The following is a 72,089-nucleotide window of genomic DNA, read 5'->3' as shown; positions in this document are numbered from 1 at the left end:
GAACTCAATTTTCTGGATTCTCAAGGACACATGAGAACTTTTGAAGCATTTGTTGCCCCACACTGATTATTCCCTAGCTGTTCTTCCAAAGATGTTCACTTAAGCTAACATTTTTCCCATAAGTCGTTGCTGCCCTCATGTCAGCAGCTAATTCGTTTGTCTTTAAAGGTTTTAAACAAGCATGAAAATTAATCAGTCCAGGGAGAGTTCTGAGTTATACCAAGTAAAAGCAAGCCCCTTGAGCCAGTGCTTCAAGAGCTGCCTAGCCCCAGGCCAAAACAAACCATCATTCTTCTCTATCTCATCCTGGTTTTGTGCACCAGGAATACAGGCTCTTGTCCTGGAGGAAATGCTAGCTGGGAGAGAAGAATGTCCTGGCATTGATTAAAATACTATAAAAACTCTCTGTGATTCTCAGCTGGGTTTTGTTAGTGGTGGTGTTTTGGTAAAGGGATTTCTTGAATTTTACAAGGTTTTTATTTAATTTCAGATGCTGAGAACATTTGTTCAGACAGATTTTCCCCACTGATGCATTGACTTTCTGAGAGACAGGAGTTTGGAGCTCCCTCTTTTGCATTTTCATTGATGTTGGCCTACAAGTTCTCACAGTTCTGGAAAGTAAAGGAGTATTTAAGAAAACAAAAATATTTTGCATTTGTGAGACCTCCCAGAGTCCTATAACTCAAAGAGTGAACCCTGATGTAAATAATGGACTTTGGTTAGTAGTATGGCAGTCTTGGTTCATTACTACTGATTAGTGTATATCGTCTCTTATAATGCTGACAATAGGGAAATATGGGTGCAAGATACACAGGCACTCTTCAAACCATCTTTACAACTTCTATAAATCTAAACTATTTCAAAGTGGAAATTTCATTTTACCAGTAAGTCAACCCAAAGAGAATGAATCCAGTCTTACCTTCTAATAGGGTTTCCAAAAGAGAAAAATCATTGTAAATGGAGTAGGATAAATTATTAAACGAGTTATGGAAGATAATTTCTCAGAGTTGAAACATAGAATATTTGATGGAAACATCTTTATGACTGCAAAAAGAATAAGGAATGTTAAGTTAGTCGTATTTGACATTATGAAATTTTAAAGAGCATATCTTACAAATTCCCTCTGAATAACATGAACCTAATATTTGGCTCACTTCAACTTTTTCACTTGCAACTCTGTAGACCAGGTGACATAATATATAGGCTTGTAATTCTCAGGTAAAAATTTTAACATTTAGAATTTTTAACAATTTTAATTTTTAACATGATTAAAAATTAAATATATAAGATTCTATATCCAAACTATAAACAAATTTGAACCAAGACATGAACATTTTTAGGTATACAATAAATTATCTGTCTTCTTTACCACACCTTCACTAAGGTAGAAATGTAACATAATAGAGATTAGAAGGAGAAAGAGCAAGAAAGAAAAATCAACAAGACACAAGGAAACACTGAAAACTTGAACAACACAGGGTAGGGAAAAGGGTGAGAAAGAGTAAGAGAGGGGGTTAGAGTGATTCAAGCACAACATATTTACAGGTAAAATACCACGGCAAAACCCCACTGAGCAGACACTAAAACAACGAAAAACAGAAATGTAGAGCAGATCATGTTAAGGGGGGGCACTAGCGGGAGGGGAGGTAAATGAACAGGGTGAAGAAGGTGAATCTGGTTGAGGCACTTTCTACACAGGTATGAACATGGAACACTGAAACACCTGTGGAAGTCATTTTAAGAAGAGGAGTGGGAGAAGAGGGAGAATAATGGAGGGGTTGAATCAAACCAGGGCATAATACATGTATATGTGGAAATGTCATAATGAAAGCCCCTGTGTAACTTTCATATACTAATAAAAATGTTTATTAAAAATCAATTATAGATTAAAAAGATGACAGGTAGCAAGAAAGTGAGAGCCATCTAAACATTAAAAGCTGTAAACATTTGGGAGATAAGTCAATCCAGATTAAGATAAGGTAAACTTAAATTGTAGGTTAATTTAAGGAATTAAAATGTATGATACATCAGACAATAGGAAATAATTGAGAATATAATACAGATATTTAATGAAGTATAAAAAAGAAACAGGTATCAAATTGGTACCAGGCATTTCTCTACTGCATGCATGCTACAGACACCCAGAGCCAATAACCTGGTATACTAGTGGGTCCTACAACTTTGAAATAATCAATAATTGTTGAATGAGACAAAAATACCTCATTATTTTATTCATTGTGCACTGAAAGTCCTACTTAGTTCAATCAGGCAAAGAAAATTAATGTAACTGTTGAAGAGGAAATAATAAAACTATAACCAGGTATGGAATTTTACTTGTACATTTAAATAGCATAAAAACAATTAAACATGCATAAACATAACCAAAGTTCAGTGTCATTTACACACAAATCTACAAGTATTGTTAAGATGACCTAAGAAATAGAATAGTGTACTGAGGTTGTAAATTGGTGGTATCACTAGGCACGGGTGACTCACAACTATAATCCCAGCTTCCCAGGAGGCAGAGATCAGGAGGATTGCTGTTCAAAGTCAGCCCAGGCAAATAGTCCTTGAGATCTGATCTTGAAAATACCCAACACAGAAATGGGGCTGGTGAAGTGGCTCAAGTGGTAGAGCACCTGCCTAGCAAGTGGGAGAACTTGAGTTCAAATGCCACGGCTTCTAATATATAAATAAATGAATAAATTGGGGTTATCAATACTGGAGAATTGACCATTCTGACATGTTAATCTATATATTTGATAAAATCCCAAAGAAATTTCTAATGTTCTTTCTTTTATAAAGTGTTGACAAGATAATTTTAATAACATTAAAGGACCACCAGCATAGAGAAAAAAATCTGTATAAAGCAAATATGGTTGATGTACTTTCTACACAAGAATGAATACAGAATTTTTAAACCTGTTGAAATCACCATAAGAAGGGGACTAAGGTAGAAAGGAGAAAAATAGAGGGGATGAACCAATTTGGGTTATAATACATATACATATGGAAATGTCACAAGGAAACTCTCTGCATAGCTACTCAAACAAAAATGTCTTTTTTCGAAAACAGGGAACAGGAAGGTTAAACAGGTCCTGTCTGGGGGTTGATACCAGTGGGAAGGGGAGGATATAAAAAGGATATAAGGAAAGAATGTAGGGGGTGAATGTGGTAGAAATACTATGTACACATGTATGAAAGTGGAAAAATAAGACCTGTTGAAACTTCCCGGAATGAGAGAAGAGAGGATAAAGGAGAATAATGGAGGGATGAATTCAACAATGATATCTTATAAGAACTTTTGTAAATGCCACAATGTTTAAGCCAGTGCAATGATAACAATAAGAAAAAAGACCTAGTGCAGACATAATCTACTCTACATCAAACTTACTATAAAACAGTTATTACTATGAGTTGGTGGTATTTTTCTGCAACAATTAACAAATAAAATAATACAATGGAGTGGATATTATAAAATTATACACCCTCATAGTTGGGCACTCAACTCACAACTAAACTCTCATTGAAGAGTAATTAAGATGAAAGATAAAACTTATCTTTTACTTTAATGTCACTGAGTCAATTAAGCATCAATCTCAAAGATAATGAGAATTGATACCTGTTTTACATAATAGGAAGTCAAGGATGAATTTTACATTCTAAATGTGAATTAAAAAGATAATCTTGAAAAATGTTAGAAATTGCACTATCTTCTTGACATAGGATATTATTTTCCAGGTAAGATCAAAAAAATCTAATTATAAGAAGAGTATTGAAAAATTAGACTTCACTAAATTAATAACCTGAGTTTCTCAAAAGTTTTCATTTAGAGAAAGAAATGGCAAGCATATTTACCACTCCTATAACCATCACAAGGTTTGTGTTCAGAATGCATAGGTCATTTCTAAAACCAAAATCAAAGTTAAAAACAAAACCAAAACACAGGTGAAACCAATTCAGGCTATAATACAAATATACATGGAAATTCACAAGGAAACTCCCTGTGTAGCTACCTTAGACAAACAAAAATGTCATTTGTTTTTCTTTTATAAAACCAGAGAACAGAAAGGTAAAACAGGTCCTGTGTGGGGGTTGACACCACTGGGAGTGGAGAGGATATAAGGAAAGGGTGTAGGAGGGTGAATATGGTAAAAATATTGTGTACTCATGTATGAAAATGGAAAAATGAGACCTGTTGAAACTATTCCAGGAATGGGGGAGAAGTAAAGGAGAATGATGGAGGAGGTGAATTCAACTATGATATACTTGATATATCATAAGCACTTTTATAAATACTACAATGTACCCCCACCCAACACAACAACAAGAAATAAATAAAAAATTAAAAAGGAACCGAAGTGCAAAAAAAAAACCATAAAATAAGTCTTTACACAACCAAAGATTCTCTTTTTTACTTTACTTTTTATAATGCATTTTACTTTATATTTTATAACTTATTGTTTTACATTTTATAATGTATTTGTTAAATAAAATAGTTTTTATTATTTTTATTTTTAAAAACATAAAAAAACCCAAAAAGTCAAAACTCAAAAACCTGAGAGACAAGAAATCAAGAAATATTGAACTGATGCAACAAAAAAAGAGAGCAGTGAATGGAAATGAACAGGTGAAAGGTACTCTCGTTTAGGAGAAGTAATAGGAATGAGTAATAAAACCACAAGATTTCCACTACTGTGTTTTCTAGTGTGCCTTGTAGGAGATTAACTCTACTGATAAATAGGATAATGTGTGTGTAAGAGTGTGTGTGTGTGTGTGTGTAAGAGTGTGTGAGAGTGTGTGTGTGTGTGTAAGAGTGTGTATGTGTGTGTAAGAGAGTGTGTGTGTAAGACTGTGTGTGTGTAAGAGTGTGTGTGAGTGTGTGTGTGTGTGTATGTGTGTGTGAGTGTGTATGTGTGTAAGAGTGTGTGTAAGAGAGTGTGTGTGTAAGACTGTGTGTGTAAGAGTGTGTGTGAGTGTGTATGTGTGTGTAAGAGAGAGTGTGTGTGAGTGTGAGTGTGTGTGTGAGTGTGTATGAGTGTGTGTGTGAGTGTGTATGTGTGTGTGTGTGAGTGTGTATGTGTGTGTGTGTGAGTGTGTATGTGTGTGTGTGTGAGTGTGTATGTGTGTGTGTGTGTGTGTATGTGTGTGTGTGTATGTGTGTATATGTGTATGAGTGTGTGTGTGAGTGTGTATGTGTGTGTGTGTGTATGAGATGTGTGTGTGTGTATGTGTATGTGTATGTGTATGTGTGTGTGTGTATGTGTGTATATGTGTATGAGTGTGTGTGTGAGCGTGTATGTGTGTGTGTGTGTATATGTATATGTGTATGAGTGTGTGTGTGTATGTGTGTGTGTGTATGTGTGTGTGTGTATGTGTGTGTGTGTGTGTATGTGTGTGTGTGTATGTGTGTATGTGTGTATGTGTGTATATGTGTATGAGTGTGTGTGTATGTGTATATGTGTACACACACATCTCAATCTGCTTAAAGTACCAGTATATTGCCAAGGAGTCCAGAAATGAGGAGCAAGCAAGAACTGGGGAAGGAAAGCCAGTGTTCCCCACACTGTTCGTTTCTTCATTCATGTGCAATTCTTAGTGTAAGGCAAGAGATAGGCCAGAGGTGTCCTGCAAGTCAACGTATTTTTCAGAGCCTTGCACCATGACACACAGGCAAAGCAAAAGACATACTAGAGCTGAATTCTGACAAGACAGGTGGAACTTGAAGACACTGAGGAGAATAAGGAATGAAAAAAGGGATACCGACACCCATCAACTGACGTCCTCTCCCTTGATTTGTATGTAGGTTAGCCTTAAAAGTCAAGAAGCAAAGAGTCCAAGCATAAAGATTAAGCAGAAGAGCAGAAACATTTGCAACTTCACACAGCTGGTGGATCGAAACTGGAATTCAGGAACATTGGAGGGGAGGGACCATAGAGAAGGCCACAGAAAGAATAAGGACTCTAGAATACTGGATTCCAGATGGCCAGGCAAGCTGAAAGTGGACCAGACCACAGCAAAGAAGCAAGATAGCTGGACTCCTGATTGTACTGGATGGGGGTGATGCAAAGAAACACATGTTAAATGAAGTAAGTCAGGTTCAGAAAGACAAAGGCCACATGTTTTCTCTCATATGTGGAAAACAGATCCCAAAGATGAATGTGTACACAAAATCAAGCATGATCATACACACATCTATAGGTAGAATGTGTTGGCAATAGTGGAACTACACTATTTTCCTTGGAAGGAAAGGAAAAGAGAATGATAGTCAACAATATTGAAATACTTCACGTCTGTGCAGGTAGAGGTTGTAAGGATGTGTACTGAAAGCTGTTGAATAATGGGGGTAGGAGGGAAGGGGTAAGGGAGAGTAACACAGAGAGGTTACACTGACCAAAGTAAAGTATATTCAGAGCTAGGAAACATTGAGAACCCCCTTTCAACATTGACTTTGGAGTTAATAGCAAAAGACAGGACTGTGAAATGGGTCGGAGGGGGTACTTGTGGGAGGGGGAGGTGAATGGAAGAGATAATGGTGAGAAAATATGGTGGATGGACTTCATATACTTATATGAACTAGAACAAAGAAACCTCTTATAACTGCTTTAAGTGGGGTGAAGAAGGGGTGGTGGTGGGGAGACCAGTGGGGGGGTGACCTAAGCAATGTACAATGTAAGGCCATTCAGAATTGTCACAGCAAATGCCCTCTGTACAATGAATATATGCTAATAAAAATGGGGGAAAATAAATTAAATAAAATAAACACACAGAGCCAGTATGAAACAACCCAGTCCTAGCAAACTACTAAGGTAGAGGACTTACACTACCAAGGAGCAATGCCACCATGAAAGGTGGTAACTAAAACACTGTAACATGGGTGAATGAAATGAAGACAGTACCCTGTCACAGAACCATGCAATGTCACAGAACCTGAGATATAACTGAATAGTATATGTTCTTCTCAATACTAGTGCTGGCTCAATTCCACAAATAGAATAAATGAATTTTGACTACATAGATAAAAATCCAGTGCACACAATTGGGATTAACAAAGTCTTGGTCTAAAGGCAAAATAATTAAGACTCTAGAAGAAAAGAATAGCTTTTTTTTTGGAAGTACTAAGGTTTGAACTCAGGGCCTTGCACCTGCTAGGCAGGCGCTCTACTGCTGAGCCATACCTCTAGCCTTTTTGCTTTGGTTGTTTTTGAGATAGGGTCTCTCTTTTTTATCTGTACTGGCCCAGACCGTGAGCCTCCTACTTAACACTTCCTGCCTGTGGCTGGGATGATAGGAGCATACTACGGCACCCAGTGGTTTGTTTTGGGATGGGGTCTCACAAACTTTTTGTCTGGGCTGACCTGGAACTACATCCTCCCAATTTCAGCTTCACACATAGCTGAGATGAGGGACGCTTACCAGCACATCCAGCTATTGGTTGTGAACTATTTGCCTGGGCTAGCCTTGACCTGTAATCTTCCCCATCTCAGCCTCCCAGGTAGTGAGGCTGACAGGTGTGAGCCACCACACCCAGCTAAGAACCTCTTCAATGATATTCATGTAGGTAAGATTTATAGAGAACATAAAAAAGCAGCAACCACACAAAAATGAACAAATTGGACAAAATTAAATTTATGAATATATTTATGAAAAACATGAGATAATGAAGATCCTTGATTGGGAAAATGACTCATAATACAGTCTTTGAAATTGTTTGTAATAGTTATTTACAAAATATTATGAGCCTATTTAGTTATGAAATAATTTAGCGATATTAACTCACTCACCAGTATGCTTCTCTATCCCTCAGATTTATATATTTTTATTGCATTTATTTTGAAATTTCCCATAGTCTACAAATGCAGATTTTATTTTCTCTTGGGCGAATGATCTCTAAATCAGTCAATAGTTTTGTTTAACTACTTGCCACATATTGTTAAATGAACTTCTAGTTTAATTTTGTTCTACAATATACCTAGTACAATTTTAATTCTTTGAAATTAGTTAGCTTACTTTTGATAAATATTATGTAATAAAGCTGACATACATTTATTATGCTTTCCTTAAAAGAAAATTATTATTGTGTGTGAGCCAAAATTTAATATTAGCCATTTTTATTCAATGAGTCATATTATTCAGTTTTCTACCCAAGTGCCATATTTAATTGTATTTCTGTCTCTTTTATTGGCCAAAAATGCATATATTGTATTATTTTGGGCCCAATTATTCTGAAATTATATTGTTGATCAAAATTTTTCTGCTTATAGATTTTTGTAAACTCTTTGTATAATTTCATGCTTGCTTAACCTTTTATTTTTACTTTGTCTCCTTCTGTTCTCTCTCTAGATCTTTTACCTGATTAATTGAAGAGCTCCTGGATTCTCTGTCCTGCACTCCACCTTTGGTGGATAATTCTGTTCCCCCATTTTTTTTATTTTTGGTGATACTGGGATTTGAACTCAGGGCCTCACACTTGCTAAGTAGGGGCTCTTACCACTTGGGCCACTCTGCCAGCCCTTCTGTTCCTGCATTTCTTGAGAAATAATTCTGCACGGATTCCTGGTGTTTCTGCACAAATTTTATTCCACAATATCTTTACAACAATATTTGCGTAGCACACATCCTTGGGAAGCAGATGGGGCTTCCCTCCTGTGTAGAGGGCAGATTATTTTGCCTTCCATGGTAATTAAAATGTCTTCTTCCAGGTCAAAGATTGTGCAGATGATCTTGCATCCTCTTGAAAGGGTTACTCAAGACTGAGGGTCATTGTCTGTGATATGTGCCACATCCTGTGCGGATTAGGGTGGCAACAAGAACTGATGTAAAACATGAAGCTCTGAAAATTCTCTCAGTGACTTCAGAAAGAATAAAGGGTTTGGAAATGCATTTAACAGCATAAGTATAAAGCCTTTCCTCTGGGAAAAACTATAAAGCATTGGTAAGGAAAAATAAGTATCTAAGTAAATGTAAAAGCGGACCATGTTCACGGGCCAGAAGTCTTAATCTTGCTCAAAAAGTCATAGTTTCCAAACTACTCTACATATGCAACCCCATCTCCATCTTCAGAACTCCAGCTTTGGTGACAGAAATTGGCAAAATGATCCTAAAATCCATGTGGAGTTTCAGAGGACTCAGAATAGCCAAAAATAATCCTGAAAATGAAGAAAATAGGAGACATCAATGGACAGGTTAACATCTCAAAGCACTTAAAACATGGTATGTATACAATCTTCAAGATCTTGGATTTCCCAATTGATTCTTAAAGATGACATGAAAGGTCCAAGCAACAACAGAAAAAGAAAAACATAAATTTTGTTGTTGTGCTTGCTGAGAATTCTGATCAGAAGATATCTGGCTGTTGTGTTCTGAGATGGGTGAATCCAAGCAAAACACATGAACATAGTAAAGGAGATAAGACAATTAATTATAGGTGGTGGGGAAGGGATTACAGGTGTGGTCTCTGCCAGGTGGAGTGGAGTTGCTGTAAGCAGGAAAAGAGAGTAATTTTTATTTTAAGGTGTTTTTATACCTTTCTTGACTTGGAGGTGGGGAAATGTGCCATTACCAGTCTCCAATGCTCTGTGAGCTGGGTGGGGAATCTGAATGGACTCCTGCATACACTTATGCTAATTTTCAGGCACCCTATGTCCATGTGGTTTTTTTCCTAGCTCTGTAACTAACAAAGGATTTGCAATTGAAAAGGAGCCCTTGCCATTGAATGAGAGGTCCACAGCAAGTGAGTGAGAGAGGGTGTCTGATTTGAGATGCTCCAAATTAAGCTATACAAGTTTAAGACTCCAGATCTTTCCCTAATTCCTATCTGTCTCAATTTGACTTCATCAATATTAAAAACTTTTTTGTGTTTCAAAGAAAAATTAAAAAGTGAAAACACAATTCACAGCATGGGTGAAAATATTGCAACTCATGTTGCAAATAAGGGACTTGTACCTAATATATGTAAGGAATTCTTACAAATCTGCAATTAAAAAAGAGCCCAATTAAAAAATGGCAAAACTTAAATATTCATTTCTTCCATTAAGAGAAACAAAAGGGGAGTTATTACATGAAACGATGGTTCATGTCACTGATTTTTAGGGAGTTGTCTACTGAAACCCCAAGATACCACTTCTTACTATCATCCATATAATGGGATAGTATTTGGACAGAAACTAAATAAAAATATAACAGTGAGATATGTTACATGAATCTCAAAAACATTTTTGCCAAGTGAAAGACATTGCAACTGTTTATATACTCTGTAATTCATTTATATGAAAGTAGAAACTAGAGGCTGGAGGAATGGCTCAAGCAGTAGAAACACCTGCTTAGCAAGTGTGAGTTCAAAACCCAGTGCTACCAAAAAAAAAAAAAAGAAAGAAAGTAGAAACTAAGCAAATTACAGGTATGGAAAGGAGACTCATGGTTTTGGGGAGAGGGGAACAGACTGATAGGAGAGGTGGAAAAGTGGGTTTACATAGCTAAAAGGTTCAGTTTTTTTTTTTTTGAGGCAATGAAATATACTAAGACTGACTATGAGGATTGACTAAACTATCAATATGTTTAATTGTACATTGTAAATGTGTGAAACATGTTTTGTGAATTGTCTCAATAAAGCTAATTTTAAAAAGCATGATGTTCAGGTGGACTATTATACCTCTATTGACAGCGTCCTTTGTCTCTTACCTAGGGGTGGCTTATCTTTGGCCAATGTCCATGGATGTGAGGCAGTCTGAAGTCAGGTAAAATCTCTGCATTCGACCTTTTGATACCAGTTCCTGAAGAAACTGCTGACATTAATGCAACCCTCTCTCCATGTTGATCTAGGGTTAGAAACCTGGTCAGGACAATATAAACATGAGCCAAAGTTGTAAGATGTCGACTTAGGAACTCTCCAGAGTCTCTATTTTCCTGAATGTGGAATAAACTAGTTTATAATGGAAAGAAGATGGTAAAGTGTCATAATATTGAACAATTCTGCCTGATTCTTCAAATCCCAGTCAGACCTTGCCTTACCGATGACTTAATGGAGTCACTGAAATGCCTTCCATCCTTCGGAAAATTATGTGATTCTGTTTAGTCCAACTACTAAAAGTACCTACGCTATTTTAGTTTTTAAAATAATTTAAAACTATGACACGTATGCATATAACTAATTGGGTGAAAAAGCTTGTGGTGGAAGTCAAGTACACCTGCCAGGTCCTTGCCCTGAGGGCTCCTCCATGGGCAGCTCTTACCATTATTATTTTTATTATTTCTTCAAGATTATTGCACTTAACCCATCAAATAATATATTTCCACTGCTATTCTGCTTTTCCGGTTTTTCACACTGTTTATTCATTTCCCATCTTGAAAGATAAACATTTAACTTTTCTTCACTGCCCAGTTACTCTTACTTTCCAGTAGACATTGATTTTTTGGTTTTTTGTTAAACCTGTAAAACAGAGTGTACATGATGACCGCCATTTCAATACTGTTTGCTGAAATTTACTATGCTCATTTTTTTTAGGAATAGATATTTTATTTTCCTTGAGTTCATTTTTTTCTTTATACCACTCAATCTTCTTATCGTTATTTGTTCTGAAATTTGTTAACACTTCATAAAATTTGGAGATATAATACAATAAAAACCTGATAAGCTCTCATTTCTAACAGTTTGCCAAACTTGGTCTTTATCTCTTTCTCTCTCTCTATCTCTCTCCCTCTCTGTCTCTCTCTGTCTTTCTCTCTTTCTGTCTGTCTGTCTCTCCTCATACATACACCAGGAAACATTCCAACATATGGACATATATTTCAGCATAGAATCCCTAAGAACAATGACATTTTCAAATAACTACATATCTATTATATCAACTTTATCTCACATTATCAGCCAATGCCATATCTTATACTCAAGTTTACCAAGTGTCGTAATGACGTCTCTGTTTTGTTTCATTTCATAGTCCAAATCTAGACAGAAAACAGCATTACATGTTGCATTTAGTCATCAGTGTCCTTAATCTAGAATCATTGTTGAACCTCTTTTTACCTTGTCTTCCAAAACAATGACCCTGTTGAAGCCTCCAACTCTGTCATCCTACACTTCTTTTTTTTATTATTTTTTTTAATTTTATTATTCATATGTGCATACAAGGCTTGGGTCATTTCTCCCCCCTGCCCCCTCCTCCTCCCTTACCACCCACTCCACCCCCTCCCTCTCCCCCCTCCCCCTCAATACCCAGCAGAAACTATTTAGCCCTTATTTCTAATTTTGTTGTAGAGAGAGTATAAGCCATAATAGGAAGGAACAAGGGTTTTTGCTGGTTGAGATAAGGATAGCTATACAGGGAGTTGACTCACATTAATTTCCTGTGCGTGTGTGTTACCTTCTAGGTTAATTCTTTTTGATCTCACCTTTTCTCTAGTTCCTGGTCCTCTTTTCCTATTGGCCTCAGTTGCTTTTGAGGTACCTGCTTTAGTTTCTCTCGTTAAGGGCAACAAATGCTAGCTAAGTTTTTAGGTGTCTTACCTATCCTCACCCCTCCCTTGTGTGCTCTCGCTTTTATCATGTGCTCAAAGTCCAATCCCATTGTTGTGTTTGCCCTTGATCTAATGTCCACATATGAGGGAGAACATACGATTTTTGGTCTTTTGGCCCAGGCTAACCTCACTCAGAATGATGTTCTCCAATTCCATCCATTTACCAGCGAATGATAACATTTCATTCCTCTTCATGGTGGGGCATCTTGGCTGTTTCCATAACTTGGCTATTGTGAATAGTGCCGCAATAAACATGGGTGTGCAGGTGTCTCTGGAGTAAGTAACCTGTGTCAGTCTTTTGGGTATATCCCCAAGAATGGTATTGCTGGATCAAATGGTAGATCAATGTCTAGCTTTTTAAGTAGCTTCCAAATTTTTTTCCAGAGTGGTTGTACTAGTTTACACTCCCACCAACAGTGTAAGAGGGTTCCTTTTTCCCCACATCCTCGCCAACACCTGTTGTTGGTGGTGTTGCTAATGATGGATATTCTAACAGGAGTGAGGTGGAATCTTAGTGTGGTTTTCATTTGCATTTCCTTTATTGCTAGAGATGGTGAGCATTTTTTCATGTGTTTTTTGGCTATTTGAATTTCTTCTTTTGAGAAAGTTCTGTTTAGTTCACTTGCCCATTTCTTTATTGGTTCATTAGTTTTGGGAGAATTTAGTTTTTTAAGCTCCTTATATATTCTGGTTATCAGTCCTTTGTCTGATGTATAGCTGGCAAATATTTTCTCCCACTCTGTGGGTGTTCTCTTCTATATTACAAAGCAATAACAATAAAAACAGCATGGTACTGGCACAAAAACAGACATGAAGACCAGTGGAACAGAATAGAGGACCCAGATATGAAGCCAAACAACTATAACCAACTTGTCTTTGACAAAGGAGCTAAAAATATATGATGGAGAAATAGCAGCCTCTTCAACAAAAACTGCTGGGAAAACTGGTTAGCAGTCTGCAAAAAACAGAAACTAGATCCATGTATATCACCCTATACCAATATTAATTCAAAATGGATCAAGGATCTTAATATCAGACCACAAACTCTAAAGTTGATACAGGAAAGAGTAGGAAATCTCTGGAGTTAGTAGGTATAGGTAAGAACTTTCTTAACAAAACCCCAGCAGCACAGCATCTAAGAGATAGCATAGATAAATGGGACCTCATAAAGCTAAAAAGCTTCTGTTCATCAAAAGAAATGGTCTCTAAACTGAAGAGAACATCCTACACTTCTTAAATCTCCACCCCATGAGGCAAGTGAGCAGCTCTCCTCTGTCCTGTGCAGTGTCCTTCTAGACCAGGAGTGTCTTCTTCCTGGCTAGATGAGCCCTCCAGATTTAGTTCCCACTTGTGTTTGTTTGTTTGGTTTTGGTTTTTTATTGATAAAAAGGATATAAAGGAGCAATTAAATTGCAGGAGTTTTGACTCATTTGACTTTTTTACTTTTATAAACAGCATGCTCTTGGGAAACCTAACTCTACTGGATTTTCACTGAGAAATACACCTCACCCTTCTTCTTCCATTTCCTTTTCATAGCCCCTAGCCAATCCCCCATTCATTTTTTTAATAATGGAAAAGATGAAATATTCTTTTTATACTTATTCAAACAATGAAGTCAATCAGAAATAGCCACAGATTCCTAAGAGCTATGATCGTGTAACAAGAGCCCATCCTATTTTAGATGGTTACATGGTTCAGAGTCAAACCTTAAATACTCTGAACTTTTGCCTAGTCTGTCTTTTTTTTAATTACACAAAGTACAACATTTCATTGTGACATTTCCATACATGCGTGAAATATACTTTGATTATATTCACCCCACCTATTACTCTTTCTTATTCCCCCTTCTCTTTCCTCCCTTCCCCCACATTACTAATTGTCTCCTTTTTACATTCATATACTTCTGCCCACTTCCACACCCAGATTCCACATGGGAGACAAAACATTTGACACTGGTCTTTGCAAGGATGGCTTATTTTGCTTCACACGATGATATCCAATTCCATCCACTTTCTGCAAATGACATAACTTTATTCTTTTTATGACTTTTTAATATATACTACAGAATATATAAACCACGTCTTCTTTATCAGTTCATCAGTTGATGTGGACCTAGACTGATTCCCTAGCCTGGCTATTGTGAATAGTACAACAGTGAACTTGGGTGCACAGGTGTCTCTACAGTAAGCTGACTGTGATTCTTTCACATACACACTCACGAGTGGTACAGCAGGGTCATATGGTAGTTCTAGTTTTAAATTTTTGACGAACCTCCATATTGATTTCCATAGTGGCTGCACTAATTCACATCCCCACCAACAGTGTATAAGACTTCCTTTTACCCTGCATCCTAGCCAGCATTTGTTGTTTTCTGTTTTCTTGTGTGATTGCTATTCTGACTTGGAGATGGAGTCTCAGTATAGTTTTGACTTGTATTTCCCCAATGGCTAGAGACAGTGAACAGTTTTTTTCATGTATTTAACAGCTATCTATATTTCTTCATCTGAAAATTGTTCAGTTCATTTGACCATTTATTGATCAGATTATTTCTTCTTTGGTGTCTGATTTTTTAAATTCTTTATAAATTTTGAATATTAATCCTGTCTCAGATGAATAGTAGGCAAAGAATTTCTCTCATTCTATTGGTTGTTTCTTCTTTCTGGTGAATCTTTCTTTTGGGGGGGAAATTCCCAATTCTATTTTTTTTTTGCATAATTAGCAAAGGTTATGTTTTAATGGAGTGTTGAAAGGGAAAAGGAATTCATACATTTGTCTTAGTCATCTGTAACAGGAATTCAGTTTATAAATTGAATATAATTTTCTGTCTTATTTTTGTACATGCAGTCATGTACCATATGACAGTTTGATCAATAGAGACTATAGTTGGTGACACCATAACTTTGTATAACTTAGAGCCCGGCGTGGAGGCACATGCCTGTAACTAAGGACTCAGGAGGATGAGGCAGGAAGATCATGAGTTGAGTTAAGGCAAATCCAGGCTACATAGTAAGACCCTCTCAAAAAATTATATTCCTTATTGACATCATAAAAATGTTTAAGTTTATGAAAGAACACTCTACATGTTTCACACCACAATGAAATGACCTCTAAGGAAGCCTTTCTTAGATTGTATTTCCATCATTAATCGATATATATGACTGTATTTCCTTTTAGGAAAAATGCAAATCCAGGCTGGGGATGTAGCTCAGTGGTATAGCACTTGTTTACTATACCTAAGGCCTTAGGGTTCATCCTTAGCACTGCAAGAAATAAAAAATAAAATAGGGCAAAGTAGCAAATTCTATATTGTTGGGTATTTTATTTCTGTTTATTAACACATTGTGGGGGACTATATTATTCAGATTGCCATTAATGAGACATTTATTCTCCTACCATCATCTTATATGCATCTGATGTTAGGGTTTTGTGATTATTCTTTTGCATAAGCTGTATTCTTAATTCTAAATTTTAAAATATCATATGATCTTATTTAACTGTCAATTGTTTGAATAATAAAATAACTGTTATCGTCTAATTGCATTAGTGTCCTTCAGCTGCCGTAACAAAATACCGTAAATTTCTCTTAATCAAGAGAAACTTGTTTTCTCATGGTTCTGGAAGCCAGATGGCAAGGCCAAGGTGCCAACAACTCAGCTTCTGACAAGGCCCAGCTTCCTGGCTTAGAGAAGACCACCATCTCACTGTGTCTTCTTTTCATATGTGGAAGAATGAGAGAGAAACAGAGAGATTGAGTCTTCTATCTCTTCCCTTCTCCTAAGGACACCAGTCCAATTAAATTAGGGCTCCATCCTAATGGACTCATTTAACTTTTTTTTTCTTTTTTCTTTTTTATTGTTGTGCTGGGTAAGGGTACATTGTGGCATTTATAGAAGTTCTTACAATTTATCAAATATATCATAGTTGGATTCACCCCTCCATCATTCTCCCTTATCCTCATCCCCCATTCCTAGAATAGTTCCAACAGGTTTCATTTTTGCATTCACATACATGAGTATATAATATTTCTAGCACATTCATTCTCCTACACACTTTCCCTACAACATCCCCTGCCTCCCACTGGTGCCAACTCAACCCCTCAGCCCCTCAGACAGAACTTGTTCTGCCTTCCTGTTTTGTGATTTTTAAACAGAAAAAAAAATTGTTTAAGGTAGATACACAGGGAGTTTCCTCGTGACATTTCCATGTATCTATGTATTGTAATCCAAATTAGTTCATCCCCTCCATGTTTCTCCTTTCTACCTTATAAGAAGTTCCCTTCTTATGGTGATTTCAACAGATTAAAAAATTCTGTATTCATTCTTGTATAAAAAGTACATCAACCATATTCACCTCCTAAACTTCCTTCTTTTATACTCCCCCTCTTGTATGTGACCTCCCCTTAGCATGACCTGTTTTTCATAAAATTGCTGTATTTGTATTGGACCTATATTCTACATATGAGAGAAAACATGTGGCCTTTGGCTTTTGAACCTGGCTAACTTCACTAAAAATGTTGTTCTCCAGTTCCATCCATTTACCTACAAACAACAAAATTTCATTCTTCCTCATGGCTGAATAAAATTCCATTATACATAAATACCACATTTTCTTAATCCACTCATCAGTTGTGGGCATCTTGGCTGTTTCTACAGCTTAGCTACTGTGAATAATGCTGCAATAAACATGGGTGTGCAGGTGTCTTCATTGTAACCTGACTTACATTCCTTAGGGCATATCTCTAGGAGTGGTATTGCTGGATCATATGGCAGTTCTATTTTTAGTTTTCAAGGAGCTTCCATATTGTTTTCTATAGTAGTTGTACTAATTTACATTTCCACCAGCAGTGTATGAGGGTTCCTTTTCCCCACATCCTCAACAACATTTGTTGTTGTTTGTTTTCTTGATGATAGACATTCTACCAGGAGTGAAGTGAAATCTTATCTGTTTTGATTTGCATTTCCTTTGTGGTCAGGAATGTTAAGCATTTCTTCATGTATTTTTTAGCCATTTGGACTTCTTCCTTTGAAAAATGCTCCATTCAGTTCATTTGTACATTTCTTCATTGGGTCATTGATTTTTGGAGAGTTTAATTTTTGAACTCATTTGACTTTGTCTCTTAAAGGCCCTATCTCCAAATTCAGTCATAATGGGGCCAAAGCTTCAAGCACTGTATCATATATGTACAAACATAAATATAAATTTGAAAGAGAAACAATTCTGTCCATAACATCAATTGTATAAAGTAAAAAAAATTGGCATATATTTTTACTCCCTTCATAATTGCGCTAAAGTCTGTAAATGTATTATCTTTATTTTAACATGTCATATTGCATATTACAGTCCAAATGTAATTTATATTTTATTCAATTTTATTATCAGACTTAGAAATACAAGACAAAGCCACCTACTTAACTGTTGTGAATTATGATGGTATTTTTCTATAGTATGAGTATTTCAGTCTTGAATTATTACTTTGGAGTCATTCACAAACATTTAAATTGTTAAATAACATATTTTTGCCAAATTCCCAGAAAGAAAAGTAGATGGCACTATCATAAATTATTTTTATTTTGTTCACATGCTTTACTTTAGCACCTAAAATTTCTTTAGTATAGCACCTAAAATTGTTGTTTTAGCCATTCAGCACAAAACCTTAGCCTAAGGACCACTTTTTTACTGTAAAAAAATTGAATGTGTTAATGTCAATCAAAAATTTCCAAACACTTTCTTAGTTCAAAGTAAGCACTGTCTATAAGTGCCCATCTTGTTAAAATGTAGAAGGCTGAAGGACCACCCACCACTTAATATGTCTGTTTACATAGTCACTGCCTGTATGGTAACAATGCCTCTCTGGTTAGCAACACTCAAGAAATAGACAGGCATTGCTATACTAGAACAGTCGCCTTGAGTATGACAAATGAGCACTTACATATGGTATAAAGTATAAGATAATTTCCCTCCTATTCTTTTGTGGTAAAGTGACTATAAATTTTTTCAAAATACACTTCCCAAAAGACAATATATTGCAAATGATGTGCATTTTATGTAGACTGTATATTAAAATCCAATTTTCATACTACCTGTAAATACTAAGCAGAAGTATGTCTTGAAATATGTGCACCTGGCACAATTTTTTTGTTCTCCAAACCTTCAGGGTGCATTTTCTGGTGAATTCAATGATCTCACATACAAGCCAAGTTTATTTCACTTTTTATATCTTAGAGTACAACTTGTAAGATTCTGACCTGGAAAGATTTCTTCTAAATCTTATTTAAAGCTTATTCCATATTAAACTTTATTATTAAAATTTATTCATGGGAAAGAAACAGGATATATCTGAAGATTGTTTTTAATGGAAACAGTTGTTTTCCCTTTGTCTTCAACTTTTTGAGCTTCTGCTCTGTATTAGATCTGAAGCAGGGATGCAGAGGTCATGATGGGCCCAGTAATTTTACAATTATCCCTGATTCCCATCAGTAGGTTGTTGTGAGCTTGGTTTTGGTATTTTTCATTTAAATAAATATCTTCATATAAATTAATAAAAAACTTCTTTCATGTCCAAGGTAAATCCCTACTGAGCAATAAACAGACACTTAAACAATGAAGGAAAGGAATGTGAAACAGATCATGGTAAGAGGAGGGCTGGAGTGGGAAGGGGAGGTGAAGGAGAGGAACATGGCTGAGGTACTTTCTACACATGCGTGAATACAGAACACTGAAACCTGCTGAAGTCACTTTAAGAAGGGGGAGGGGAAAGAAAAAGAAGAATAGTGGGGATGACCCAAACCAAGGTACATTGTGAGCAAATATGGAAATGTCACAACAAAACCCCCTGTACAACTGATATATACTAATAAAAATGTTTTTAAAAATTACTCTTATTTAAGGCATAGTGCAAAGTATGAAAATGGAAAAATGAGACCTGTTGAAACTATTCCAGGTATGGGAGGAGAAATAAAGGAGAGCAGAGGAGGGGGTGAATTCAAGTATGACATAATTGATAAATTGTAAGAACTTTTGTAAATGCCACAATGTATGCCCACTCAACACAACAATAAAAAAAAATGTAAAAAAAGAAAAGAAAAATAAATGTGCAACTCTGAATATTTAAGGGAAGAATATAATACAATGTACAGTTATTAAGCCAAAGAATTTGTCAAAATACAGAGTTGACTTTTTTATCTATTAAGTGAATATGCATGAGTTTAAGGATCCAAAAATGAAGCCTCTGTTTTCTCAAACAATAAAGTGGATCTATCACACAGAACTGCAGTGAGAAGAAAGACAAGAGGCACAATTTCCTGTGTACAGCATACTCAAACAGGAAGTAATGCATGTTTCATAATCTTTTTTGTATCATAATCATCTTTTTTATTAAGGTGAGTATTAATTTCTAAAAGCATTATCCAAATGTTAGAGATAAGCAGTAGTATAATAACAAATGACATTCAAATTATTTCTAGGCTAATTTTTTTTCTGAAACGTGTTTATTAGTATACCGATGTGTAAATAGTGTGTGTGTGTGTGTGTATAGTGTGTCTTATCAGGGTCTTATAATCTCTACTTCTAGTTTTATTTTTGAGAAGGAAAATATTAAAAAACAAAATAACTGAAAGGAGTGGGTTATAAAGTACTATACTATTTTCTATCATCAGGCAGCTACAGTTTGAAAATCTACAGTGATTCAAAGTAACATTAAGTGGAAAGTGATGGAGACCATTCCAGTCTATCTCCCACATAACTCTCCAAGGGCACTGTTGATCTTTGGGTTTGAGAGGAAGGCAATTAGGTTCTGACTGTGTCCTGTTTCACAGCTACTGTTGGAATGACTCACCCTGGCTATCTTGTGTACCTCAGATGTAGGTCACACTGGCCCGAGAACCCATGCACAGTTACTGAGTGTTCACAAAGAGGAATTTGGCCTTTTTGCAGGTTGTCAGAAGGTGGTTGCTCTTTCTGACTTCATAGTCCAAAGAAAGCTAACACACAGCTTCCGTGAAGCTATTTTGGTTTTAACATAAGCCTGGGACCAAAAATTTGTAAGTGCTCCGAGGAAAGGTCAAGGAAAAAAATCAAAATTTATTTCTCTTGAATCAGAGATGCATGTCTGATTTGATTCAATTCCTATTTAACGATAGTTAATAAGAAGTAAGTGATGGACAGATTTACATAGAGAAACCTGGCAATCTATAAATCAAAACTATTTGCAAAAGTTAAAATTATTGTTAAACTATAGCTAGGCATGATAGCTCACACCTGTAGACCCAGCTATTTTCAGGAGGCAGAGATCAGGAGGATCTCCATTTGAGACCAACCTCAGACAAAAATTCAAAACACTTCCAAAAAATAAACCAAAACACAAATGGTTGGGGGAATGGGTCAAGTGGTAGGGCACCTGCCTAGCAAGCTCAAGGCCCAGAGTTCAAAACCCAGCACCAATAATAATAACAGTAGTAATAATAATAACTACCACATTACATATTTTCTGTACTTTTACATTTTCAAATAAATAATTTGGTGTGTGTTGTATCACTGAAAATTATCTCTATACAAAGTAATACTTCAAAGCTTGACTTTACTAAAAGAACATTTAATTCTGGTTAAAAGTGAATGTTTTAGTCCTTCATCTTCCAAATTCCTGTCTACCATAATGAGTTTTGTGGCTGACTTTTCTAAAACAAGAAAATGAAAATTTAACCATGGTTACAAATATTTTTAAAAAGGAGATAAAATACCAGCCATCAAAAAACATTTTTAATATTTCATATTCCTTGCAATGATTTTATACTCATTCTCTATTTTTAAAGTTTCAATTAAAAACATCTGTAAGACTGCATGTTGCCCTTCCACAGGAAACAGAAGTGACAAACACAGGATGTTAGTAGCATCAGGATTTTTGAAGGGTCTTGAGGAAAACACTTTCTAGACTTTTCTGTTTCCCAAGATTGCTACATCCTGATCATACCTAGAGAATGAACCCTATAGTAGACACTGTAGCGGGGCAGAAAGTATCAGTGCCACCCTGAAACCTGGAGAACTTCATGTGCCATGTAAATGCAATAGGATGATATCTTAATCTTAATTTCTGGAGGTCAAGGGATTACAAATAATTTACACAGTAGACTTTTATTAGCATACATTAATAGTACAAGGGGTTTTATTGTGATAATTCCACAGATGCATACATGTTCCCTGAACCCCTGCCATCTTGCCTTTTTCAAACAGTATTTGAGGGATACAATAATGTTATCTTTATACACAGATGGGCTTCATTTTGCTATCTTCACACACACACACACACACACACACACACACACAAATATCACATGTAATATACTTTTATCCTTCTAACCCCCAAGTATCTTCCTCATTCACTGATCCCCCTCCTTCTCATTCCTCCCTCTAGGCAGTCTCTTTGCACTCATTTCCCAACACTGTCATCATCATTGTTGTCATTTTAGGTCTAGATTCTGCATATGAATGAAAACATATTTGGCTTTTTGAGCTTGGTTTATTTCACTCAACGTGATGATCTCTATTTCTATCCATTTTCCTGCAAATGACATAATTTCATACTTCTTTGTGGCCCAATAATATCTGACATGTATATATAGAACCATTTTTTCTTTATCCATTTATTAGTTGGACACCTAGGCTGATTCCACAGCCTGGTTAATTGTGAATAGTGCTGTAATAAACATGGGTATGCAGGTGTCTCTATCGTATGTTGGTTCATAGTCCTTTGGATATATGCCCGAGTGAGATAGCCAGGTCATAAGGTAGGTCTATTTTTAGTTTTTAGATGAACCTCCACACTGATATTCATAGTGAATGCACTAATTTACATTCTAACCAACAGCGTATGAGGGTTCCTTGTTCCCTGCATCTTTACCAGCATTTGTTGTTGCTTTTCTTTGTGATTTACATCTGACTAGAGTGAGGGCTAACCTCAGTGTAGTTTAGATTTGCATTTCCTCTGTGGCTAAGGATGCCAAATGTTTCTTCATGTATTTAGTAGTCATTTGTACTTATTATTCTGAGAATTACATGTCCAACTCATTTGGCCATTTATACAGAAATATTTGTTCTTTTTGGGTGTTTCATTTTTTGAGTTCTTTGTATATTCTGGATATTAATCCTTTTATCTGTTAAATAACTGGGAAAGATTGTCTCTCAATCTGTGAGTTGTTCTTGATTCTGATAGATGTTTTCTTTGATGTGCAGAAGTTATTTATTTTGATGCAATTCCATTAGTCAATTCTTGCTCTTATTTCCTGACAACTAAAGTTGTACTCAGAAAATAATTTCCTATGCCCATATCTTCTAGTGTTTTCCCTACATTTTCCTGTAGTAGTTTCAAAGTTTTGTGTATTCTGTTAAGATTTTTGATCTATTTTGAATTGGTTTTTATACAGGGTGAGAGACAGTGGTCTACTTTCAGTCTTCTGCATGTAGAAAACCAGTTTTTCTGGCACCATTTGTTGAAAAGGCTGTCTTTTCTCCAACATATATATGTTTGGGGCTCCTTTGTCAAAAATTAGACAGCTGTAGCTGTGTGAGTTTATTTCATTGGTCTATGCATTGGTCTACATGTCTGTTTTTGTGCCAATACCGAGCTGTTTTTTCTATAGTTCTGTAAAATAATTTGAAGTCTGGTATTGTGATACCACCACCTCAGGATTTCTTTCTCTATTTGGTGTCATTTATGTTTCCATATGAATTTTAGGATTGATTGCTCTGTTTCTGTGAAGAATGCCATTGAGATTTTGATGGGGATTGCATTGAATTTGCAGATTGCTTTCCATAATATAGTCATTTTCATGATATTAATTCTGCTAATCCATGAATGTGGGAGTTTATTTTTATCTCCTTATGTCTTCAATTTCTTTCTCCAGGGTTTTATAGCTTTCTTTGTAGAAGCTTTTCACCTCTTAATTTGGTTTATTCCTAGGAACTTTTTGTGGCTATTGTGAATGGAACTGTTTTCCTAATTTCTTTCTCAGCATGTTTATTGTTGATATGTAGAATAGCTACTGATTTTTGCATGTTAATTTTATATGCTGCTCTATTGCCTGATGTCTTATATCTATGAGGTTTTGGTGGAATCTTTAGGGTCTTTTAAATATAGTATCATATTACCTGCAAAAAGAGATAATTGACATCTTCTTTCCCTATTTGAATCCCTTTTATTTCTTTCTCTTGTCTTATTTCTCTGGTTAGGAATTTTAGTACTATATTGAATAACAGTGAGAAGAGTAGACACCCTTGTCTTGTCCTGATTTCAGGGGAAATGATTTTAGTTTTTCCCCATTAAGTACGATGTTGGCTATAGGTTTGTCATGTAGAGCCTTTATTATGTTGAGGTACATTTCTTCTATTCCTAGTTTCTTCAGAGCTTTAATCATGAAAGGATGTTGAATTTTGTCAAAGGCTTTTTCTGTACCTATTTGAGAAGATTATACAGTTTTTGCCCTTGATTTTGTTTCTGTGCTGTACTACATTTATTGACTGGTGTATGTTAAACTGTTCTTGCATGTTTAGAATAAAACCAACTCATCATAGTGTACAATCTTTTTTTTTTCATTTTTCTTTTATTATTCATATGTGCATACAAGGCTTGGGTCATTTCTCCCCCCTGCCCCCACCCCCTCCCTTACCACCCACTCCGCCCCCTCCCTCTCCCCCCCAATACCCAGCAGAAACTATTTTGCCCTTATTTCTAATTTTGTTGTAGAGAGAGTATAAGCAATAATAGGAAGGAACAAGGGTTTTTGCTGGTTGAGATAAGGATAGCTATACAGGGCATTGACTCACATTGATTTCCTGTACGTCGGTGTTACCTTCTAGGTTAATTCTTTTTGATCTAACCTTTTCTCTAGTACCTGTTCCCCTTTTCCTATTGGCCTCAGCTGCTTTTAAGGTATCTGCTTTAGTTTCTCTGCATTAAGGGCAACAAATGCTAGCTAGTTTTTTAGGTGTCTTACCTATCCTCACCCCTTCCTTGTGTGCTCTCGCTTTTATCATGTGCTCATAGTCCAATCCCCTTGTTGTGTTTGCCCTTGATCTAATGTCCACATATGAGGGAGAACATACGATTTTTGGTCTTTTGGGCCAGGCTAACCTCACTCAGAATGATGTTCTCCAATTCCATCCATTTACCAGCGAATGATAACATTTCGTTCTTCTTCATGGCTGCATAAAATTCCATTGTGTATAGATACCACATTTTCTTAATCCATTTGTCAGTGCTGGGGCATAGTGTACAATCTTGCTGATGCATTGTTGAATTCAGTTTGAAGTATTTTATTGAGAATTTTTGCATCTATACTCATCAAGAAAATTGGTCAATTGGTCTATAATTTTCTTTTTTTTTGTTGGGTCCTTAACAAGTTATGGTTTCAGGGCAATGTTGCCTTCATAGAATGAATTTGATAGCATTCCTTCTCTTTCTATTTTATGGAATCGTTTGAGCATTATTGGTGTTAGTACTTCTGTACAGGTCTGGTAATTCAGCAGTGGATCTATCTGGTCCTGTGTTCCCCTTTGTTGAGAGATTCTTTATTACTGCTTTAGTATCATTGCTTGTTGTAGACCTGTTTGAATGCTTTATACCCTTCTGGTTCAATTTTGGTAGGTCACATGCATTTAGGAATGTATTAATTTCTTCTTGATTTTCCAATTTATTAGAATATATGTTTTCAAAGTATTTCCCAATGGTCCTCTTGATTTCATTGGTATTTGTTGTGATATCCTATTTGTCTTCTTCAGTTTTATTAGTTTGGGTCCTCCCTTTGATTAGTTTGGTTAAAGGTTTATCAATCATATTTATCTTTTCAAAGAACTAAGTTTTGATCCTTTGATCGTATTGTTTCTCAGGCTCCATTTCATTAATTTCTGCTCTAATCTATATTATTCCTTTCCACCTGCTAATTTTGAGTTTGGCTTGTTCTTGGTTTTCTAGGAAATTGAGGGCATCCTTGGGTTAGATATTTAAGAACTCTCTGCTTTTGTGAAGTATGTGCTCATAGCTATAATTTTTCTTCTTAACACACTGCCTTTGTTATATCTCAGAACTTCTGGTAAATTGTGTTTTCATTTTCATTAGATTCTATGATTTGTTTTTATCTTCCCTTTCACTATTTCTTCAATGACTCACTGGCCTTTCAACTATTTATTGTTCAGTCTCTATGTGTTTGAATATTTTCTGTAGTTTCTTTTGCTGTTGATTTATGTTTTTATACTACTGTGTTCTGATAGAATACATGGTTTTTTTCAATATTGCTATGCTTATTGAGACTTGCTTTATATAATAACATATGATCTATTTTGGAGAAAGGTTCATGAACTACTGAGACAATGTGTGTTGTGCACACACATGCTGGGTGAGATGCTCTCTGAAAATGTCTGTTAAGTCCCTTTGGTCTCTATATACTTTTGTTTAATTCTGAGGTTTCTTTGCTTACTTTTTTTTTTATCTGAATGACTTATCTATTGTTGACAGTGAGTTATTTCAGACTCTCAGTATTATTTTTGGGAGGTGTATCTATGATTGCAAGTCTAGTAGGTTTGATTAATGAAGTTGGGCATGCCAACATTTGGTGCATACATGCTAACAATTTCTATCTCCTCTTCATGGATTGTCCCCTTTATTAATATGTAGTGATCTTCTTTGTCTTATCTACTTAATTTTGGGGGTCTGTTTTTATCAGATATGAGTATAGCTGCTCCTGCCTGCTTTGGAGGTCATTTGCTTGGAAAAATCTCTTCCCATCCTTTCGCCCAAAGCCAGTGTTCATCTGTTGCAATGAGATGCATTTCTTACAGGAAACAAATGATTGGGTCTTACCTTAATCCAACCTGACATTTTGTTTTTTGACTGGTGAATTGAACCATTAACATGCAGTGTTTATATTGAAAGGTATGTTATATTTCTTGTCATTTTTTTGATAATTTGCTTCTTTCCTAATCCTCATGTGTTTATGTACTCATCTAGTGGGACTTATTCTTTCTTACATCTTCCTGGTTGCCTTTTCCTTCCTGTTCTGGGTGTAGGATCCTCCTAAGTATTTTCTGCAGTGTTAGTTTATCAGTCACAGATTCCTTTAGTTTCTGTTTATTGTGGAAAGTTTTTATTTCCCCTTCAATTATGAAAAATAGCTTTACAGGATACATAAATCTAGGTTCATAGTATTTTCTTTCAGGGCATGGAATTCCATGCCCTCCTTGCTTTTAGAGTTTCTGTTGAGAAATCTTCTGTTATTCTGATGGGTTTGCCTTTATATGTGACCTGGTTTCTCTCTTGCAACTTAAATATTCTTTCTTTGTTTTGTATATTAGTGTTTTAACCATATGCCTAAAGATGTTTATTTTCTGATCTTGCCTGTTTGGTGTTCTGAAAGCCTCCTGTAACTGGATTACTCTCTCTTTCTTGAGATTGGAGATATTTTCTAATATTATTTTATTGGATATGTTAGCTATGCTTTTAGTTTGTATCTTCTTTCCTCCTTCTATACCCATAATTTGTAGGTTTAGGCTTTTGATGGTGTCCCAGAGGTCTTTCATATTCTGTTTGTATTTTCTTAGTTTTTTGGTCTTTTTTTGACTGATCTAATTCCTTCACTTTATCTTCCATCCCTGTTACTCCGTTTTCAGCTTGTTCCATTCTGTTAGCTACACTTTCAACATTTGGGTTATTGAACTTTTCATTTCTAGGATTTCAATTTTTTTTTCTGGATATTTATTTATATATATTTATTGAATTCCTCTTTCATATTCTGCATTGTCTTCCTTATTTAATTCAACTGCTTATTTCAATTTCCTTTAAGTTCATTCAGCTGTTAATTTCTATCTTCTTTGATTCATTCAGGTACATACACACATATATATGTACATTTTTCTTTAATTTCATTCATTATTCTTTTGAGTTCATTGTTTGAAATTTCATCCACTTCACTATCATTCAAGTCCTTCATTGAGGGACTGTTGACTTTAGGAGGGGCTATCATGTATTTTTTTTTTCCCTATTATTTGGGATTTATGTATCTGAGGTCAAATCATTAGTTGGAAGTTTTATAATCACCTGCAGTCTTTCTGGTGATTCAATTGAACTAGTCCCAGTGCTCAGACAAAATAGTACAGTGACTAACTAAGCTCAGTTGTTATTTCTCAACAATGGGCTAGTGGTTGCAGCTAAGTAGACAAGCATTCACCCATGTGTTCCAGGTATTAGGCTTAAACCCCAGCACTGCTCAGATCAAGGTCAACTAGCTGGAGTCTCTTGTAGAAGGGTCAGTTGTCCATTTCTAGGTTGGGTTGATTTTTCTACAGAAGCTTCACTTCTTTGTGTACAAGAGCTGCTGTTTGCTGCAGAAACATTACAGTCTGTGGGACAGGTTTCCATTTACTCCACATGCCCTCCACTTTCTCAGGGGGCAGTAAGTATCCAAACCTTGGTGTGATCCACCAGGGCATCAGAGAGTAGGGGAGCAAACAGAGAACTGAGTTCTGCACTGGCTGGGGGAGAACTGATGGACCTGCTTGCTCTGTTTATTGACCCCAAAGCTTACAAAGCCTGTCCAATAGTTCATATCCCCATGAGGAGTAGGAATATGTGGTCGTTTTTTGACTTAGAGGGTCTGGACTCTGGTTCCTCAGTCTTGACTGTCAGCAAGCACATGCCAAGATACACTTCCCTGGGGCAAGCAAGTCCTTTTGCTCAACAATCCACCCCTCTGTGGCAGCTGGGGAATGGAGGCTATGGATGGGCATATGGTCTGGAGCTCAGGGTTCTGACCCAGCTAGCAGCCAACACAAGCAACCAGAAAGTGGGTTCTGAGGCTGAATTCCAAGCCAGGTAAAGCTTTGAGCTTTGTTTCTGTTCACACCTCCAGTGATCCTTTCCATTGAGGGTGGGGTCTGTGGGAGCTTTCTTCTGCTTGAGCTTCTCTGTGGGACCCTCTCCTTCTCTACAACATGGTGGTCTCGTATCCAGTCACTATGACAAAGTTTCCCAAGACTCCCTGAGCTGTGATTGTTCCTTGTTTTTAGATGCCAGAGTAGCTCAGTCTCAAACAATGAGCCCCCCCCCCTCTCAATTTGACACCTTGTTATCATTGTCTGAGATAAAGGGTGCAACAGAGTGGTCACTTTCTCACCAAATCCCCACACTGGGTTTTAAGGCTTGTAGGAAGTGTGGACTTATTTTGCAGCTAGAAATTCCAATCTATCACCAGGGCCATTTGGCTTACCTTGTGATGGTGTCTTCAGCTTCCCTTCCTTTTCCTTGGGGGCCAGGGACAGGACTAGAACTATTTGCTGATTTTCTCATTGCCTCAGTTTCTCCATGCTTTTCTGCTGTCCTGCCACTTCTTTCATGACCCCTAACATCCCTCTGAAACTGGAGGTTTGAACCAACAGCCCAAAATCCTGAGATTCTATATGCCAGGTCTAACCACTCACCCTTAAATGCCAAGTAAAGAGGCCCGGTAAAGGCAGAAAAAGGAGGTTTATTACATGGCTCAGGACATGCTGTAAGAAGAGGCAGAATAAGCACTCAGCTCATCTTCAGCCATCTTCAGGGTATAGACATGAGCTATAGGCTTAAGTAGACAAAGAACTGGGGACAGGGGGCTAAAGGTATGCAAAGTTAAACTATCCCAGTCACAGGTGTGATCTGATAGCTCATTATCTCAGTCCTAGTTCTGGGAGAGGTTCTGAGTTGCTATCTGAGCCAGGCAGGTGGTCCATCCTGAGGAAGGTCTACTGTTGGGGGTAGTTTTTGTCCCTTGTCATGAAGATGTTATCTGTCTTTCCTGAAATCAAGGTGATTGCAAAGTGACTGTAAAGATAATGGCTTAGAGCAAAGACAGATTTAAAAATGGAGGTAAAGATGCCATGCTTTTCTCTTGCTATTAGTTTTTGTGCCCAAGAAGAAGGGCTTTTCAGCAAAAGCAGTTTGAGCATCTCTTATACTTCCTGTCTTTCTCTCTTCAGAATATCACTTCTCCTGAGTTACCTGACTCTTCATTCACAGTCAAAATGGTAGAAACTTCTAATCTGTCATCTTGCCTCTTTGTTTTGATTTTTAATCAAACAATTTTCTACACATTCCTTTCAACATTCTTTGGTAAAATTTTATAGTTCAGATACTATGTTTGCAATAACTTAAATAACTAGCTCAAATTGAGGAGTAAACTATAGACTCACATGCAAACACTGGTATGCCCAGGTCCATGGACTCTTGTTTCCATATCCTCTAGGAATGCTGAAGCATATGGAGTTTCCAGGTTTTCCTGGTTTTGCCTATTTCAGAACATTTGAATTGATACTATTTCCAGATGAAATAAAATTGTTTTTCTATTATAAATATATGCTTACCTATGAATTATTTTCATTTCCATCACCATGATAATTCTGCTTTAAGCTGACAATCATATGATTATAGCAGACAAAAGGCTATGGAAGAATAAATGCATCCTTAAGAGCAAGATGATTTTTGCAAGAAAAATTAAGGTTCAGAAAAGAGTAGGGGTTAGACAGATGTAAGCACATTACAAAGATATAAATGATGTGAAAATTAAATATTATTACAGTAAAATAAGTTATCTAGAATACACCCAATTAAATTGGCAATATAGAGTAAAATTGGTATTTTTGAATGGTTTACTAGTAGTGTAAGAACATAGGATTAGATTGGTAGCAAACCAATTGAAAATATATGCAGGGAGAGGGTTGTGGGGAGAGAGGGGGGCAATGTAACTAATGTACAATGTAAGCCTAATTGGAATTTTCACTATGAATCCCCCATACAATGAATATATCCTAATAATTTTTTAAAAGAAAATATATCAAATTAAATAAATACTGTAAGCTACATAGCAAAGTAATCTGTATTTGGTTGAAGTTTTAATACATGAAAACAAAAATAAATAAGTGATACATGCTGCCATCAGAAGAGAACTATATCTTAAATATGACATCATAACAAAGAATAATGGAAGTCAAATTAATAGTGATACTTTGGCATTTAAAAGTTCATTACAAGTAAAAAAATTTTAAAATACTGAAAATATTTTAGAGAAATTATCATTTCATCATAGAACAGTTCATTCCAAAAATATGGTTCAGGGCTAAGTAGAATGGCTCAAGTGGTAGAATGACTACCTAGCAAGCGTGAAGCCTATAATTCAAACCACAGTACCACCGAAACCAAAAACTTGGTTCAACAGAAACTGAGCAAAGAACTTATTGCTCAAAGAAATTTTTAAAAATGAGTACATAAACTGTTTATTATATATCAAACAAAATGAAACTGAAATAATAAGAAAACCTTTTGTGTTATAAGGATTACATTTTAGAAGAGGCATTGCCCACAGTGGTTGGGTGAAGGTAAAACCATCAATCACAAAAGCAATAAATAATCTCGAAAAAAAAAAAGAAGAAGAAACTTTCTTTTTTTTCAGAATTCTGTGACTTCATAACAAAACTTACAACAACCTGGGGAATGGTGAATGAAGAGGCTGCTGAATATTGGTAAGATAGCACTGTGTTGTCTTAAGTTACCAGCTCACCATCCCCCAATCTCCATCTTGGCAGTTGTCATGAACATGGAAACCAGTATTTCTGGTGCAAGTTACTGGACCCAGAGGCAACACACCAGCCTTAATTTCAAAGATCTGTGCTTATGTCTTTAGTGATGACTGGTGGGATGGTCAGCGAAAGGGTTAACCTTGGTTTTGCCTGCTCAAGACTCGCCAGTAATGCAGTAGATAGCTTCTTGGTGTTGGTAGAGTGAACTTAAGGGCAAATGGGACCAGGAATGACAGACAGGGTAAGCAACAGAGAAGATGAAAAGATTTGAAAGGAATGGGATAGGGATGGAAGTATTTGGGGGACAGAGCTTTAAAACTGTAAATCAATTCCAAATGACATTATCACTTCACATCTGTTAAAATGGCTACTCTGAAAAAGACAAAAGATAGTAACTGTTGGTGAGGATATAAAGAAAAGCAACTTTTGGTACACTGTTGGTGGGAATGTAAATTAGTATAGCCATTATAGAAATTTCTGTGGAGGCTTTTCAAAAAAATTAAAACTAGAGCTACCATACAATATAGCAATCCTACTTTGGGGCACATAATCAAAGTGAACAAAATTACTCCCTCAAAGAAGTATCTGTAATATTATGTTCATTTATTCATTAGTCATAACAGCCAGGATACAGAAGCAATCTGTGTATCAACAAACAAATGGATAAAGAAAATGTTGTATATATTTAAAATGGAAAATATGGAAGGGAGTCTTACCATTTCAAAAATGAATGAAATATGAAGATATTATGCTAAGGGAAATTCCCACACACAGAAAGACAAGTCCACTGTGACCTCACCTTTGTGTTTAATGTAAAGAAAAAAAGTGAATTCATCATATAAAAAAGAAAAATGGTAGTTATCAAGAAAAAAAGTGAATTCATCATATAAAAAAGAAAAATGGTAGTTATCAGAGGCGGAGGGATGAGGGAAAAGGGAGATATTTATCAAATATCCTATACCATTAGGTATAAGATGAATGAGTTTTACATGTATGAAAATGGAAAAATGAGACCTGTTGAAACCATTCCAGGAGTGGAGGGAGGGGAATAAAGGAGAATGATGGAGGGGTGACTTCAACTGTGATATATTGTAAGAAATTTTGCAAATGTCACAATGTACCCTCAGTACCATGATAAAAAAGATGAATGAGTACTAAAAGGTCTAATGCACTGACAGATTACTATTATTAATCAAGTATTATATACTTGAAATTTACTAAGAGAGTGTGCCCATCACAAAATAGTTAGCTATGTGAGGTGGTAGACATGTTAATTAGTTAATTTTTGATAATCCTTTCACAAGTATCCTCATAATCCTTTGTCAAAACATTATATTTTACACTGTAAGGTATATAAGTTTTGCTAATCATACTTTAATAAAGTTGGGAAGAAAAACACAACTACTCACCATAATCAAATGCTCACAACTGGCACAGTGTAGCATTGAAATTTTCCAGTTTCCTATAAATTTTTTTCTTTTTGTATTGTTGGGCTGGGATACATTGTGGCATTTACAAAAGTATTTACAATATATCATAGTTGAATTTACCCCCTCCATCACTCTCCTTTATCCTCCCTTCCCCTATTCCTGGAATAGCTTCAACAGGTCTCATTTCTCCATTTTCATACATGTAAAACTCATTCATCTTATACCTAAAGGTATAGGATATTTGATACATAATATTTCCACCATATTCATCTTCCCACGCCCTTTCCTTATATCCTCCCCCCTCTCACTGGTGCCAACCGCTCCCCACAGGACCTGTTTTAATCTCCTTCAACAAAATTTTTGACATAGGCAATGAACAAGAATGTATGGCTCCCTCATAATAAAAAGAAATTAATGGAATTAAATTAATTTCCTTATGAAAGTCCAGTCATAGGACTTACTAAACAAAGCTTTGAAATCAATAGTCTGAAATATGCTCAAAGACTCAAGGTAAATGAATGAAAAGGAGCCAAAGCATAATGTATCACTTAAAAATGTTAATAAGCAAAAATTATAAAGGAACCAAATTCTGGAGTAGAGGCTATAAACATTCCAAACTTGATGGAAGGCTGGAATGAAGTCATGTAAAAAGTTCAATAAATACTAAGTAGGAAAATTCAAGATCAACAGTAGGACACATAGTAATCAAATTGTTGAAATCCAAAATAAATAGTCTTGAAGCAGCAAGAGAGAAGCAATTCCATATTTAGAGTAGGATTAAGAACTGACTTCTCATCTTATATAGTATAATGGATAATAGCAATAATTACCATGAATGGTTGAACAGATTGTGGTATTCTTCTATACAATGGAGTATTAGTCACACCACAAAATGGAAGCAAATTCAGATACATGGTATAGCATGGATAAATCTTAAAAATATAAGTGAAAGACATCAGACACAAAAGGCAACATATTATATGACCTCATTTACATAAAATGACCTGAATGAGAAAATCCTTAAGACAGAAAGCAGCTTAGTTGGTCTTGTACTGTGGTAGTTAACATGTAATGGGGAGTGATTGCTCAATAGACATGGGACTTCCTTTTGGGGAGGTGAAACTTAGGTTATGTCTTATAAGAACAGTAAGAAACTAATGCACTATTCAAGATTGTGATAACTATTGTTCTAAGAAGCCAGTTCTTTACATTTTATTCTTCAGAAGGGTGTCACCCTTCATGATGTATTTCCAAATAAAACCACCTTGCCAATAACCCCTCCACCTCTAGGTACACAAATATTCAAATCTCCTTGGGATTTTGAAATTATACTCAATGTAGATCAGCAGTTCTCAAAGTAGGATCATCCTAAAACATTTGTAGAAATTTCTCAAGCTCCTTACTTTTCCTAGTTAGGAAAGGCTGGATTCTCTTGGTGTAAGTCAATTCTTTGTAATAGACTGAGAAGAGAATAGATAAAAGAATTTAACAGTCTTACATTAGTCAGGCATTAAAGACATTTTCAAAAGTGAAAAACATGATCATTCTCTTCATTATATTATTTGTTTTAGAAACAATAGTTACTTTTACAAAATGTGTAATTCATGTTAACATTTAAAGGGCTTTTAAGCTGTCATTTAAAATGATCTAAAATTCATCTTAAGATTTCTTCATTTGTGTCTTTATGGGGCATAGTGACATGTTTTGGCACATGTACACTCTGTGTTGTTCAACTTCAGTATTTATTATTTCTTGCTGAAGAGAACATGCATAATACTCTCCTCCAGCTTTTATTGAATTTGTAATTTTTAAAAATTTTAATCACCCTTCTTTGTAATAGAACCTAGAGATTATCTCTCATGTTTGGATGTGGATTCATGTCTGTTAACAAATCTTTTCCCTTCCCTTTTTTCCCTATAATCTCCACTCTCCAGCAGCCATTATTTTTCTCTCTGCTTCTATGATCTCAGCTTCTCTAGATCACACATAAGTGAAGTCATGCAACGTTTGTCTTTCTGTGTCTAGCTTATTTTATTTAACATTATGGCTTGCAGTTCTGTTGACTTTGCTGCAATTGATAGGATTTCATCTTTTTAATGGCTAACAGTATGTTAATGTGTAACTATATTTTCTTTTTTAAATATTATTTTATTTTTATTATCATATTATTGTTATACAGGGAATACATTATAACATTTACAAAAGTGCTTATACTGTATCGTAATTAAATTCACCCCTTCCATCATTCTTTTTTCTCCATCCCCCATTCCTGGAACAATTTCAACAGGTCTCATTTTTCCATTTTCATACATGAGTACATAATATTTCTACCATATTCACCTCCTACACCCTTTCCTTATATCTTCCTCCCTCCCACTGTTACCAACCCCCAGACAGGACCTGTTTTACCTTCCTGTTTTCCATTTTTGAAAAAAAGACATTTTTGTTTATTTAAGTTAGCTATATATGGAGTTTTATTGTAACATTTCCATGTATATATGTAATAAAACCTGAATTGGTTCATCCCTTTTATTTTTTTTCTTTTCTACCTTAGTCCTCTTCTGATGGTGATTTCAACAGGTTTAAAAATTCTGTATTCATTCTTTCATTCTTGCATAGAAAGTATATCAACCATATTCACTTTCTTTCTTCTTTCTTTTACTAATTTATATCAGTTAATAGTTAATGAGTTCCTCTTTCTATACATATTTGTAAGAATTTAGTGGGGGTTTTTGGTGGGGGATAGTGGTTGGTTTTCATGTTGGGTTGTCTTTTTGACTATAGTCATTTTGATAGGATTGAGATGATATTTCATTGTGGTTTTGATTTGCATTTCCCTGATGATTAGTGATGCTGAGATTTTGTTTTTCATATACTTGTTGGTCATTTGTAAATCTTCTCTATTCAGATCATTTTCCTGTTTTTAATCAAATTATTTGAGATTTTGCTGTTGAGTTTTTTTAATTCTTTATATATTTTTGATATTAATCTCTTACCAGATGAATAACTTGAAAATATTTTCTCTCATTCTGTAAGTCATTGTCTCACTCTGTTTGTTCCTTGATCAGACCAATGTCATAGAGAATTTGTGTCATAGGGAGTTTGTCTTGTGTTTTCTCCTAGTAGTTGTATTTAAGTCTTTAATATATTTCCAGTTGATTTTTGTACATGGAGAAAATAGAGGTCTAGTTTCATAACTTTGCATGTGGCCTTCTAGTTTTCTCAGCATTATTTAATAAAAAAGAATATCCTTACCGTAGAGCAATGGAGGGGATTGGAGCAAAGTAAAGTATACTCACAGTGGGGATACATCAAGATGCCCCTTTTGAACATTGACTTAAATATTAATAACAAGAGTCTGGACTATAAAACAGGAACAGTGGGGGGGGTTACTTTTGGGAGGGGGAGGTGAATGGAGGAGATGAAGGTAAGGGAATATGGTGGATGGACTTCATATACCTATGTGAAATAGAACAAAGAAAACTCTTGCAATTGCTTTATTTTTTTTTTATTTATTATTTTTTTTGCCAACTACTTGCATTTTTTTTTCATTTTTCTTTTATTATTCATATGTGCATACAAGGCTTGGGTCATTTCTCCCCCCTGCCCCCACCCCCTCCCTTACCACCCGCTCCGCTCCCTCCCACTCCCCCCCCTCAATACCCAGCAGAAACTACTTTGCCCTTATTTCTAATTTTGTTGTAGAGAGAGTATAAGCAATAATAGGAAGGAACAAGGGGTTTTGCTGGTTGAGATAAGGATAGCTATACAGGGCATTGACTCACATTGATTTCCTGTACGTCGGTGTTACCTTCTAGGTTAATTCTTTTTGATCTAACCTTTTCTCTAGTACCTGTTCCCCTTTTCCTATTGGCCTCAGGTGCTTTAAGGTATCTGCTTTAGTTTCTCTGCGTTAAGGGCAACAAATGCTAGCTAGTTTTTAGGTGTCTTACCTATCCTCACCCCTCCCTTGTGTGCTCTCGCTTTTATCATGTGCTCATAGTCCAATCCCCTTGTTGTGTTTGCCCTTGATCTAATGTCCACATATGAGGGAGAACATACGATTTTTGGTTTTTTGAGCCAGGCTAACCTCATTCAGAATGATGTTCTCCAATTCCATCCATTTACCAGCGAATGATAACATTTCATTCTTCTTCATGGCTGCATAAAATTCCATTGTGTATAGATACCACATTTTCTTAATCCATTCGTCAGTGGTGGGGCATCTTGGCTGTTTCCATAACTTGGCTATTGTGAATAGTGCTGCAATAAACATGGATGTGCAGGTGCCTCTGGAGTAACAGTCTTTTGGGTATATCCCCAAGAGTGGTATTGCTGGATCAAATGGTAGATCGATGTCCAGCTTTTAACCATTTTCTCATTTTTTTTTTTTTTGGCAGTGGTACTGGGGTTTGAACTCAGGGCCTCACACTTGCTAGGCAGGCACTCTACCACTTGAGCCATTCCACCAGTCCCACTTTAAATGGGATGGGGAGGGGGTTGAGGGGAAGAGACAGTGGGCTTTATCTAACTGATGTAAAATATAAGCCTATATGGGATTGTCACAATGAATCCCCCCTGTACAATAAATATATCTTAATAAAAATTTATATATATTAAAAAATATTGTTACCCAAATGTGTGTTCATGACACCTTTGCCAATAATGACTAGGTGTGTGTATTTATTTCCAGATGTTCAATTTTATTACAATGGTCTTTGTGTCTGTTCTCAGTAAGGTGAATTTGATAGATGCAATCACACAAACAAAAGGTCTCTGTGCTCATCAACAAATTTTAGGGCTTTAAGAACGTACTTAGACCAAAAAATTAACAGTTGCTGGTATAAACCAATTTTTAGGCAAGCTATATTTGTAATAAATTTCTTAAAGCTTTTCTCAATAGTATGATGTATCTCTATTTTTTATTTAAAGCAATATTTCAACAATGTTTAAATTTTTCTGTAAGCAGATATGGTACATGTGTTTCTCAATAACTAACATTGTCATTTTTCTATAACCAATACTCTCAAATTATTTACTTTCTGTTTATCACCAAAACAGAAATATAATTCTGTTTTATGAATTTTATGCAAGAATTTTTCACAAAATTTTCCAAGCTCAATTATTATTCTTTATAATGTTTTTTTTACATTCTTTTGGATGTGTGTTGTTATAGAAAAAACCAAACTAAATGTCTTAAATAAAAATGACATTTTCCCTACCTTTTCAATCCCTATAAATTTATTTCTTATACATATCTCACTGTATTTTCTAAGATTTTCAATAGAATATTGGAAAAAACATGAGATCACCTTGCATTTGGCCTTAAATTAAAGAAATGTCTCAAAATATCTCATTATGATATTTACTGCAGGTATTATTGCCAGATTTACATTATAATATAAGAAATGCTTCTTCTATTCTTACATTTTTACTGTCTTTTAAATCATAACAATGTCATCTAGTGATTTTTTTGTATGATTGTATTTGGGATAGACTAGATTATGGCCATGTTACAAACAAGCTCCCCAAATGAAGAAAAATATCACCAGAAAAATTTTATCAAATCATTATCTGGTGGAGGAGAAAGAGAGTCTTCATAGCTTCTTATCTTGTAAGGATTTTGTGTTTTAAGTTAAAAACTTCTCCACAAACACAACTTCAATTATGAATGTTTACAAGTTCACACTTGAATTCCAACTCATTCTCCCACTGAAAATGAAAGGAGGGAAAATCTGAAATGCTTTATAAAGCTAGTATAGTGCGGATATCAGAAGTGAGCATGGACAATTATGCAAAAGGGAAACGTCTGGAAATACCTCTCATTAGCATAGATATGAAAACAATAAATCACATTTTAGCAATTTACTTTAGCAATGTGTAAGACTAATATTAAAAAATAAATCAATATAGTTCACATTAAAAATAGAGACAAAAGTAAAATTAATTGTTTCAAGAGATACAAAATAAACCATTTGATGAAACAAAAAATAAGAAATAAAATTTAGCAAACTCAAAAGAGATAGAAACTTTTTTTTTTTTTCTTTTTGGAAACACTAGGGATTGAACTAGTGTTGCAAGGCAGGCACTCTACCACTTGAGCCTTACCCTAGACTTTCTCACTTTAGTTATTTTTCTGATAAGATCTCACACTTTTTGTCCAGCTTGACCTCAAACCATGGGCCTCCTACCCATGACTTTTAGTAACTGGAATTACAGAATTGTACCACTACATTCATCTTATTAGTTAAGATGGGGTCTTGCTAACTTTTTGCTCATCTCCACCTGCCATTTTCTCAATCGCTACCTTCCAAGTAGCTGGGATTACAAATCTGTGCCATCATGCTCAGCTGGAAACATTCTTAATCTGATAAAAAGTATTTCCAAAAAGTGATGGCATAATAGGAAATTCTCTACCTGGTGTCTTCTTAAAGATTTAACTGTCATATATGGACCATACAAACTGTATGAGACCTCCAGAAAGGAATGAAGGAGCACTCCAGGCAAGAGCAAAGCATGAACAGCCACCTTGATGCTGGCAAAAAAGTCACTGTATTTTACTTCCAATGTCTCTTACCCCAACTGGCACAGTTGGCACAAACATCAGAAAATACTGAATTCATGACTTCCTTGAAGGGGAGGAGAAAACTGTAAAATAATTTCAACCTTCTCACTTTGGGATAAAGCTGCTTGGGGGGACTGGTTTCTCTCTTGTCTGATTCAGGGTGCAATTTGAATTCCTGGGGGCCTCTGAGAAGAAAGAAGTGCTCAACTGACCATATCCTGGCAAAAGCCAATCTGCAGTGACACAAAGAGACACAAAAGAGGACAGATAATGGTAGGGTCTAGGAAAAAAGAAGCCAGCAAACGTCCCTCATTAGTAAATGGCAAGCACAAGAGAAAGTCCCTTCACAAAAAAGGTTTGAGAGACTCCCAGAATCTCTAATCAGGCTGATTGTGAAGGTTTTCTCATGTAAGAAGTCAATCCAAAATGATTAGAAGAGGTGGGCTCTCTGTCTGTGAATGTCACACATTTTTCTCTCAACTCAAGTACCAGAAATGAAAGTGTCCTTTTAATGGACATTTTAATGGATGACCATCCATTGTCTATAACCAAACCTTGAAATGATCAACTCTTGAAATGATCAACTCTTACTTTATAATTGAGTCTTCACCAAGTTGACCAAGGAAGTTTCCTTTGGTTTTCTGGAGAGTATATTTAAAAGCAGAAGTCATTAAGTTCCTTCATTAAATGTCACATTATCACACAACCTTCAAGGTTACTAAGGTAGGTTAGATAGGTGAAAGAAGTTCTAGTATCTATTGTACAATTGAGTGGCTATAGATAATAATGACATGCTATGTATTAAGAAGAAAAGCTAGAAGAAATGATTTTGAATATTTTCATCACTAAGAGAATATTTGAAGACATATGGGTATGTGTATGTGTGTATACCATGTTTTGGACATTGTATAATATACACATATATCAAAACATTAAATAGAACCTCACGAATATGCATAATTTTTATGTATCAGTGAAAACAATGTTTTAAATTTTTAACTATTTGAATACTCTACTGGAGCATGGCACTATAGATTCTTCAAAATCAAACAAATGTTTAAATTATCAAAAAGTAATTGTGGGAGGGTTGGTACCAGAGGGAGGGGGAAGAGGTGGAAAAGGTTGTAGGAGGGTGAATATGGTACAGATACTGTGTACACATGTACGGAAATAGAAAAATTAGACCAAGATGAGAAGGGGTGGTGGTTTAAGGAGAATGGTGGAGGGGTGAATCTAAGTATGATATATTTGATATATTGTAAGAACTTTGGAAATGCCACAATGTACCCCCACCCAGAATAACAATAATTTTAAAAAAAGAAGAATGAACTGTAAAAAAAAAAAAAGGTAATTATGTGTCAGGCACAGTGGGTCACATATGTAATTCTAGCAACTTGGGAGGTGAAAATTGGGAGGATCATGTCTCAAGGTCAGCCTGATAAGAAGTTAATAAGACCTCATCTAGTGCCATGATCAAACTTGCAAACATTTTCCTGAAAAAAAAAAAGAGAAAGATAACTGTCTTCCAATGTGTCCTGTTTAGATTTTCACCGCCCTGCATTGTTTTATTCCACTCAGAAAACTACACCATCCATTAATTATAATCTAACATTAGCTTTAGTGTGTTATTTATAGCAAATCTCTTCATTGTTTTCCCTCCACCATGTCAAGACTCTGGTCAAAGCTATTGTCATCCCTCTTCTGTCCTAGAACAACTAGGGTCACTGGAACAGTCTACACACGTGAGCTTCACTCACCATAAATCCTTTCCCCACATACAACCAAAGCTGTCATCTCAATCTCTAATCTGAAAGTTGAGTGATTTTTAATTGTTTTGTGAAAAAGATCAAAATACATGGACTGGTGATGTGGCTTAGTGGTAGAGCACTTGCCTAGCATGTGTGAAATCCTGGGTTCAGTCCCTAGCACCACAACTTTTTTTAAAACGTCAAAATAAGAGGGTAAATTCATATGATATATTATAAGAGCTTTTGTAAATGTCACAATGCATCCCCAGACAACAATAATATCATAATTAAAAAGTAGAAAAAATAAAAAAGGTTCAAAATAAGTAATATGACTTGTGATATCCCATAGGACCTGGTCCTACTACAGTTAAATTCTGACTTTGTCATTCTCCCACTCATTCTAAACTTTCTTGATGTTCTTTCAGGATCTAACTTTTACCATGCTCCACTCCCCTCAACCTCACCCTATCCAACCCCCATTTGCATAGGGCAACTGCAAACAGTATTGAGTTCACCTCATTTCTTTCAATCTCCATGGTAACCATTGCCTCGGTTGCCCCTCTTTCAACATCGATTCTTAGTGCAGTCATCATTTCCTAGAGAAGGAATTCTGACTTACTTATAAGTCAGTCCTCCTCTGTAGTCCTGGACATTATATCCTCATATGCCTTCCTTTTCAGACTGAGGTGGTCTCAGCTTAATGTCAGGCTGGTGTAAGATGGGGTAATGACCTAGTAGTCAGAGACTACCTCAAGGCAACTCCCAAATCCTAATTCTCAAGATCTTTTTAAAAAGTTTTGCTGGAAGACTTCTGAACTTCCAAACACTGACATTATAGTGGAATAATGAGATACATACTTTTTAGGAATGTAATAATTATAACCTACTTAAAATTATAATTAGAAATGTAATAATTAAAACCTACTTATAATTAGAAATGTAATAATTAAGACTACTTATAAATTTTTCTCCAATTCACTTAATTGTACCATAAATTTGGATGTTGGCTGATGCTATTCCCATAATTCAGGTATTAAGGAATCTGATGTTAACATTTTCATGAAAAACGTGTCATCTAAATAATGCATGAGTACAAGTAAACTTTAAAATTTCTTTTTTTTAATTATTCATTTATTCACATGTGCATACATTATTTGGGTTATTTCTCCCCCCTGCCTCCCCACCCCACTCTCTCTCCCCCACCCAGCTCCAGGCAGGTCCTGTTCTGCCCTTATCACTAATTTTGTTGAAGAAAAGACACAAGCATAATAAGGAAGACAAAGCATTATTGCTAGTTGAGTTAAGGATAGCTATACAGAAATATTTCTAGCATTGCTTTCATGTACACGTGTTACAACCCATGTTGATTCATCTCTAATTGATTTTTACACTAGTTACTGATCCCCTTCTCATGATAGCCTCTGTCACTTTAAGGTTTCTGTATTAGTTCCTCTGGAGTGAGGACATCAAACTCTTTCATGTTTTGGGTCTTCTACCTATTCCTATATCTCCCATATATGCTCTCCCCTTGTCATGTGATCTAAGTCCAACCACAGTGTTGCATTTGCCCTAGATCTAAAGTCTGCATGTGAGGGAGAACATGTGATTTTTGGTCTTCTGAGCCTGACTAACCTCACTCACGATGATGTTCTCCAGTTCCATCCATTTATTTGCGAATGATAATATTTCATTCTTCTTCATGGCTAAGTAAAATTCCATTCTGTACAAGTACCACATTTTCTTGATCCATTCATCAATAGTGGGGCATCTTGGTTGTTTCCATAGCTTAGCTATTGTGAATAGCGCTGAAATAAACATGGGGTGTGCAGATGCCTTTGGAGTAACCTGTGTTGCATTCCTTTGGGTATATCCCCAGGAGTGGGATTACTGGATCATATGGCAGGTTTATGTTTAAATTTTTAAGAAGTCTCCAAATTTTTTTCCAGAGTGTTTGCATCAGCTTGCATTCCTACCAGCAGTGTACAAGGATTCCTTTTTCCCCACATCCTTACCAACACCTGTTGTTGGTGGTGTTTTTGATGGTGGCTATTCTAATAGGAGTGAGGTGGGATCTTAGTGTGGTTTTAATTTGCATTTCCTTTATGGCTAGAGATGGTGAGCATTTTTTCCTGTGTTTTTGGCCTTTTGAATTTCTTCTTTTGAGAAAGATCTGTTTAGTTCACTTGCCCATTTCTTAATTGGTTCATTTTAGGAGAGTTTAGTTTTTTAAGTTCTCTGGTATATTCTGGTTATCAGTCCCTTGTCTGATATATAGCTGGCAAATATTTTTTCCCACTCTGTGAGTGGTGTCTTCAGTTTAGAGACCATTTCTTTTGTTGTGCAGAAATTGTTTAATTTATGTAGTCCCATTTGTCCATCCTTTCTCTTAGTTGCTGGGCTGCTGGGGTTCTATTGAAGAAGTCTTTGCCTATTAGTTCCAGAGTGTTTCCTGCTCCTTCCTGTACTAACTTCAGAGTTTCAGGTATAATATTAAGGTCCTTGATCCATTTTGAGTTGATACTAGTACAGGGTGATAGACATAGATCTAGTTTCAATTTCTTGTAGACGGTTAACCACTTTTCCCAGCAACATTTGTTGAGGAGGCTGCCTTTTCTCCATCGTATATTTTTGGCACCTTTGTCAAAAATGAGGTGGGTATAGTTGTGTGGATTCATATCCGGGTCCTCTATTCTGTTCCACTGGTCTTCTTGTCCATTTTTGTGCCAGTACCATGCTATTTTTATTGCTATTGCTTTGTAATATAGTTTGAAGTCAGGTATTGTGATACCTACAGCATTGCTCTTTTTCCTGAGTATTGCCTTGGCTATTCACGGTCTCTTGTGTTTCCAAATGAACTTTAGGGTAGATTTTTCAATCTCTGTGATGAAAGTCATTGGGATTTTGATGGGAATTGCATTAAACATGTAGATTGCTTTTGGTAGTATAGCCATTTTTGCTATGTTGATTCTGCCAATCCATGAGCATGGGAGGTCTTTCCATCTTTTGTAGTCTTCCTCGATCTCTTTCTTCAGGAGTTTGTAATTCTCCTTGTAGAGGTCATTCACATCCTTTGTTAAATTTACTCCTAGGTATTTGATTTTTTTTTTTTTGAGGCTATTGTAAATGGAATTGTTTCCACATATTCCCTCTCAGTTTGTTCATTGTCGTTGTATAGAAAAGCTAATGATTTTTGTAAGTTGATTTTGTATCCTGCCAGTTTACTCTAACTGTTTATGGTATCTAAATGTTTTTGGGTATAGTTTTTGGATCTTTAAGGTATCATCTGCAAATAAGGATATTTTGACAGTTTCTTTACCTATTTGTATTCCTTTTATTTCTTCTTCTTGCCTAATTGCTCTGGCTAGGAATTCCAGTACTATCTTGAATAGGAGTGGAGATAGTAGGCATCCTTACCTCGTTCCTGACTTTAGGGAGATGGTTTCAGTTTTTCACCATTAAGTATGATGTTGGCTGTAGTTTTGTCATATATAGCCTTTGCAATGTTGAGATACGTTCCTTCTATTCCTAGTTTTCTCAGAGCTTTTATCATGAAGTGGTGTTGGATCTTGTTGAAGGCTTTTTCTGCATCTACTGAGATGATCAAGTGGTTTTTGTCTTTGCTTCTATTGATGTGCTGTATTACATTTGTAGATTTGTGTATGTTGAATCACCCCTGCTCCCTGGGATGGTGCAGACTTGGTCATGGTGTATGATCTTTCTGATGTGTTGTTGGATTTGATTTGCCATTATTATATTGAGTATTTTTCCACTGATATTCAATAAGGAAATTGGCCTGTAGTTCTCCTTTTTGGAGGTGTCTTTGTCTGGTTTTGGGATAAGTGTAATACTGGCTTCATAAAATGAGTTAGACAGTGTTCCTTCCCTTTCTATTTCATGGAACAATTTAAGAAGGGTTGGTATTAGTTCTTCTTTAAAAGTCTGATAGAATTCGGGAGTTAATCCATCAGGTCCTGGACTTTTCTTTTTTGAGAGGCTCTTGATTGCTGCTTCAATTTCTTTTTGTGTTGTAGATCTATTCAGGTGATTATTATCCTCTTGGCTCAGTTTTGCATGGTTGTAAGTTTCTAGAAATCTGTCCATTTCTTCAAGATTTTCAAATTTATCAGAGTATAGGCTCTCAAAGTAGTCTCTGATGATTTCCTTGGTGTTTGTTGTTATCTCCCCTTTGGCATTTCTGATTTTACTGATTTGTGTTTATTCTCTCCTTATTTTAGTCAGGTTTGCCAGGGGTCTGTCAATCTTATTTATTTTTTCAAAGAACCAGCTTTTTGTTTCATTGATTCTTTGTATGTTTTTTTTGTTGTTGTTGTTTCTATTTCATTGATTTCAGCCCTTACTTTAATTATTTCTTTCTTTCTGCTTGTTTTGGGATTTGCTTGTTCTTGTTTTTGTAGGAGTTTGAACTGTAGTATTAGGTCATTGATTTGAGATCTTTCTGTCCTTTTAATATATGCTCTCATGGTTATAAACTTTCCTCTTAGGACTGCCTTTGCTGTGTCCCATAGGTTCTTCCAGGAACCTTTAAATTTTCTCTTTTATTTCATCAATGGCCCCTTCATCATTGAGCAATGTGTTACTCAGCTTCCAATTTTTTGCATGCTTTTTACTGCTGTTTTTGTTGTTGACTTCTAGTTTTAATACATGTGGTCAGATAGAATGCATGGTATTATTTCTATTTTCTTATATTTGCTGAGGCTTGCTTTGTGCCCTGAGATAAGGTCAATTTTGGAGAAAGTTCCATGGGCTGCTGAGAAGAATGTATACTGTGCAACAGTTGGATTCTATAGACATCAGCTAGGTCCATTTGATCTATGGTGTGATTTAGTTCTAGGATTTCTTTATTGATTTTTTTGCTTGGATGACCTATCTGTTGGTGATGGGGGGTATTAAGGTCTCCCACTACCACTGTGTTGGAGTTTATATATGCTTTTAGGTCCTTAGAGTATGTTTGATGAAATTGGCTGTATACACATTGGGTGCATGTAGGTTGATAATTATTATTTCCTTTTGGTGTATTTCCTCTTTTATTAGTATGGAGTGTCCTTCTTTATCTCTTTTGATCAATGTAGGTTTGAAGTCTACTTTGTCTGAGATAAGTATTGCTACCCCTGCCTGTTTTCGGGGACCATTGGCTTGATAAATCTTCTTCCAGCATTTCACTCTCAGCCAGTGCTTATTTCTGTCAATGAGGTGGGTCTCCTGTAGGCAGCAGATTGTTGGCTGTTCCTTTTTAATCCGGCTTGCCAATTGGTGTCTTTTGATGGGGGAATTGAGTCCATTAACATTCAGTGTTAGTATTGATAAGTACATAGTGATCCCTGTCATGTAGTTGTCTTTAAGGGTTTGATTGTGTGTAGCTGAATCAATGTTACTCTCTACTTTCTTACCTCTTCTTCTCCTGTGGTTTGGTATTACCTGCCCTTTCATGGTTTTGTTTGCTTTCATTTACTGTGTGCAGAATTCCTTGGAGAATCTTTTGTAGTGGTGGCTTGGTGGTCATATATTGTTTTAGTTTCTGCTTATCATGGAAGACTTTTATTGTTCCATCTATTTTGAATGATAGTTTTGCTGGGTAGAGTATCCTAGGGTTGAATTTATTTTCATTCAGTGCTTGGAAGACCTCACTTCATGCTCTTCTTGCTTTTAAGGTTTCTGTTGAGAAGTCTGCTGTGATTTTGATGGGTTTACCTGTGTATGTTATTTGTTTTTCTCTGTTACAGCCTTCAATATTCTTTCCTTAGTCTCTGTACTTGTTTTAATGATAATATGTCATGGGGTATTTCTATTTTTGCCAGGTCTGTTTGGTGTTCTGGAGGTTTCCTGTACCTGAATGGGCATAGTTTTCTCTAGATTTGGAAAATTTTCTGTTATTATTTGGTTGAATATATTACACATTTCTTTTGCTTGCATGTCTTCTCCTTCTTCAATGTCCATGATTCTCAGGTTTGGTCTTTTGATGGAGTCAGTGAGTTCTTGCATTTTCTTTTCACAGGTTTGAGTTGTTTAACTAATAGTTCTTCAGCTTTTCCTTTAATTTCCATTTCATCTTCAAGTTCTGAGATTCTGTTTTCTGTTTGTTCTATTCTGCTGGAATGGCCTTCCGTTTTGTTTTGTATTTCTGTTTCATTCTTTTTTCTGAGGTTACTTCCTCTCTAATATTGTCAATTTTTGCCCTTAATTCGTTTTTCTCTCTGTTTATGGTGATCTCTGTTTCAGTTTGGTGTTTATTTAGGGCTCATATGATTTCATTTATTTGTTGGTGTGTTTTCTCATATTCTTTATTTTTGTTGTCTTGGAATTTCTTGAGTGCCTCCTGTATGTTTTGGTTGACCATGTCTAGTAACATCTCTATGAAATGCTCATCAGTTACTTGTAGGATATCTTCTTTCAGAGTGTTCTTGTGGGCTTTTTTGGGTTCCTTGGTATAGTTTATCTTTGTTTTGTTGGAGTCTGGATCTGGGTATCCATTTTCTTCATTTTGCTCTAAATCCTGTACTACTTTATTTTTGGGGGGAGAATGGTTTCCATCCCTTTTTCTTCTTCCCACATTTCCACTAACTACCATTTCTGTCCCTGGACTATGTGTAATTTAGTATTAGCTGGGTTACAAAATTGATACTAACAATACCAAGAGAGAAGGATAAAAAAAGAGGAAGAGAAGGAAAGATAAAAGGAAGAGAGAGAGAGGGGAAAAAATAGGAGAGATGGTGGGTGATCAAACAGCAAACCAGAAACCAAAACACTTAAAGAAGGGGGGAAAAAAAAACACCAGTTCTAGAATAGCAGAATTGCAGTCTTAGTTATTCTGATGTTACTCCTTTAGCATTCAGTCCTGTGTGTGTCCCTTAGGCAGGTTTGGAGCCCTCTAGTGGTGGCCCCGGTGTGAGCCTGTTGGGGCGGTTGTCTGGAAAGCCTGTAGAGCTGGGGCCTGGCTCTGCCTGAGGGGCAGGGATCCTGTTGGGCTGGGGTATGTGGCTGTCTCATGCTGAGATGCTGCCTGGCCCCAAGGGATGGGGTTCTTGGTGGGGTAGGGATCCAGTAGGGCCCAGGCAGTGGGGATCCCAGCAGGGTGTGGATCTGGTCATCCCATGCAGAGCTGGGGCCCAGCAGGGCCTGAGGGGTGGGGTGCTGAAGGGGCAGGGATCCCACAGGGGCATGGATCCAGTGTGGTGCTGGGGCATGGTGTGACCTGAGTAGCAGGGATCCCATGGACTGTATTTCTTATAATTTGTTATATACAACATGATGTTTTGGTTTGTTTAATTTTATATTATCGTTCTTACATTTACTTACATGTGTATACATTATTTGGGCCACCTCCCCCTTCTCCTCCCCCACAACTTGATGTTTTTAAAGTGTGCTTCTCTCTCTCTCTCTCTCTGTCTCTCTCTCTCTCTTATAAAAACAGCAGGCTTTGACAGTTTACTCAATAAATGCTTGTTCTATAAATATATACAATATGATGTCTAGCATGGAGTGAATGTCAGAAAGCATTTAATGAATAAAAGAATCAATAAATGAATTAGTTATGCATACTAGTAAAAACACAGACAGAAAATTAAGAAGAGGAAGAAAAATTGAGTCAAAAAACAGCCACATCCTTGAAAGATTCTAAGAAATTAAAACAAAGCACTGTCTCTAATGCCAACAAAACCACATTTGAGAAAAGCCTGTCTCCTCTTCTAAATCACAACAAAACTTTGTATTCGTTTACTCAAAATGGCTCCAAATTGTATAAGCATAAGGAGCCACAAAACCTGGACATATCCGTGCCTGGTTCCATCTGTTAAAGAAGTTACATTTTTTGAATTTGTTCTTTTATTGAATTTGTTAAATAATTCATTTCTTGAATTTGCACAGAATGCCTACATCTTATAAGCATATAAAATTTCTTCTTTCCCATTTTTAGAGATGAACTTATTTATTGCTGTTTGGTTGAACACTTCAAAGGAAAGAAATCTGTCTGGATACTAGACTTCATTCCATATGTCTATGGCTCTATCCTTACATCAGTATCATGCTGTCATGATTATAATCACTTCATAGAAAGTTTTGAAACTGAGAAAGATGAGTAATCCAATATTTTTCTTCCTTTTTAAATAGGATTTTGTCTATTTTGGTTCTGTAGCATTTCCACATGAATATTAGTATCAGCCTGCTAATTTATACAGAACAGAATATTGAAAATTTGATTTTGAATCTACAGGTCAACTTGGGGAGTATTGCTATCATTAAAAAATGTCTTCCAATACATAAATAAGTAATACATTTCCACTTTGCTTATTAAATATTAACCAAACAGTATTCTTTAGTTTCCAGTGTAAGACCTTCCAACTTGTTGATTAAATTTATTTCTTACCATTTTATTATTTTATTTAAGGGGCACAATATAATGGACATGTCGTAGAGTGATTAAATCAAGCTAGTTAACGTATTTGTGATCTCTCATTTTTCTGGTAAGAATATTCAAAATCTATTCAATTAGCATTTTTTTTTCCTGGTGATACTGGGGATTGAACTCAGAGCTTCACACTTGCTGTGCTCTCTTAGCCATGTTCAAGTATAGCATTTGGTGCTCTCTTTAGTGACCATGCTGTATGATAGATCTCCAGAACTTATTTCTCCATTCTATCTTAAAGTTAGTACGATAACTATAGCTTTGCTCTTTTTACTCAAGATTGCTTTTGCTATTCAGGGTCTTTTATTAGTTCCACACAAATTTTAGAATTTTTTTCTATCTATGTGAAAAATGAAGTTGGAATTTAAAAAAAATTTTGGTGGTGGTACTGGAGTTTGAACTCTGCCTAATGGTTGCTAGGCAGGTGCTCTACCTCTTTAGCCACCCCACCAAACCCTAAATCGGAATTTTGATAGAAGTTGCATTGAATCTTCAGATACTTTTAGGCACTAAGGCCATTTGAAAAAAAATTAATTACTCCATTTCATAAACCTGGTTTTCTGTTCATTTATTTGTGACCAACTCAATTTCTTTCATCAGTGTTCTATTGTTTTCACTGTAAAGATCTTTTACCTTGTAGTTAAACTTTTTTAAGCATTTAAAATTTGTTTCCAATTTTGAGTTACCCAAATTATTCACTTAGTATACTAACATATATTTAATGTCATTTAATCTTTATATTATGCTTTCAATTATAATATATAAATAAATTATACATTATTTATGTAATTCTGCATTAAAATTAAGCCCTATTGAGAAGCAAATGAAATATAAAATTATAGACACAATAGGTCTAATTTGTTAGTAAGTTATTATTTGTTTTATCCAGACTAAAAACCTCTAAATCAGTACTTTTTCAATATTTACTTCTTTAAAAAAATGATCTTTCTAATGGTGTTGCAATATGTAGCTCCTCCATGTGATTTTTTATGCTCCAGAACAATAAAGCAACATTTGTTGAGAACCATTCATAAATTTAAAAAAAGAAAGAAAGAAATCTGTGATGAACTAAAAATCTGACTGGAAGAGAATCAAAGATGGTATGTGGCAAGTCAGGACCAATGGAGTCAAGGAAGTAGGTTGAAGGGCCCTGGGAACCAGACAGTCCACCAAGCTGTGTTTATTTCCATGTCTGAAATCTCTGGAGTGAACGAAATCTCAACCCAATCAGACTCTTCTGTTGAGGATTGCATTGAAAAGTTCCATCTTATGGGACTTCCCCATCAACAATTTACAACAAACAAAACATGGCCTAAGATTGCTGGGCAAAATGAATCTATCCATTCTTATTATTACCTCTGTTCCAAATCCATAATCATTATAAATAAAGTTTGGGAAGAGGAAATTAAACTATCATAATATACTCAAAAACAAGACAAACATCTTCATGGGATAGAAACCTAAGAGAAGAAATTAAATGGTGACCAGGGAGAAAGCCTTGGACCTGCTGGCTCTGTTCCAGGTGACAAGAGGAAGATGACAGGAGAGGAAACAGAGGCAGGTTCTTTGGAAATGGAATGGGATCCTGGAACTTGAGAGAAGCTACCAAGACACAGCCATTGCCAGTCACTGCCTGAGCTAAGCAGGGGACATTTGAGATAAAACCTTATGAATCATAATTTGGGTGCACTTACTTAGACTCAAAAATCACAATACATATTATCTATGCCAACATCACAAGTCTACAAAAATAGATACTTTCATTCACTAACTGATTCAGTTCTTTAATTTTTCAAACATGTACACATATTTTTGCTGAATCCTTTTTGTTTGCTCTTTACAGAATAAGATCATCATTATGTAATTACTGAAGACAATATAAAGATAATGAAAGCTTTGTTATAGCAAGGTTGATAAAAGTGTTTGTAATAGCCATGCTTTTTAACTGATTTTTTCATTTGTGAATATTAGTTGTACAGACAGATTCATTGCAACATTCACATATGTGCTTACAAAGTATCTTAATTAGATTCACTCCCTCCATCATTCTCCCTCATCCCCACTCCTCCCTCCTTAGAACAATTTCAACAGGTTTCATTGTTATATTTTTATATACGAATACAAAATACAAACACCTTATTCACCCTCTATGTTTACTGTGCCTCCTCCCGCTAGTATCCACTCCCAGACAGGACCTGTTTTACCTTCCTGTCTTTCAATATTTTAATTTTTTAATGTTGATTGCTCGAGTGGCTTTCACCATGGTATTTCACACAGGCATATCTTATACTTTGATCAGATTAACCTCCTCTATCACTTACTCTTTATCTCCCTGCTATAGTATTATTCCACAGCTTCCTTAGCATTGCTCTGCACCGTCTTCATGCAAAGATGCAATGCATTTCAATATTATGAATGTTCTAGCATTCTCTTTCTTAGAGTACTACAAGTTTTTGACAATGGTCTATAGATTTTAAGTCACTTTGCCAAATTTGGGGAAACTTGTATTGAGTTTCTTTCATAAATAAGTTATAAGATTTATGGCATTTCAAGAACTATTGATCAGTGTCTAATGTTAAATATTCTTGAATTTCTCATTAAGCAGCCTGTTATGGAAGTCTTTGCAGGTTTTTTTTTATTAAATCTACATTAATGTAATTTTGCAATAACGTTAGCAGTAAACTTAACTCTGTGAGACTATGATTCATTCCTCTTCATTAATTAAATTATCTAACAACTTAAGAACCTATTTTACACTTCTATTTGAAATATATATTTCCCTTTGAATATGTTCATTCTTCCAGTATATTTTTAAAATTGTTTTGTTATTATTCATTACTCAAGATGAGACTAATTTCCTGTTTCCTCATTATTCATCTTTCCAATCTAAAATTTCAATTCTAAATCTTACAATGGATTTTCTATCAGTATTTTAATAAATAAAGATGTCAAAGGTTTTCTACATATATGTTCAAGTCAAGTTATATTTCTCATTTCTCCTTTTTATGAAGTGTTCCAAAATATCTTTGCAAGTTACAGTTAAAATGAAACAGTAGTTTTATCAAGTTCTTGCATAATTTTGCACCCTGTTTGTGTTTGGATTCTCTGTCAAGATGTTGAATATAGAAAGTCCACAAAAATGTCACTTTACTTCATGTTGGAAGCTTCAACAAATTTCCAATTGTCACCCCCTCCGTTGCCTGTGCTCCTGATGCTGGCTACAAAAAACACAATTATGCTGTGATAACAAAAAAAAATCTCTCTATCTTCATCTGTTCTCTCTAGCTTTTCAGCTTATTGAGGCATAATTGACAAAAATTATATGCGAAGTGCACAATTTAATGTTTTGAGTACATGCGCATTATAAAATGCTCACCACAATAAAGTCCGTTAGCAAGTCCATATCTCCATGATCATTTTGTGAGTCTGAGTGGGTGTGTGTGCGTGTGTGTGTGTGTGTGTGTGTGTGTGTGTTGAGAATTCTTCACACTTACTTTCTTAATAAATTTCCAACATTATTTTAACTACAATCACAAGACTGAACATTAAGCCTCCATGACTTACTCATCTTATAACTTTAAGTTGGCACCTTTTCCCACTTCTCATCCCCTCTCCTGATAACCACCTTTCTATTCTCTATCTCTGTGGGTCCAATGTTTTAAGATTCCACACATATCATGTATAAGTCAGATCATGCAATTCTTGTGTTTCTGTGTCTGGCTTATTTCACTTAGCAAAATGCTTTTCGAGTTTATCAATGCCAAATATATTGTTTATACATTTATCCATCAATGCTTATCCTATTTTATTTATTTGCACATTCACTCATTGATGGAAATTCCGGTTGTTTCATTATCTTGGCTATTGTGAAAAATACTTCAATTAATGTCAGAATGCATTTCAACATACTGAGCTCAATTTCTTTGGGTATATACCTAAAAGTACAATTGTTGGTGTTGCTTGCATCATGTGGGAGATCTAGTTTTTAATTTTATTGAGGAACTTCTACACAGCTTTACATAATGCTGTACTAATTTACAGACTACCAACAACACACGATACATTTTTTCAACATTCTTGTGTCTTTTATTATTAGGCAATTTGTATATTTTGTTGTTGTTACTAAGCAATTGAGTTACGGCAATAATTCTAGAAAAGTTACTTACACAGAAATGACTGACAAGAATAACCCAGCTGTACAAAGAACTGGAAGCTGTATAAATGTATCTTCTAAGTACAAAGTAAATTTACATCATTTCAGCTTCCTTTAACTGAATCTCACAAATATGTTTTTGAAGCATTGAGTGTAGTTATAAAAAAGCAGTGAGAGGAATCTTATGTTGTAGGATTGTTCAGTATCTTTATTGTGGTGATGACCACAGATAACAATATTGTGTAAAAGTAAATATACACATGTACACACATTGTCACACACACACACACACACACACGCACACACACACAAGCACATGTAAAACTGTGGGAATCTGAATGAAATCAGTGGATTGTATTGGAACCAATCCTTGTGAGACTGTGCTGTAGTATTTCCTAGTATTACAATTAGGAGAAAATGTGAAAGGTTACATAGAATTATGTGTTAGAACTTCATGATCTAAGATAATTACAGTTATCTTTAAATTTTTTAATTAAAAATCTTTAAAGCAAATAAATCAAGATAGAACAATTGCTCAATGTGGATTTTTATTAGTTATGATTTTGAACCATTTGATATATTTAAACAATTTCATAATATCAAAAAATACTATTAAAAACTTACCCAGACTTAAATACAAACATAATAGGAAAAGGAGCCAGGTGCTCGTGGCCTCACTCCTATAATCAAGAGGCAGAGATCAGAAGGATCACAGTCTGAAGCCATCCTAGGCAAATAGTTTGTGAGACCCTATCTCAAAATAACTCATCATAGAAAATGGCTGGTAGAGTGGCTCAAGGTGTAGGCCCTGAGTTCAAGCCCCAGTACTGGAAAAAAAAAAAAGGAAAAGGACAGGCTGCACTGCTAACAGTGGGAAACCATCCTAGCCTCTTTCATTGTGGCCTCTGGGCTATCCTCATTTTGGGGGATGGTGCGAGTCTCAGCCTCCCTAGAAAATGTTATAGAAATTTTATCTCTATGCTGTCTGTTTTTCTGACAAAAAGAATGAAGTCATTATTCATGAAGAACTTGAGCATGAAAGTGCTGTCTATGTCACAAGGGAAATGCAAATGAAATTTACAATAAGATGCCATGTCATATCTATTAGATAGCTATTATATATTTTTAAAAGAAAGAAAATGAGTATTAGTGAGGACGAGAAACTGAAATGCTTGTGCATTTCACATGGTGCAGCACTGTCACGTTTGTGTGTGGGACAATATGACAGTGCCTCAGAAAACTGAACCTATAATTATAATGTGACCCAGCAACTCCACTCCTGGATGTATACCCAAGGGAACTGAAGCAGATATGAAGAGATACTTGCATATGCATGTTTATAACAGCCTCATTGACAACAGTCAAAGATGAGGGAAAAACTAAGAATGCTATCAGTTCCGTTACTTTACTGTAACAAATACTGAGAAAGGGTTTATTTTGGCTCACAGTTTTAGAGGTTTTGGTCCCTGGTTTGTATTGTCTGTTTTGACCCATGTAACGATGGTGAGCAAAGCCAGTCATCTCACAGCACTACAACAACGGGAGAGACAAAGAGAAGAGACCAGGGTTCTACAATTCCCTTTGAGGATACAATACTTGAAGGTCCAGAAGACCTCCCATAAGGCTTACCTCTTGAAGTTCCTACCACCTGCCAATAGTGCCAAACTGGGGACTAAGTGTTTAATATATAGACCTTTGGGAGACATTTAAGATCCAAAGTCTAGCTCCAAGTATCAACTAATGGATGAACATATAGAAGAACTGTGATACATATACATTCATTATATATATGTTATATACACATAAAGCATGATAAATATATAATGACCCATCATATATATAGATAATGACTATATTAGGGTGTATTTAATGTATATTATACATATTTAATGACTAATAATATTCATTATATATATACATATGTATATATATATAAAACAAGGGAAAGAGACTCTTACACTTACTACATTACAGATGAAACTTAGACATTAAGCTAAGTAAAATAAGCTAGCCATGGAGCAACAAATATAATTTGATTCCTTATACAATTGTAATAAAATTTACAATTCAGAGACTGACTGTACAATGATGATTGCCACAGATTGGGGGAGAAACAGAAGATTAAAATGGGAACTTAATGTTTACAATTTCAGTTTTGCAAGATGAGAAAGTTCTTTTTCATGAAAACAAAATCAAAAAAGAAAAGAAAAATGAACATCTTCAGTGAAATAAACTGCCACATCCACAAACAACAACAACAACAAAATAAATTCATATGTACCAAACTTCGTGGAATCTCAGAACAGGAAGCATACTCTAGACAAATGTCTTCTGTGTCTTTAAGAGGAATAAGAATGTCTCAAAGGGTTGGAGCGGTGGCTGAACCTAGAGAGTGCCTGTCTAGTCTAGAAAGTATGAGACTCCAAGTTCAAACCCTAGTACTGCCAAAGAAAGAAAAAAAGAGTACAAAATGTCTTAAAATTAAGTGCTTCCACCTATAACAAACAAACAAAAACCCTATTTAATCATTATGTAGTTAGAAAAATAAAATTTATAGTCCACTCCTGTGAGAAGGCTGTATGACAGCAAAACGCTCTTCCACGAATACATACTGAGTGATTATCTATATCTGAAACTAAATGGATAGACAGATAAACAGATATGGCACTGTTCTTAGCACTGTTACAAGAACTAAGGATATAGGAGTTGATGAAAAAAAATAAAGCCCTGTCCTACCAAACTATAATATATTCAGGATAAATAGACAGTAAACAGAAATTTTTAAGTAAAATACAGAAAAAAATATATATATATAGCAGTTGTCTGGGGGCACATTGTGACATTTATAAAAGTTCTTACAATATATCATAATTGAATTCACCCTTTTCACCCCCTCCATCACTCTCCTTTATCCCCCCTGCCCCTATTCCTGGAATAGTTTCAACAGGTCTCATTTTTTCATTTTCATACATGAGTGCATAATATTCCACCATATTCACCTTCCTACACCCTTTCCTTACATCCTCTCCCCTCTCACAGGTACACACCTCCCAGGCAGGATCTGTTCTGCCCTTCTGTTCTCTAATTTTGTAAAAGAAAAAATAAACAAATAAAAAGATAACATTTTTAGAGTATATAGAAGGAAACTTTGCCAGATTCAACAAATTAAAATGCAACAATAATAGGTTCAGACTCCTAAAAAACTGTCCATTGATTATCTAACATTCCATTTTAATTCATTACCTTGTATTTTATCTGCTAAATCTAATAATTCTATTTAGCTGGTGAGCAGCATTGAGAAAGGAAAGATTCAAAAATCATTCATTTAAAAATAAATATTAGAGGATATTAAACCAGGAGAAGATACACAAACAGACCATACAATGTGGAAAATGGCAGGTCTTTGGCATTATAAAATTGAGGCAAAGGACAACACTGTTGGAGAACAAAATGAATTAGTTTCACTTGGGGGAATACTGGCATCCTCCACATCACAAACTAAGAATAGTCCAGTAAGGAAATAAGATATACAAAACAAATAACTGTAACTGAAAGATAGTTGCCATACAGGGATGAGAGACTGGCATGATGATGGCAGGTATGGGCCAGAATTTGGAAGGGTTTTTACCACAAAGAAGAAATAAAGGAAAAAATAAGCCATGATTGAAAGGGCTTACTCAAGAGTGCTTGTTCAAGGTGCTTCTCTTACTCAGTATTTATTTTGTCCCCACTAATTCTGGTACTCCCATAGGTGCACATTCTTGTGAGTATGTATGCCTTTGGTTTGCCACTCACCAGAAATAACTTGGACTAAGAAAAAAAAAAAAAGAACTCCTTCTTGTCTCTGTGCCTAGAGATTTGGTATCAGAAGACTTAGGCTACAGAGACTTCCCCAGCTTCATAACATTCAACTACTGGAGAGACGAAAGAGCAAGTGATGCTTCAAGTCTCTCTGTAAATGCATATGCAATAATCATTTTAAGATGAGTGAGCACAAGCTCTAATACAGTGGCCCCCTCTTTTCAATGGGGGAAGGTATATACTAAGACCCCAGTGCATTCTGAAAACTGGAATAATACTGAACCCTAAATGCAATGTATTTATTCCTATCACCCATACACAAATGTAATCCCATTTTCATCACAACTAAGTACTTAAGCTCTCTCTATAGCTGTAACTTTTGCAGTTCAAGGTATAATAGTAAAGCTACCATAAAACTCTTTTTCTTCCTCAAATTTTCACAAGTAGAAGATTCTTACTGTAGCCTTTTTAATTCATTAGCATATAATAGCATCCTCCACAAAGGAGGATACATTGTGACATTAACATATTATTTACGATATATATTAGTTAGATGTGCAACTCCACTATTTCTCTTTCATATGTAGAAACAAAATAGATCTACCATATTCACCTTCCTTCACCCTCTAGGTTCACCCTCCCCCTCCTCACTAGTAACAACCCTCACAAAGAGGCTGTTTTACCTTCCTGTCTTTCACATGTTTTAGCAATCTCATTATACAATTTTTTTTCTTTCCTTATTAAATTAAGAAGTTCCACTTTTTCACTTAAATGAACCATTTTACAACTTCTTTTTGTCATATTAAAGTGCTTGTATCACTACTTTTGCTCTTTAAGACCATTATTAAGTAATCTAAGGGATACTTGAACCCAAGTACTGTGATCTGACTATCAGGATGGATACTAAGTGACTAATGGTTGGGTAACATATACAGCATGGATACACTTGACAAAGCAAGGATCCATGTCCAAAGCAAGACAGAGTAGGATGGTGCAAAATTTCATCATGCTAGCTGGCATGCTATGTAAAGTTTATGAATTATTTATTTCTGCAATTTTCCAAGGAATATTCACACCACAATTGATTGCAGGTAACTAAAACATCAAAAAGCCAAACAACAGATAAGGGAGGACTACTGTGTAACATAACATAAAAGAATAATAATGCTTTCAAGTGTTTCTGGCAGTCTTGTCAATATAACTGATCAACAGTTACTGAGAAGCCAAATCTATATCCTCTGTATAACTCTGTATTTTCAGTGTTTAAAGAAAGCATTCATCAAGGTCACCCACATTCACTCCCTCAAAACATCACAGTTATCATGATCTCTCAACAATTTCATTTTCAACACAATTGTCAACAGTCTTCCAACATCTACACTTTTTAGACTTACACTTGAAGGCATATTTTACCTACCTCTAAGCATTTTCCCCATCAATCTGATTTATTTTCCCTTTAGAGGATTTTAAAAATTGAAACTGTCCAACTGCATTTTTTACTTCAATCTCAGCCATTCATCATCTCATCCTGTGTCACTACCAACCCTATTTGGGTTTCCTCCCTTCCGTTGTTCTCTCATTGACCCTCTTGCTCCTTCAGTACCAATGGCTTCACACCTTTGCACATCAGTACATCCATAGGACATATACATACTATATCTTGTCTACCATGTTTCAGATAGTATGCTGCATGTGTCAATAGTCATAATCTTACTTAATCCCTCTGCTAATGTTATTAACTCCTCAATTACATGCAAACACTAAGTCCTGCAGTATTTTTATTGAAATTTATTGTGATATGTGCCAATCTGAAATGAGATTAGGTACAAATTTCCTGATTCAGATTCAGTCAGTCACACAAGAAACATTTCATTCTCTATTCAATCTATTTCACAAGATCCTAAGAAGAAAAACAAACATAAGAACAACCCATAAATTTCATGACAAGATACACAAGACAGTTCTTAAGAAAGGTTATTGTGGGTTGTAAGCAGAATTGTGTCCTCCCTCCAAGAAAAAAAAGTTACATCCAAGTCCCCATTCCACATATCTGTGAACTTAATCTTATTTGGAAATAGAATCTTTACAATTGTAACCAAGTTAAGGATCTCAATGTGAGATCATAATGGTTTTAAGTTAAATTCTAATTCAATACTAAGCTCTTTGAGGGGGAAGGAAAAGGAAGGCCTCCAAAACTGTGAGTGGATGATTTTCTGTTGTTTTAAGTCATCCAGTTTGTAGTCATTCCTTGTAGCATCTCTAGGAAACCAATACACTGACAATGTCAAACAGAAAATGTCTTGTTGCCTCTCCTCAAGGGATATACCTGACAGATGATTACTGTGGTTATTTAGCTGATAGAGCATCTCTCTCTCTCTTTCTCTCTCTCTTTCTCTCTCTCTCTCTCTCTCTCTCTCTCTCTCTCTCTCACTCTCTCACTGACAATACAACAGAGCTCTCTGGCACACTGCTATTTTTGCTTGAGGCTGTGTGGCACGTATTCTTGTTCGTGTAACTGTGTAAGTGGCTCTTTTGCAAATCCAATTATTCCATAGGTGCCTTTGTTGGGTATTGAAAGTATTCAACAAATAGCATCTCTCTTTCTCTACTTCAGTGCTGTCAGTTCAAAACAACATTAGTCAAATGATAGACAGGAAAGAAAACAAGGTCTTTACTCTTGAGGAAGTCTAAGTTGGAGAGTGTACAACATGGGTAGTGTAGGATGGGTGGGTCAGTCCACTAAACTCCACAACTAAGCAGAGGTGTCCTAGGCTCCGTGGGTCTGCTTCCTTTCTAGGAAAGGAATGAAGAAATAGAGAGTAACTCAGCTCCCTATGAGTACTTTCTGGAGCAAAATGAGAAGAATGCCTACTTTAATCTCTCTAGATTTGCCGATTGGAAACTGTGACATCTCCTTCCCTGGGGCAGAGCAAGAGAAAGGGTGGTAAGAAGCCAGGTGGGCCTCACCAAAGATGGAAGGTGGATATTCTGCTATAGAGCCATGAGCTCTACACTTGAGGGGGGAAGAGAATAGAAGAACCGAGTACTCTTTCCCAATCAAGATACAGCATATTAAGAGCCTTGAAAAGGAACTACCCACTTAACAGTCAGTCATTCTTTTCTCACTGTTGCAATAACATATTCCCTGCATTCTTAGGGTAGAATTTTTCAAATGGTACTATATGTGTCAAGTTTGCAAGGCTAACTTCTCCATTAGGCTCTAAGAACAAGAACACTTACATTGATAGAGCTCTAAACTCTTAAACACATTGAATCATTTTGCAATTTTTTCCTTCATTTAAACCTTATCTCACTCACTGATTATTAGCTTTATACAACTTAATCTGCTTTTCCTGAATCATCTAGAACACAAGTCAATAAGCACTGATTGATATCTTATTTTCTGATGGCTTCTTCATTTTTCTATGGGGTTCTCTGCCTAGATTTTGATTCATTTATTTATTACATTTTGTAACTGTTAGGCCTCAACTTGGCATCACTTATGTCATCTTGAAATCTGCTTGACCCTAGAGATGTTTGGCTCCAGGAGAGATGACCCCCAACTCTTACAGGAAAAGTCCTGTTTCCCAGCACCTGTGCCAGAACAGCAGACCTAGTTCCTTAAGTACCTCCAGCAATGAAAAATGAACAAGCCACAATGAAAAATAATTCCTCCACCCTTTACCAGGTCCTTTCCCTCCTGTTAATGCCCCCATCTGTAAGCAACAGTGGGCTCTGGCATCTGGTGGTGACCCCCTCCACAAGTTTCTTCTTATTATTAAACCTGTGCTGATATTGGCCCGCCTCCTCTGTCTATCTCTTTGTGGTTTTTTTCTGACTAACAATAGCTCACTAGTATGGGAATTAAAGAGCAATGTGAAATAGATGCTTGACAACTTTCATTTAAATCAGAAAATGTGATTATGACAGAAAAAACACAAAATGTGGTTTCTAAAAAAGTGATATGTGAGGAAAATATACAACACTGGGATAATGACCAATTATAACAGAAAGAAAGACTGGAGAACATCCTGTAAAAAGATAAAAATCTTTAATATGCCCAAACTAAGATTTATTAATTCAATATAAACCAGTGTCCACCAGGATACTTCAGAACAACAGAAGCAGGGAGAAGAGGTGGAGATGAGTGGTGGAGGAACTGACCACTCTTAAGGGGCACCAGATCCAAAAGCTCAATTGTAGATGATTGACACTGTATTCAGTCACTCGCTTATTACACAAATGTTTCTTTGAGCATCTATTATGAGTCTGACACTGGAATTAGACACAGAAGGAAGCTAATGTGGCATGTGGGTTTGTGGGGTTTGCCCCCTATGCAGTTATTAGGAATGTCTATCTTCTCCTAAATTTGCCTCGTTACTGTCTGACTTCTCAACAGTGGCAGAGATCTGGTAACTGAAGCACACTTCAACTCCCAGAATTCCCTACCACGAGGGGTAATTATTCCCCATAAGTTATAAATATGCTTTCTTTTGATACTTTAATGCCTTTAAAAAACCCATTTTCTTAAAAAATAAAATACTTGATTTATGAAAGATTGTCATACAGATAAAGTTTAGTAATGTTTTATTAGCATATATTAATTATACTAATAATATGTTTCATTGTTATGTCTTCATATGTGTATAGAATGCACCTCAATTGTATTCACTCCTACTATCACCCACTTTTGTCCCCCTCTCCTCTCCTGCTGGTACCCACTCCTCCCCCCCACCAATGGTTGCCTGCCTACCTTCATTTTTTTTTTAATCTAGACTCCCACATGTAGGAGAAAACATGTGATATTTCTGTTTCTGAGTTTGGTTTATTTCATTTCACAGGTGAAATAATTTCATTCTTCTGTATGGCTGAATAATACTCAATTTCTGTGTGTTTGTATGTGTATCACATTTTCTTTATTCATTCACATTGTTGGGATCCTAGCCTAACTCCATAACTTAGATGAATAGTACTGCCATAAACACGGGTGTGCAGATATTAACAGGTAGCAGACAGATAGAAGCAGTGGCCACAGGAGGAAGAAAATCATTACAGTTCAACTTTACAGGTGATCAGGCTCTGCTAAGATTAACATAACCCATGAAGACCAGGAATATCAAAGGATACTTGAAGTCAGCCACTCACTAAATCTTAGTCCTTTCTTTACTCAAGAGGAAGCCACACGCTAAACATCAGCTGATCCTGGGAATTTCATACAGATAACCCTTTAACTTGACAAGACAAAGACCCAGGCCCAAGAGCTGCACCCTAGATATCAGACAGACCAGGTGCTGAGAGTTTCATGCAGGTAATCTCTTTAATTTAGTAAAATAATAACCCAGGCCCATCCCAGGGATTAGATGGACCTAGGGTTGAAAATTCCTCAATAAATATTTCATCTTCAAATGTTAATACTGTTGTTCTCACTCTAGAGATGACCCACTGTTAGTCTATCCAAAGGGTACTCCATTCCCAATAAACTTTACTATCACTTTTACTACACTTTTGTGACTGGCCTGAATTCTTCTGTTGCAGGACAGGAGTCAGGTAGCTAGGACCTAGGTAGGTACCAGATACCAGTGTTAAACTTTCCTGCAACAGTATCTCTATTGTATGCTGATTTTTGTTTCATTGTATATATGCCCAGGACCTTACAGTAGTTCCATTTTTAAGGTATTTTCTTAAGGAACCATAGTGACTCCACAAATTTACATTTTCACTAACAGCATGTAAGGCTTGCTTTTACCCTTCAACCAAACTAGGATTTGTTGGGTTTTTTTTTTTTTTCTTTTCTCAATTGTCATTGTGAAAAGTGAAATGGAATCTCAATGTGTTTTGGATTTGCATTTCATTATTGCTAAGGTGGTTGAACATGTTTTCATGTATATATTAGCCATTTTTATGTCTTCTTTTTAGAACAGTCTGTTTAATTCATTTTCCCATTTATTGATTGTATTATTTGTCCTTTGGGTGTTTACTGTTTTGAGTTTTTAATATATTCTGAATGTTAATCCCCTGTTGGATGAATACTGGAAAAGCTTTTCTCCCATTCTGTAGGTTGTCTCTTTTCTGTGGCAATTGTTTCCTTTGTTGTACAGAAGCATTTTAATGTGATGCAAACCCATTTGCCAACTCTTGTTCTTATTTCCTGAGCTATTAAAGTCATATTCAGAAAATCATTGCCTCTGCCTTTATCTTAGATTGTTTTCCCTTAGTAGTTTTGAAATTTCAGGTTTCAGATGAAGATTTTTGATCCATTTTGAGTTGATTTTTGTATAAGGTGAGATGTAGGGATCTAGTTTCAATCTTCTACATATAAATATCCAGTTTCCCCAACACAATTTGTTGAAGAAGCTGTCTTTCACCCCCCCACCCCCAATGCATGTTTTTGGCAACTTTGTCAAGAATTAAATGGTTGGTGCTGTTTGGCTTTATTTCCAGGTACTGTATTCTATTCTATTCCACTGGTCTATATGTCAAGTTTTATAAGACAACCACTCTGATTTTGTTACTATGGCTCCATAGTATAAATTTTGAAATCATCAATAACTCCAGCATTGCTTTTTTCTTTTTTCTTTTGGCTCAGAATTTCTTTGGCTATTTCTTTTGTGCTTTCAAATGAGTTTTAAGGTTATTTGTTCTATTTCTGGAAAGAATTACATTGGAATTTGACAGGGATTACATTGAATCTCTAGATCACTTTTGGTAACATGGCCATTTTAACAGTAATTATTCTGCAGGTCCATGCACACAGGAGGTCTTTCAATCTTCTAATGTTATCTATTATTTCCTTTATCAATGTTTTACAATTTTCATTGTAGAATCTTTCATCTCCTCAGTTAGGTTTATTCCTAGGCTTTTTGTTTGTTTGTTTTGTTTTTGAACATATTTGTTACAGAAAAGCTACTGAGTTTTATATAATTATTTCATGTCCTGCTACTTTGCCAAAAATGTTTAGATGGTATAAGAGTTTTCTGGTAGAGTTTTTAGTGTCTTTTAATTAGAGGATCATATCATCTGCAAATAAAGATAATTTGAGTTCTTCCTTTCTTATTTTTATCCCTTTTATTTCTTTCTCTTATCTTATTGTTCTGGATAAGAATTCAAGTTCTATATTAAATAAAAGTGGAGAGACTAGATATCCTCATCTCCTTTTTCCCTTTAGAAGAAATACTTTCAAGATTTTCCCAATTGATTTGGAAATATATGTTTGTTTGTCATATATAGCCTTTATTATGCTGAGAGATGTTTCTTCTATTCCTAGATTTTTATAGCTTTTATCATAAAAAGATGTTGAGTTTTGTCAAAGGCTTTTCCTACTTCTACTGAGATGATCATGTGATTTTTGTTCTTGGTTGGGTTTGTGTGCTGACTTATGTTTATTGATTTGGGTATGGTGAAACATCTGTTCACCCCTGGAATGAAACCAACTTGATCATGGTGTATGATCTTTTCAGTTTGTTACTAATATGATTTGTAAGTATTTTATTAACAATTTTTATGCCTCTGTTCATGCAGAAAATTGGGCTATGGTTTGTTTGGCATTGTGTTGTTGTTGCTTTTGTGTGCTTGTCCAGTTCGGGCATCAGGATAATACTTGATTCATAGAATAAGTTTGGTAGTGTTCCTTCTCTTTCCATTATATGGGATAGTTTGATGAGCATTGGTGTTAGTTCTTTTAAAGGCCTGATAGAATTCAGCAGTATATCTGTCTGGTTCATGGTTTTATTTGTTAGTAAACTATCGTGGCTTCAATCTCATCATTCATTATACATCTGTTTGGGTTGTTTTCTATCCATTCAATTTCAGTAGGTCATATGAGTCTAGATATTTATCCATTTCATCAAGATGTCCAATTTATTGGAATATAAGTTTATAAAAAATTTATAATAGAGCCTCTGGATTCCAATATCTGTTGTAATATCTACATTTCCAACTCCAATTGTATTAATTTGTATGTTTTCTCTCTTACTTTTGGTTACTTTGGCTAAGGTGTTGCCAATCTTGTGTATGAAAATGTCAAAAAGAAACCCATTATTTTGTGCAATTAACATATGCAACTGAAAATCAATCATTATTGACATGGTGTTTTCTTTAGCAAAGAAGAAGGTTTTTGACAATGCCTCCCTCACCCCATGCAGGATAAATCGTAAGCTATAGAGACCCTTCCCCAAGTGGAAAGGAAAAGGATAAAGTGATAGTGGAGGGAATTTGGGTAAAAGCAAGACTTTCTTGGCTGGGCATGTCTTATGGTTTCATTCTGGTCACAAGTAAAGGGATTTACATAAATGTAATGCTAAATTAAATCAAAATGAAAAAAGCATCTTATGTCTTAGAAATAGATACTGAATCATTCATGAATGAAACAATATGATGTCATAAAACTACTTTGAAATAATCCAGTGGAATCCTAGTGAGATGAGTACAGAAAACAGCAAAGTTGAAAGTTGTTGAAGCAAAATAACAAGAACACAGGCATTAGTCATGTTGCTCTTCTTACTTTAGTGTGGGTTTGAAACTTTCCATAAATAAGAAAATCATAGAAAGAAAGAAAAAGAACATACAAAAAATTTAATGTGATTACCTGAGTCTTAGATTATGTTTTGTGGTAAAGTATTTCCACTTTTAGCAGTAAATAAGATTGTTTTGTAAATAGGAAATAAGAATAACAAAATAAAAACTAGAGCAGAAGTTGAAGGTTTTCTTTTGACCCATTGTGACTAAGTTCTCTAAGACAGCATATGAATTCATAGTGAAAGATGGTCAAGGCAGGCATTTGACTCATGAAAAAGAAATGAGTCTAGTATCAATGCTCGCATTTATCTAAGTGTCTCATTTCTCCCTTTAATTTTGGTTAATTTTTCATTGCTTTTTTATTTTGTTTTGCATTATGCCTAATTTCCCTGTTCACATATGCAAATTATAGGATCAATTTTAAGTGCATGTTGTATATAACATACAATTGCATATTGTTTTAAATGGCTCAATAATCATAATTTCATTATAGTGAACTACATAATTTTTATCCAATTTAACTGCAAATTTTGATGAAACTTAACTGCATTACCCCCCAGCAACAAGAGGACTAAAAATTGGTATTAACAACAGGAACATTGATAGAGGCTCCTGACAAAGGGAAGACTGCCAGGCATTTTTTATGGATATGTTGTGGCAGAGTGATGAATTACAGAAGTATCTTCTTGAGCTCATTTGACATCTGTTTAGGGAGGTTTTTACCCCGGTGGTTACAATTATGCTGTGTTTAATTGAAATTTTATAAGTCAAAAATCAGAGGGAAATGTTTCCTAGACAGCTGTTGAAGTGTAACTAGATAAAAAGTTCCCCACGTTTGTTTAATTTTCTTTCAAATGTGGAATTACTGAGGTTGTTAGTTTGTTTAGGCAAAGAGACAGAGTGCATACTGGATGAGACCTAACAATTTTTTTGCATTTTACTGAGCTTTTGTGTTATATTTTTTGACTGAATTTTATATGGGTGTTAACTAAGTGTTTAATTGCTCTTCTGTTGGTAGGGGTCTTTCAGAATTTACCCTTTTAAATAGATCCCAAGAGTAAAGTTGCTGCTACAACTCAACTACAAAATCCAAGTCAAGGAGTGTGAGCTACTAATCCAAGTCAGCTAGCACTATGGAGAGGCTAAACAGGGAGAATAAAGGGGAAAACCATACAGCAGATAACCAAAAGAAGTAACCATGGTATCTAGACCATCCTTCTAGAAGCCTTTGACTAACCATTGGCTATCAGCTTGTAAAAGACTCCTTTACATAAAATTCAGTAGAGCACAGTGGTTAGACAAATGCACTTTTCTGTGGTTTCCCTCAGTCGGGTCCTCATTGCCTCACTTACTAGCTGTCAATGACCACTTAGATGAGTGAGTGAAGCTCAACTTTCTGTGGATATTTACTTTATTTGTAACATGAGAGTGATGATGCCACCAATTAATAACCCCAAAGGAATTAAAATATCAAATGAGTATGAATGTATATGGCACTTGGTATGCAATATTTGAAAATTTTTATAGCAGTAAACTGTATGCTACCTATACCTGTATTATATTATACCTATATTATATTTTAGTATAAACTAGCACTTGTAATATAAACTAGCACTAGTAATATTTATTACCAAAGTATCAACTCCACATCTGTGTAATTTGACATCCCTTGTTTATACCTCAAAACCTCTGCTTCTTGTGTCTTGTTCAAGCATCTAAAGCACATTTAGCTGTCTACCATATTCATTAATTCTTCCTTACATCATTAAAGAAATATCGCTAAGAATCACACACTGGTGTATACTGATATTTCTTATTTGTCAGGATATCTTCCTCATTTTTGTTTTTTTTTCAAAACCAATGCTCAGGACACTTTTCATTGAAACTGACAGGGGAAATTTCTATAGTACCAAAAGCCTCTACTCAATCTTACTGGCGTAGGTGCTTAGCCAGAGGGAGGGTCAGAGTTCCAGTTTCTTGTCTCACTAAACTGAAGAATGAACTTCACAGACAACAAAGGGTGAGCATAGTGGTAGGAAAATTTATTAAGGGAAACAATGAAAGCTCTGGCAGGAAGTGGGGAGTCCTGAGTGGGTTGCCAGAGAAGTGAATATTGTTGAGATTTTCATCCATTTTCTCCAGGGAATTGCTCAATCTCTATGCCCATTAGGTGCACAGAATGCCGCATTCTGGTTGGCTGTACATGCGACATTCTGATTGGTGGTATCCTAGTTCTCCTAAATCCTCCCTCTGGTTAGTCCTGCTTTTCCTCCTTTCCACCCTTTAAGGTCATAGGAAGGTCAATGGAGGTTTCCAAGGATTCTTCTGTCCTAGTTATACTGTCTACTTTCAGCTAACTGTGTTAGTCTATTGCTCTAAAGGTAGTAAGTTCACTTCTTCCTGTCTAGCTTCTGACATGATGTAAGTGTCTGAGAAACAAAAGAAGAGGCTCAGAAAATTTTTGTGCATCACCAGGAAGTTCCAAACATGCTTTTAAGAAGGTCATCACTGGCCTGGCAAAGAAAATAGAAAGTTATCACTGGCTTTACCACTTTTTCTATATTCATAATAAAAAATTGCCACGCCACTTGAATTTCTTGCAGACAGATGATCAAGCCAAAACAACTGAAAAATGAATGCCAACAGTAGGCATACAACTGAGAAAGACATGCTAATACTGAATTTATGGAAATTGTAAACTGAACACTAAGTCAACCTTTTCATAATTAATAGATTCATTTTCATATTAAGAAGCATGTAAGCCAGTAGGACTCAGAGTGTCAGGCAAACAGATGCAATGTCCTCAGCAAAGAAATACTGGTCTATGGCATGGTTGAGTACTCTTTTGTTTATAGTGGGCAGGGCTTCGCACTTGCAAGGCAGGCGCTTTATCACTTGAGCCACACCTACAGTCCATTTTGTTCTGGTTATTTTGGAGATGGGGATCTCAAGAACCATCTGCCCAGGCTGGCCTCCAACCATGATCCTCAAGATCTCAGCCTCCTAAGTAGCTAAAGTTACAGGCATAGGCCACTGGCACCTGGCTGTGTTTGAGTAAATTTTAACAAGCAAGTATTTTCTCCATAAAAGATTAGAAAATTAGGAAAATATACATGAAATAACTCTTCAAATAGTAGAAAACAGGTGATGCAGGAGTGTAATCCTTGAAAGAAGAAGCAAAAGATGTGGGCATCACACTGGGAGGCTGAGGCAGAAGGGTCATAAATTGAAGGCTAGCAAAATAATGCACAAAATGATGTGCAAACAGGCTGGTGGAAAAAATCTTGCTAAGCACCTTGGTAGTTCAAAAGAGAAGCCAAAAAGTGCATACCATAGGATTAAGGTTAATCTAGGCCTACAGTGCCTATTCAGAAATAGTATTTTAAAGCCTGGAAATGCTCAAGGTGATGCACAACAAATTAAAAACTTTAAAGAAAAGAGTCAAATCCTAAGGAATTAGAGTGTGGACTGTGCAATATCCAGTGTGAAATAGGAAATTATTATCTATGCAAAGCATAGATAGTCTCCTGTGACTATACACAGGAGAGTTACAACTCAACAGGAATGGACACAAAATAACAGACAGGCTGGGGCTAGCAGGTAAGGACATTGCACAGCCTCTAAATTGTGTTAAGATTTAAAGAGAGTCACAGAGGTACATAGGAGAGACGGAAGACATTTAAAAAGGAACCAAATGCCAATAACTGTCACTCATCCATGAACTTGAACCTAGGACAATATAAACTCACCAAATAAAAATACAGAGAAGTGGTGAAAATGAGGACAATATTTAAATTGAGTTTCAATAAACCATGACAGCAAATTAGGTATAAATACATATAAATAGAACACAAAAGAAAGGAATAAGAGATGAAAAACCATTTCAAGAAATAATGGCTACAAATTTTCCAAATCTGATGATATATAAAACTCAATAAGCTTCAAGCACCAAAAATTGAAACTATAGTCTATCATTGACAAATTACCAAAGTTTAGTAATAAAAACAAAATTACCTAAAAAAAAAGCCATAAAGAAAAAGCCACAAGAGCCAGGCATAGTGGAACATATGCCTGCACTCAGGAGGCTGAGGCAGACAGCACAAGTTAGAGGCCAGCCTGGTCTACCTAGTGAGGTCCCAACTCAAAAAACTGTACACTATGCAGAGGAACAAATTAAGAACAATCACCAGATTCCTTCTCTAAAACAACTTTGAGGACAATAGATTAAAAAAAAATCATTGTAATGCTAAAAAAAAAAAAGAATCCTGCCAACGCAAAGTGCAATATCCATTGAAAATATCCTTTAAAAATAATGGTAAAGTCAGGCACTGGTGACTCACACCTGTAATCCTAGTTACTTGGAAGGCTGAGATCAAGGATTGTAGCTCAAGGCCAGCTCAGGCAAATAGCTCCCTAGATCCAACCTCAACCAATAGAGGGTGCTGTGGCATGTGCCTGTTGTCCCAGCTATACAGGAGGTGACATCAGGAGGATCATGGTTCCAAACTAGCCCTGGCAGAAAATTTCTTGAGATCCCATCTCAATAGAAAAAATTGGGGCATATCTGTCATCCCACTATAGCAGAAAATGTAAAACAGAGGGATGGAGGTCCAGGCTGGCTCAGGCAAAAAAGCAAGACCATATGTTCAAAAGAACCAAAGCAAAAATGGCTGGAGGTGGGGCTCAAGTGTAGAGCGCCTACCTAGAAAACTCAAATCCCTGAATTCAAACCCCAGGAATCACCAAAAATAATAACACAGTGAGCCATTCAATTTCACCTTGGAAATATAGACAGTTGAAAAGACTGTTGGTTCCATGCTTACCACAAAAAGAATCCTAGAAAAACATGCAAATAAATTATTTTTCTTGAACCAGTTAGAGAACAGAGGTTTTTCAGGCAAATGAGGACTCTGAAAGCCAGTAAGGCACATGTGTTTGAAGTGAGGAACAAGGCCTGTGTGTTATTTACTAGACTAGTACTGCCAAACACTATATAAACCAGTGAGAATATTCACTTGAAATTTTTCATCATTTGCCAAAGGCTGCATATGAGCCAGATACAAGAGTGTACAGCCCTGGAGTCTCAAAAGCAGGGTTTGTGCTCTCCTAGACACTCTTCTGTAAGGAACCACACTAAGGGGAAGACGGAAGGATGCTGACAAAGCTTGTGCGTGGTTCAGGCTGTGGGAGGGGACAGTGGTGCGCATCAGCATTTCTTAATCAATATTAGGAAATTTATTTTCTTTATACTTATAATGAAACTGGAAATCAATAGGACCACATAATCTTAGCACAGGAAGATACTTGGAACAAAGGGAGAATATTCATGAGTTTAAAATTCAAGCCTCTGTAAAGGATTCACCTTTCTTGTATCTGCTGAAACTTTTCAATGCATCCTAATAAAAATCATTAATTGATATTTTGATGTAATAACTTGTGATTATGTTTTTTGAAATTTGTTCTAATGTTTTGAAGGTACAAAGAGATGCCTACAGATAAAATTACATGATGTTTGTGACTGGTGTGAGTGGTTGGAGAGGGTGGGAGTTGGGCAGAGCTCTGAATGAGACAAGACTACATGAGTGGGTAACTGCTGAACCTGGGTGATGAGAATGGAGAAATGTTGTCTGGCCCCAACATGATATTTACAAAAGTAGAAAAATCAAATGACCTGGGACCATGGAGAGGTGCACGATTGATGTTTCTAGCTTGCAAATGATGGAAATAGAATTCTAACTCAAGCAAACTTTACCTAATATCCAAGCTAGGGGCTGGCTTCAGCCATTACAGACACAGGATTTCATAGGATATATTAGGGAATTTTTTTCTGTACCTCTCTTATGGACTGTTTTTCTCTCTACTTACTGTATTCTTAAACAAATTCCTTCTGTGTTACAGAAAATATAGCCACATGCTGTTCTAGCCTTACAGATTCTTCAGAAATAAAACTCTCACAGCAAAAAAAAAAAAAAAAAAAAGACATCTGTCTTCCATGTCCCCTTATTCATTGAATAGTGTCTAAATTAAACTCACCAAAAGTTAATGGTTGGTCCTTCCTTTGTCCCTGTTTCTAAGGAAAGATGTAAGGGTTGGCCAGTGAGGTAAGATCCCAAGATGGACAAGAAAAATCCTTACATCTGCTCAAGGGACCCTCATGCTACAAAATTCAAGGATTCCTTCTCCTGCTCTTTCTTCCTGCCCACCATACACCAGCCACACTGACCTTCCCACTGTTCCTCTACTGTCCCTCTACTTCACCTAAAGACTTAGGACTATGGTTAGGATGTGCTTCCCCCAGAATCCCTGGGGATAGCTAGAAGTGTTTGCTTAGCACATCCAAGTGCTACTCTTCTACTCC

This window comes from Castor canadensis, chromosome 2 (assembly GCF_047511655.1).
Source record: "Castor canadensis chromosome 2, mCasCan1.hap1v2, whole genome shotgun sequence".
Classification (NCBI taxonomy): domain Eukaryota; kingdom Metazoa; phylum Chordata; class Mammalia; order Rodentia; family Castoridae; genus Castor; species Castor canadensis.
This window is presented reverse-complemented; position numbering follows the sequence as displayed.